Source organism: Papilio xuthus, unplaced genomic scaffold (assembly GCF_000836235.2).
Source record: "Papilio xuthus unplaced genomic scaffold, Pxut_1.1 DF828780.1, whole genome shotgun sequence".
NCBI classification, from domain to species: domain Eukaryota; kingdom Metazoa; phylum Arthropoda; class Insecta; order Lepidoptera; family Papilionidae; genus Papilio; species Papilio xuthus.
The window spans coordinates 4540271-4612359 of record NW_013529869.1 but is presented as its reverse complement, the minus strand read 5'-3'; the positions used below and the strand labels follow the sequence as shown (position 1 = coordinate 4612359).

The 72089-nt window shown below is 33.2% G+C and overlaps 5 protein-coding genes and 1 non-coding gene across 10 annotated transcripts in view; 4 read left to right on the top strand and 2 right to left on the bottom strand.

Annotated features, from left to right (window-relative positions):
* Positions 1-577: 577 nt before the first annotated feature.
* On the bottom strand, positions 578-12899 carry LOC106128344 (uncharacterized). Of its 5 annotated transcripts, none has more exons than XM_013326673.1 (8): positions 12692-12899; positions 8966-9221; positions 8379-8603; positions 5033-5256; positions 4653-4803; positions 3541-4009; positions 3397-3455; positions 578-707 (listed from the first exon to the last, which is right to left on the bottom strand). In XM_013326673.1, exons 2-8 carry the CDS (start codon positions 9051-9053, stop codon positions 595-597), a joined length of 1329 nt encoding a protein of 442 aa, XP_013182127.1. In that variant the 5' UTR covers positions 9054-9221; positions 12692-12899; the 3' UTR covers positions 578-594. The 5 variants fall into 5 exon arrangements, with proteins under 5 accessions (XP_013182127.1, XP_013182128.1, XP_013182130.1 ...); XM_013326674.1 differs by having other exon boundaries at positions 8966-9186; XM_013326676.1 differs by having other exon boundaries at positions 8966-9155.
* TRNAE-CUC (transfer RNA glutamic acid (anticodon CUC)) lies at positions 4305-4376 on the top strand. The gene has a single exon. It is a non-coding gene; the product is annotated as a tRNA-Glu (tRNA).
* Positions 12900-17917: 5018 nt separating the features above from the next.
* On the bottom strand, positions 17918-47639 carry LOC106128223 (uncharacterized). The gene is made up of 2 exons (XM_013326514.1): positions 47496-47639; positions 17918-20686 (listed from the first exon to the last, which is right to left on the bottom strand). The coding sequence occupies exon 2, from the start codon at positions 20648-20650 to the stop codon at positions 17918-17920; it is 2733 nt and encodes a 910-aa protein (XP_013181968.1). The 5' UTR covers positions 20651-20686; positions 47496-47639.
* Positions 47640-56799: 9160 nt separating this feature from the next.
* Positions 56800-61516, top strand: BBS1 (Bardet-Biedl syndrome 1). The gene is made up of 11 exons (XM_013326591.1): positions 56800-57070; positions 57176-57394; positions 57578-57880; positions 58034-58122; positions 58510-58663; positions 59087-59246; positions 59589-59657; positions 59743-59910; positions 60000-60133; positions 60380-60508; positions 61224-61516. Exons 1-11 carry the CDS (start codon positions 56918-56920, stop codon positions 61473-61475), a joined length of 1830 nt encoding a protein of 609 aa, XP_013182045.1. The 5' UTR covers positions 56800-56917; the 3' UTR covers positions 61476-61516.
* A 5270-nt stretch (positions 61517-66786) lies between these two features.
* Positions 66787-69348, top strand: ACBP-like (acyl-CoA binding protein-like). The gene is made up of 4 exons (XM_013326861.1): positions 66787-66863; positions 67898-67931; positions 68453-68567; positions 69089-69348. The coding sequence occupies exons 2-4, from the start codon at positions 67917-67919 to the stop codon at positions 69214-69216; spliced, it is 258 nt and encodes an 85-aa protein (XP_013182315.1). The 5' UTR covers positions 66787-66863; positions 67898-67916; the 3' UTR covers positions 69217-69348.
* A 790-nt stretch (positions 69349-70138) lies between these two features.
* Positions 70139-72089, top strand: part of ACBP (acyl-CoA binding protein) — a 4023-nt gene continuing 2072 nt past the window's right edge. Inside the window, 3 exon segments of the mRNA NM_001312110.1 lie at positions 70139-70200; positions 70357-70398; positions 70803-70920. Of these exon segments, the coding sequence (NP_001299039.1) occupies positions 70384-70398; positions 70803-70920 (133 nt within the window). The 5' untranslated portion in view covers positions 70139-70200; positions 70357-70383.

Genomic DNA, 72089 nt, shown 5'->3' with positions numbered 1-72089 from the left:
CTTATATCTCTCTTTATCCAATCTTGAAGATGCGAATGTTACTGACATGTTATATCTGCGACTGTATCATGTGTAGCTAAGGTTTGGGTTATATGAACTGCTTTGAGAATTTTGTATAAAGAATGCATGTAGTTATGGATACAAAATGCTGTCAGTTCATGTACGCCGGCCCTTGGCCGCGTCGTGAAAGTGTCGGCGCGCTGACGGCCTCGGCGTCTGCGCTTCGATTGCAACACATTTGGCTACTTTATTAATCCTAGTCTAGTCGGACACGTGTTCGGTTAAGGCAGACTTTTTGTTGTATTATATTGAAATAAACATATTAAAAATGTATCAATAGTGCACAAGTATCATTTACACTCTCATAAATATAACATTGTATAATATACTTCGCAATTTTACTCTTGTATGACTGAAAACTAACAAATCATCAAATCAAAATGACCGAAGGTTGCAGTACCCAACCAGAATTGTGATAGAGGTGATGATTGACTGATGTTCAGCAGTGGACAGCAATCGGCTTAGATGAAAATGCAAATATGCACTAAACTTACGTAACAAACGTACATTCAACTGTATTATGTTATTTAGTACTCACCAGGATGGTGTGGTGGTGAGTTGCGCGGGCTCGCATTCGGCGTACCACGAAGTGCGTGTCCGCGGCCCTTTGTCCTTCCGAGATAGAGTTGGCAACAGCCGCTTCAATTCTGTACCACATCACGAAGTTTAATTAATTATATTTGTTACGTCAATTAGTTCAATTTATACTTATATGGTGGTAATAAAATAATTTTAACTTTGTATTTAACTAGGTATAATGCAGTTCAAAAATTTACATTTGGGATCAAAATTAATTAAAAAGTTGAAAATGTCATTGCTTTTTTTTTTTTAAATATATTGATATACATATTATAATATACCATTCCATATTTAAACTTGTACATTGAATGATATGAAGACATGGAATACAATGTTAAAAGTAGGTACGTAAAAATTGTGTTCAGTGTAAATCTCAAACGTCACAAAACTGTCCTAGTTCTCGTGTCCCTCAGTGTACAAGTCTGTGTTGGGAGTATATAATAAATAGTGCATTATTTATATATTTGTATTAACTACAGCGCATATGCGCAAACATCAAATGCATGCAAATACTTTATTATTAACTATGGCCGGTTGGATGCATTGCAAACACGTCATGCGACAATCATGCGAGAGAGACACATTTGTTCTGATAATAGGAAGATACTACAGATATAATTAAACCTAACTGTGGATATGTGAGACTAAAAACCCCGTTGTAAACATTTCGTCATACCTGTCAATTATCTTTGACATGTTTGAGATAATATGTTTTAAAAGCGTATTTTGTACTCGGAAACTCTTGGTAAGCAGTATTTGTAACTAAAATTATTCCTTGATGTAAAAGTGTGTAAAGATGAACGTAGTTTTTAATAAGGTGCCGACTGATAGATTATTTAAAAAAAACGCGACAAATTAAAGATTTTATTTGTTTTATGAATTATTAAAGATCTGCGCAAATGTTTTCTATCTTAGTGTTGGTTGTTAAAAACAAACTATGCTATTTAAATATTAATTATAAATTGTTTTTTATTTGTATGTATAGAAAAAAAAACTCACGTCCCATGTTAAACATTCAGCGATATCGCGACAGGACACAAACAATATAAATTAAATGTAATTATTTCACATAGATGACGTCACGACGCTGACATCGCGTGGCGCTGCGCGTGCGCAAGGATAGACTGAGAAATGACAATGGCTTCGTTGAGATTGCGAGCCCACGGAGCAAGGCGTAATTGCTTTAAATTGTTTTTAATAATGGGTCTGTAATTATTGTTCGTGTAAAGTGAAACAACTATTTGAAGATTTTCCTGTTGCATTGTGATATTTATTCAAAGTTTTTAATAATTTTTATAAATTCGTCTAATTTTTTTTTAATCCTTTGTATATAGTCGACTAAACTGATAATTTTAGCTATATATATTATAAGTTAATACTAACCTCGGACTAATCAACCCCAACCTATTACCATCCACTAAAAGTAGGAGCTTGAGTGAGGTAATAAATATTATTTGAAATAAATCATCATAATAGTAAAAACTGAACCACCTTAAATGTCATAGATTAAGGTCAATGAAAAGTTAAATTCACCAACAAAGATAAGAAAAGATAAGACATATTGAAGTAAAAAAGAGAAGAAAGATACAAGGAACAGTGCAAACATGACATTCACGAAGCTTGACCGCTGCAACCAGACGTCTCCTGCGACTGGAAATAACTAATATATCAAATAACAAATATATTTGTTGGTGTAAAACAGACTAGATATATATGTACAGACTATATAATCAGAGACAAATAGATAAATTAGGAAAAAAGTAAAAATAAGGTTACATAAACAGTTCTCTCAAGTAAAAACAAATGCAATTTAATCTACGTTTTTTTTTGCTTGGAAGTTTGTTTTTTTAATTCGAACAAAACTCCACTTGTTTTGTTTTCCTTTTAAGTTCAATTAAGTGTTTATGGAAAATTCTCTCGATTTAGTTAAATGATTAAATTAAATCCTCCAAAATGTATGTGAAATAATATTAATTGATGTCATAATATATTAGTTATTCTCAGCATTAGGAGCTCTGACCTTCATTTAGCGCTGTCTCCGTATATTTTGGTGTCTGTTGATATTTAATTTATAAAACACTTGAAGTATTCCTTGAGACGACATGGACGATACGGACAGACGTCAACTGAAACCTTAATTCACCTTCATTAAAACCACTCTGTCCTTTCAAGAATTAACTCATAACAGAAAAGATACGTTTTTACATACTCACTCTTATATCTCAATCTTATAAACCGAAAATTTAGACATAAGAACATTTTATAATTATTAAAATAAATTTTGATAAATGCTATTGTAGATTTAAATTCTTCTGACATTTTTAAGTAAAGTAATGTATTTATTTGCGAGTACAATAAGTGTGTATGTTTGGTAGTGTAATATGAAATCCAATGTTAAATGTTGCCATTTAAAAATTAGCTGTTACTAGGTATATTTTATTTATTGAGTAGTTTTTGTCTACTAGTAGTTGATGTCTGTTGTGGTGGGTACTGCTGCTTGTCCAGTTGACGCCTGCACGTTACCTTCATTGACAGCGCTAAGGTCAGTGTGGGGCACGTGCTGCACGTGGGGCGCATGCGGCGCGTGTGGCGCGGGCGGCACGTGGGGCGGGTGGGGCGCGTGCGGGGTGCGTGGCGCGGGGGGCGCAGGCGGCAAGTGCGGAGCGGGCGGGACGGCGGGGGGCGGCGGGGGTGGTTGCGCGGGCCGTTCTAGCGTGGGCGCCAGACACGGGGAGGACTCCGCCCACGCGCGCGTACCGTCACGCCGCCGAGACGACGCCGAGAGCGTGTCCGTGTTGGTGGCACCACTGTCGCTGCTGTAGGAAGAGAAAGGTATTAACGACGAGTAAAAAGTGTAGCATTATTTAGTGGAATTGTAAAAAAATATGAATAAAAGAATACCAGTTGCTGAATCCAGAGTCACCGTCCATAGAGTCTGTCAAGTAAAACGTGGAGTTGGTGATCTTGAGGGCGCTGGGTACTTCCGAGTTGAGGTCCACCGCCATCGATGAAGCTCTCCTAAACCGAGACTTGAAGGAGAAGTACGTCTTCCGCGAAAGAGTTCCGGTGTCCTTTTTGGTCTCATTGGTGGGTGTAGTGGGCTTTTCTTGTGGTGATCCCGCATCGCCGTTACTATGTCTTTTATCCCCACTTGCTGCCTTACTCTCCTCTTTGAAACCCACTTTGGCTACAGTATTGTCGCTTTTAGTGCTTAAGTTTCTAGATTCGTTAAAGGCGATATTCGTGTAATTAGATTGAGGCTCGGGTCTCTCGTAATTGGCATAGATCGGTGATCTCATTTTGGGTTTCGGCAAGTCATATGTCCCGTTTTGTTGTGAGGGTTTGGCGAAAGGTTTGCCGTCCATAGCCACTGAAACAAGCAAAGGTTAATTAAAAAAAAATTATGTTATTACGTGATGTAATATTTTAATTCAAGCCTGATGATTTACGCTAACATCAAAAAATGTCACTGGCACCTGACATTGGGCATTTGCGGTCCGACAAGTTCGTATTCGGTATCTCGTCACACCTACGTATAATATGACTAATCTGGTCGATGATTGTAAAAATAACACTAAAAAATCGAAATACATTGTAAAAAATATAATTGTTATTCAATAAGAAAATGATGAACCTATTGCTAATTTCTAAATAGTCCCTCAATATCCGATATGGTCTAGTGGCTAGGATACCTGGCTCTCACCCAGGAGGCTCGGGTTCGATTCCCGGTATCGGAATACCTTTTTGTCCTTTTACAACAAATGAAATTTCGGAAAATGTTTATAAAATTAATTGTATCCAAGGTATTGAAATTTTACTGCAACTGTATTTCCTTCAAATTTTCTAGTATTATGACAATAAAATAACAAAGTTGAATCGATAGTAAAGTATACGTACAATTCTGAACTACGAGTATAATTTGTTTGTTATTTTAATTTGAGATATTTTTACAGCCAAATTTTAACACAACAATAAACAGAACACTGTGAATAAAGCTATTTAAATAGTCTCACCTGTGTATCGTTTAGTGAGATTACGTTTTATTTGTCTCATCTTCTTCTGCGCGGCGTTCGCGATCTTGGTGAGAGTGTAGGGTCCGCCGCCATTGGGTGGCGTGGGCAGTCTCGTGGACGGCACTTCTGGAGCGGTGCGTGTTGGTCCCGACTGAAATAAAATACGATGAATTTATAATTTATCTTTCTAATAACTAGCGGACCGTCCCGACTTCGTACAGCTTAATATTGATTTTTAAACATTTTATAATGTTTGAAGACTTTTTAAAATCGGCCATTAGTTTTTTATCGTAGGTATTTCTTACTAAGTATCTGGCTTTGTGGAATTACTGATGTTATCAAATCTAGTTTGGTGACTTCTTTTAAATAAACTATTTCACCTGTTCATGATCTTCAGAGTCGGTGTCACTATCGAATGAATCGAAGTCGTCCTCAAGCGGCAACACGTGTGACCCCGCACTCGCGTGTGCCCCGTGTGCAGCGTGTGCAGTGTGGGCGACGTGCGTTTCGTGGGCAATGTGGGCCATATGCGCCGGGTGCGCGGGTACAGGCGGTGCAGGCTCCAACGATTCATAGAAATGACCGGAATCACTGCTGTCGCCATCTGGAATTAGAATATTTACATTAAAATAAATCAAAGTTTAAAAATACACATCATGGTGGTACGATCTCATTTAAGTGTCGTAACAAATCGAGAAGAAATAAAATAAAGGATCGTACATAAATAATCAATCCTTTGAAGTTATTATGTTTCCGCATGGTACATATTTTTGTTTAAAAATTGTATGATATTTTTAAAGATATATACTAAATGAATATGAAAAAAGAATTTAAATACTCGTAAGTGCATAGCGTAGCTTTCATAGTACAGAAACAGATCCTATTGTAATCAAAGAATCATGTTGAATAAGTGGGTCAAAATGTTACGTCAAATGACGTCACACGGTGTTGTAACTGTAAACATGTTTCTTGTCTGCAACGTGCTTCACCTGTAGTTCAGTCACTAGAAAATGTTTTTTTTTAAACAATTGTTTTATCTCTTGTAATGTCACTGAATTAAGTTAATTTTTCACTAAGGATCGAATATCGTTCTTTAAATACTTACCATAAGAGCTATAATTTAGCATACTTATATGTTTCTTTGATAATATTTCAATCTAAACGCATTTTGAACGTCAAATGACATTTTATCCATGGGTAGGAAATAAACTTCCTTGACTGTACCTTCTAAAATTATAATTTGTACGAGTTTGACAAAAGCGAGTGATCCGCGTATCGGAAAGTGAGAATGCCGAACGACTTATAAAATGTCAAGGGTGCGATGCACTGGGCGGTTACATAAACACAAATTGCCTGTGCCGAGTGGCGACATGACTTGGCTGACGCAAGTGCGCAAGCAAATCTGTTTAAATGTAAGCTAACATAACCAACAAATTCTAGTAACCAACGCTTTATGTAGAGAAGACTATATTTAACTGAAACAAGCAAAGAAAATAATGCGGCACCAAAATTGTGACATGTAACTTAGGATATTCTCTAGCATCTCGTTGGGGACGTACTATATTCGAAATATAAATGTCATGGTAAATATTGGAAATGGCCACTTTAAATTGGTGTAAAAAAGCTGGTCAGATTAATAATTAATCAAGATATTGAAAATATGGCAATTATGGTTACATCATAATGTAAACCTACAGGCATGCATATTTTAAAATATATTATTCCATAATTATTGTAGTTTTATGTCAAAAGGTTTCATTTCCTTTTTAGTTTTTATTTGGCACATTGAAAAATCTTTATCGCCTGCCGCCATGTTGTATAAAAAACAAAACACTAACACCTCTACGTCTATTTCTTCGCCTCTTAACGCGTTGCACACATCATAATAAACAGTAATCATTAAAATATCAATGAATAATTTCCACTATTTCTCGATATTGCGATTCTAAATATTTATAAAACTAATCTGCTTTTGTCCCTTTGTTAGTCTGTGGCACAATGGCAAGAATTCCATTGACTGTAATCACGTTGAAGAATGCAAGGCTCTCAATATAATACATTATTTTTAATAAATATGTTTATAATCTATTTGCGATAATTTCATTCACCGCGATCATTCATAAGATAATTGAACATAAATAAATATTTGTTGTTTGTTAAATGTCGAATAATTAAAATAATGTTACTTAAAATTTGTCCGTGTTCGATATCCTTATGTACTTGTTTAATTTAAGTTATTTTAAAACGCTATGCAGATACTTTTATCTAGAATTATTTGACTAATATTGGGTGTTGTTACATATGTATAACATTGCTATAGGACCGCATTTAAATTTACATAAATATGTCTGTCTGTACCAAAATCGGGACCTCTAAAAAGTTGAAAAATCGTCAAAGGTGAAGACACAGTAAAAGTTGATAGAAGATAATAACAGGTACACTGTAATATCGCACTTTGGGTATTCATAAGATCAAATTTATTAAAAGAAAATATAAATCTTAAGTATTTTAGAACCTAAAAAAAATTTAAAAGTTCCTATCGTACCATAAAATCATCAATATGTAGTCAGTACCAACTGACTAGAAGGAAATGAAATCAAAGCCCATTAAAAGATCAAGCAATTAAATCCTTACTGCTAAATATGTTCCGAAATGGTAGATTGGAGTATGACACTGTAGCGTACACCCTCGCTTCAGTGTTAAAGCTGTTAAGCAAACACCATTCAGTTATCGAGTCCTGTCCCTGTGCTGTGTATATGATCTTCATATTGGTTTCCTATCTGTTCACTTCCAAACAATATGCCACTAGGCTTCAGCACTAGTTAACTTCACATGACACGGCATGTTCACTTGACACCCACGCGAGAACTGGCAATATAACAATAGAAAATAACCCAGCCCAGAGAATTATTGACAAACATCAGGTCGCTCGCGTCAAATACAAAGGCGTTCAATCAAAACAACCACATTCATTCACAATCAATGCTATAAGAATTTCAAAAACAACGGAAAAATTATGTAAACAGACACAATCCGTAGTCCTTTGTTTCTGTGACATAAGGTTGCGTGATTAATGATTCCAATGATGTTCGAGATTTACGAAGGATCTATTGCCGTGTTATTTTATCATCTTGTTTACTGACGAACCACAATTGTAATCTGAGCGTTGATGAGACTTTTAATACTTGTCATAACGCAAAATAAACTAACAATAAATAAAAACATCACTGGCGTGACTAACAATAACAGTTTTGAATAAGGCAAAGTCCCGGAATTACTGAGACATTCTTTTCTGGGACCATGAGATTAATTTGTTTAAAACTGCATGCATTTTAAACAGGTAAAACTTTGACGAGGCATGGACTCATTTTATAAATTCATATTTCTTGCTTGACACTTAACACTACTACATATAATTGATACCACTAACTAAATGTGAAAAGTATGTCGAGGATATCTAATCCTAAAGGTTTTAGGTTTCAAATATTTTTGGGTTGAATTTATGACCGAATGCAATAACGAACACAAGAATAAAGTTCTTGTTCTAACGACCGTATAGTAATTTGTTAAACGAGTGTACACTTAGTTATTATTGTATCACGTTTGAAATCCATTATTGCGAATAATTTCCGCATTTCAACAACGCATTGTAGTTTAGGGATTGTAATGGATCAATGTTAATTGTTTTAAACAAAACATAACTTGTTTGTTGAACAATATAATTACCGATAAATGCAACAAGATCTTGAATCTCGATCTCGCCATCTTGTAGTACAGTCCTGATGCAGAGCCAGCAGGTTTGCTCCAAGACTTTTATAACCGTCACTCTGTCATCAAAGTCATCGTTGAGTCCGCGCCGGACTCTCCTGCCGGTCTGCTCGTCGTTGGCGCTGTAGTGGGGTGACTTGGCGCTCGTCTCGATGTACACCTTCGTCGGTGATGTAACCGAAACTATGGGAATTACGGCAGGTCAAGGTACGTTTTCTATTTGTAACACAATTTGACTTTAAACTCGTCGAAAAAGAATACCCTAGTTCTTTTGTCGTTTGTTATATCTATTAAAGTTTGTGGAACTAAATAATATTGTTGAATGTGGGAACTCTCAGTCCAGTTAATGACCGGCGAGCTATGCGCTCGAGCTACGGTTGCTGTTTCAATATCAGCTTGCATTGCAACGGAATTGATTAGCAAACTTTACGCACCGGGCGCTAAAAAGGGAAATCTGGTCGGACGAGTTTAAAGTCAATATTGTTACAACAATACTGAGTCATCGAGGACTTGCGACACATTTATCTCAAAAATATAAAATGAACCTTGATCGCCGCAATTCCTTCGAAAAGTCCGCGGCCTCGCGGGCAGCGGCGGCGCCACTCCGTACACTGGCGACCGTTCCGATACCATTTTTCACCATTTTTTATCACTTCACTACATCACTTGCACTTTCACAAAGCCTTTACGAACAACGCACTCGACGCGGAAGCTGTAGATAGTGGAAGTCGTCAGCTGTTTATCCATTTACAGAGTTAAACGAGAACTAAGCGCACTTTCATTAAAGAGTGGTCGAGTTTCCTGGTCGATTTTACATTTTAAATCGAGAGGAAAATCGATGTTACATGTCAAAAAGTTTATAAAACAGATTGGACGATTGTAAACCCGAAACGTTCTCGATGTCCGAATGGTCGGTAAGTATTCGGTCGACTATTCAAGTAGTGAGTCGCAGTAAAGTGGCAAGTCCCCGGCAGCTGCGTTCAGGGTCGCCCAGTGCGGCCGGTCGCCTCGCCGCCGCCTCTAAGAAACCTGAGTCTTTTTATTGGTCACAATGTTGCCAGACACACCATTGAGGACGCACGAAATAAATCTATTTATTGACATTGAAATCTGTTGCTCTTGAAAAAATACTGCTCGTTAAGTCTGTTATTGTAATGTCGTTAAGGCCTTTCATTCATTAATTTGTTTAGATTTGACGATGTTAAGTTTTCTAAACTAATATTAAAGTTCATTTGTACTAGCACTACAGATGAATAAGGTACATTTTTAATAGATAGGTAATTAAAAAGCTAAAGAGCGCAGTTCATATTTCGCTCCTCCTACTAAATATATTGTTACAGTTTACGTGAATGCAGAAAAGAATAAATATGTTATAAAGACATTATATTACTTATTAGATATGCAATTATAGTGGTGATTGTTGCAATACAATAAAGTGTAATCAGTTCGCTGTACTATTAGAAAAGACTGACTGGTTTTGTGGCATACATCATAAAAACGGATAAAAAAACATATTCTCAAATGAAATAAAAAAATGTCACCTCGAATATTATGGAGTACTGTTTTGTATTATTATACAATTGAATAATTTCAATGTGTTCTAGTAAGATTCTAATTAGAAATTAGTTATCTAGTAATTTAAAGACCTAAAAGTGTGTTAAATGATGTGAGCATGATTTAACATATTAAGTTCAAATCTAAACCGAATTTAAAGTAAACGCAGAGTAAGAGATATGCACTGAATTTAGGAATATGGTAATTTGTTCGCATAATTATTTGTGCGTGGAATGCAACGTCGACGTCGAAGTAGTGAAACCAGAAATGTCTGCCGAATGCGGCAACAACGATTAATTTAACACTGAATCTATATTATATTGTTAAATTGCAAATGACTCATAGTACAATGATACTAAATCAGGCATATTGTAACTATTCAGGGAATAATCTTATAAATGTCCTTAGTTTTATATGTAAAGTCTAAACGGATTGTAATTTGGGTAGCAGCCCAGATTAGTTTTTGCTTCTAAAAGCTAAAAAGTTAATATTACATTAGATTTTTTATAATTTAATACGAAATTTAGAATTGTACCGTTTTCTTAAATTTGTGCTAATTCATCATCATCATCATCAGCTCACTATAAGTCCCCACCGAGGAGCTCGGAGCCTACCCTTACTTAAGGGTGACTAGGCCATAGTCAACCACGCTGGCCCAGTGCGGGTTGGTTGATTTCACACATTTATGTGTATGGTTAAATGAAAATATTCGATATAATCGAAAATTGTTTTGTAGGTTGGTAAAAATTGTTTCAAGCAACCCATGACTTCGATGACTTTCTTTTGATGTCTATCAAATGTTATATAAATGTTATTCCCTTTAAGTTAAACTGCTTTAGCGCACGCGTATATTGTCGATCTGATGTGGCATGAAGAGAGCGAACATACACCATGCTTTCTATTCCCAAACGTTAAAAAAACAACATTTTCTTTGTTCTATTTGTTGTCTGCGTTCAGCTTCTATTTCTATTGTATAGTTTGATTCGAAGATTGCTGAATTTAATGTGAATATTCTGTAAATAATAACCGCAAAATTACACTAGACTTATATTAAAATATACTGTTGTCCCTTTCTTTTCAAAGAGAATGAAAAGGGATGAGATATGTAAGTTTCGACAGTGGAAAAAATCAGTTAAAGTTTTGTCAAACGAAACATTACATAATGTTTCTTTTTTATTTTTAGAAATTTCCATTTGTTCCGTCAAATTCGTTTTCTATAATAAATCATTTTTGATTTGGAAAGTTGTGTTATGAAACCGTATAGAAATGTATAAACGTTGTTTGTAACTTTTTGTATGTAAAGAACATTACACCAATCATTGCTTGATTATATCATTGTTATTTTAAAGTCAAAATATTAGAGCTGAAGTATTAGTCACAATCTAAAATTGAAATAAACGATGATATTCGATACGGATGTAGGCATTGAACTTTCGAATGGTAGTGTAAATAATTTTGATAACTAACCGTGAGTTCCTGATCCAAAATCTCAGTTTAAAAGATATTGTTATCTCTGTTTTGTCAAAGATAATGACAGGGATGACGATATGTTTTAAACGGATATTTTGGTGTCAGAAACTCACGCTTAGTAGCTTTTTTGATCATGACTTTTCTGAAAAACATCATTGTGAGATGTTTCATACCGCGAACGATTATGTTTGTATAATTTTACTGTAAAATTATAAAGTAATTTATTTTTTACACCTTAACTTGTTAAATTTAACATAAATAATTATTATTTCACTTGAGTGCACAATTTGTACAATCGAATGAATATTGATCGATTAAATGAGTAAATAAATCGAATCGTGAATTCCGGCCGAACATTCGCAGTTCCGCATTCGAACTCTGTTATTGAACAGTTCCATGTTTATGTCCTTCCTATATCTGCATTATACGGATACGTGCAATGTTTAATGCAATGCGATTTCAACATTTTTGGTCGATTTTTGGAAAATACGTAGGTAATAAATTTACAATTTTGTTTGTAAAAAACTTTTCCTCAAAAACATTTTTAGAAAACTAAAGTGAATTGAATGCAGTGTTTTATATTTCAGAAAATTGTTTAAAAATAACCATGACTGGATCAAAGATGATAAGTTACGGTTAAAGTTAAAATCGCATTCCACTTAACTCCAATGTAAACTTAATAAAAAATACTCTATAAATCTGTTTATATCAGATGTAATAAAATGGAAGGCGAACTCTGAATGCAACTTAATGTGTAACTTAATTAAACTTAACATAATGCTAATGATAATAGCCTGGTCAAGTGCAGACAGCGTGAGATGGCAGATTACGTGATCAATTAACATTCAAACTTAAATTTTAAATTATACATCGACAATGAGTTTCATTAAATGTCAACGACTGAGTCCGTTGTTGCTACAAATCAACATCTATGTAATTACTTAGCTAAGTGGCACTCAAGTAAGATAACAATGACACTGGCCACTATATGACGTCAGTATGCTATTAATAAAGTTGACAACAAAGAAAAAAACGTATCTTTTTGCGTTAAGTTGGTACTAAGTTAGTGGTGTAATATTTGCCGGTTGATTGAGCGAAATACGGTTTTCGGTAAACGGAGCACCGTGAAAACAATAGATAATGCTTAAACTCAGTAAACATTGTAATTTTAATGAAGTGCAACGGTACGTAACCAAAGATAAAGTACAATTAGATGATAAACAAACTCATAGAAAGTTTTAGCATACATGTAATTTACGTAGTTAATATTCCGCGCACTTAAATCTCGCGACACATGTTTTTTTTAAAAAACAAATGACGAATTCAATCATAGATTAACTCAAATAGAGAATGTTCAAAGTAATATTTGTTCACTGTTTTATTGTATGTTTTAGTTACTTTCACAGTCGCGAGGTGGCGCGCGGTGGCGTATCGCACGTCCGGCGAGCTGCGCGGGCGCAGGGCTAACTTGCGATCGCTCTGCCCCCTCCCACGGCCAGTGCTCAGACGCCGGCACAAAACGCCATATTTGTCTCACCCCTTTGAACACGTTTTGTCTGATCTTAACATTTAGTTTGTCTTTGGTCTTTATTTAAAGCCTTTCTAGTTTAATTTTAAGTTTAAAAAAAATCATCTTAATGTTTGTTTTTTAATATGTTTGTGTTTCTAATTGGAACCTTTAGTTACAAATATTTTTTTTGAGCGCAGAATAATAGTAGCTTATAATTTGCCTGTACGCATCAGCTACCTTCGGATCAAAGTACATCGGAACAAACGCGTTTTTATAGACCTGTTCGGAAAATAATGACTTCTTTCCAATATTACAAAGTAGGTAGTAGGTACTCTAATTTTTTATTAATGGTACAAATTCTTTTCATCCAATGTTATTGAAGATTTGATTTTATGTACAAAAAACGTAAGTGACTTTGATCTTAAAAGTATTCAATAATTCATAAGAATTTATTAGAAAACTGGTCAAACAACTTAACAACGACATTGATAAATCATGAACGATAACGCGCATAAATTAACAGTCCAAATAAATGTACATGAATATTAGCTTAAGAATTGTATAAAACCAACTTTGATATCAGAAACCAATACATTATCCGAAATTTATTGCAAAATTCATTGGAATTACGTTAAAAAAACATTTAAAGCGGCGCGTAACAGTTGTGGAACTGTGACGTAACGCAAATTCTTTAACTGGAGCAACTGAATAATTGATCCCACGTTCGAATTCTGTGCCTTCGTCTGATTGATCTTGGCTAGGGTTGTCCAAATATAGTTTTATAAACTCACTATGAATTACACATATAAAACTATACAAGAGTACAAATTAAAGTGTATTTTATTTCTAAAACTTTGTGATTTTTCAATTGAACAACCAATCCTAGATATTATATGTACTTTGAAGTTACCTTTTATAGCATTTACATCTTATAATAGAAAATATTAATAATTTAAATTAAAGAAATTGAATATTTTGGAATTTAATAAAAGCATATTTAATTGTCTTACCTTTGACATCCCTAACTTTCCTCCTGACTACACAGAGTTGAATGTTTTGTCGTGTATTAACCAACATTCTAATCAAGTTTTCATCTAGTTGAGCGACACCGATGTTCCTGTTAATCTATGAAGGAAATTACGTGATCGACTACGGAATTTCCTGATATCTAGTTTGCATTAATACTACAAACGCTAGTATCACATTACAATCTTAAATTTACTTATAATTATACTATTCTGAAACCATATTTCCGTATAAAAAATAATTTGTACCGCCTACATGTTTTATTGTCTTAGTAATAATACTGTAGAGTTTACTGTACTTTACAAATGTAAATATTTAATTGAAATCTATGGTTTTAACGTATGTTTACTTGTTTCTACTAAAATTTTACAGTTGTTAAACGCTCCCTAAAGTAGTTTCCTTCAGCGAATATGTGTTCATTGAAGAAATCCACATGCAGGGATTGATTAAATGACCATTGAACTACTCTGAGTATCAGTAAGTAACGTTGAATATGATTATTTATTGTTGGACGGAGTGCGCCATTTTGTTATACGAGTGGGTCGCGCCTCGGTGACCGCATACCGTGACAGCTCAGCCCACAGCTTCAATGTCCGGGTTAGATCGCATATACAAACTCCTTTACCGTATTGAATAATATAACATTTTAAAAGAACAAGTAACTAAAAGTCAAAAGTTCTACTAAGCAATATTGTCAACTATCTTATCTGTTATTTTAGGGTTACAATAAATGAACAGCAATCGACTGTTTGACGCTATCTGTGTACGCCTTAAAATATTCTTGTTACGTCGTATTTTGTTTTATATTTCAATTTAATAGTTTCTCCTAACAGTGGCACGTGTTTGACAAAACAAGTTCGCAAGAATGGATAGGCCTTTCACAACGGGTATAACTAGTCTTGATATTAGGCAGTTGCGAAGTGACTAAGAAATGCTATAACGCGGAAGTGAAAGGTCAAGTTATTGTCGTGTTTAAAAGACAAGTGTAAATGTTTGTATCTTGTAACTAAGTACTTGTAAGTTGGAGTACATAAAATATCTCTAAGTTATACCTAGAGTCGAGTTTTGTAGTCGTAGTATACCGGAGTAATAAATGTACGTTTAGAAGTTAATAAATCAGAATGTCGTAAAAAAATCGTTATCAAGTAAAAGACATCAACGAGTCCATTCTTATAAATATCATTTCAGTCAAAAAATTTAGTCTATTTTTAGTTAAATAAGACATAGTGAGAGGTGATTTCAAGTAGAAATAGCGTCTAGTATTTCTTAGAATATCAACTAATGTTCACAGTCTATTTAACGTAATCCGACCGCTGCCATTACGAAACGATCGGTCATGACGAATTGCACAAATCGTTGCAGTGTTTGGTCATCCCGACCAGCATACACTGACCTCTCTTGGCAACATACACATAAGTTTATTGAACCGAATTAATTCATTTGGAGGGTCACGCAACACTGGATACTCGCGACTATTTGTAACGCTTGCGAGCCTACTTTTAAGGTCAAGGATGTATATTATACGTACTCTTACATGAGACACAAGGACGCGATAATGGTTCTTATTAACTGAGCATTATGTGCTACATTCACATCCGCTAATGCTTAAATTGTAACATAGTCTATAATTATAAATATTGAGGTTGTTCAGGCGTTTAAAAAAATATAGAGTAAAATAGAGAAAAAGATTGGACAACATACATATGGAAAAGAATTGAAAAAAAAACGCCTAGAAACTTTACTGGTTGATGGGTTATGGTGTCATGACTGATCATGATCTTTCATGACTAGTCATGATCAATGTACCGTAGGTTTCCATTGCCCAACTTAACAAAAATATTACCTTTATTCGACTTCATAAAACTAAGATTTTTATAGTGGATATATGGTAACGTAAAAATGTATGTTCTATAGTGTAAACAACATAAAAATCTTTGCGCTTAGCATGTCGCCGTACTAATGCTACTACGTGAGAAGAAGCATCGTACGATGAATGACAATTTATTTGAAAAAAATCCACTTTGTGATGTGAATGTGCGATTGTTTGTAATCCTTGACTATTCAGACAATGGTGTGTTAACAGAATAATTGAAAAGTTTGACATTACATTTAACATTCATAGTTATCTTAATAATTATTTAGTATTTGAATACAAGAAATTTATTGTTATTTTATATTAAAATTATATATTAACCTTGGCAAGAATTTACAATAATATTTAAAAATAAAACGTTAAAGAATTTGGATTACCTCGTCGTCCTTCCCTTTCCATAGAGAAGGAAGAGTGAATATTCGGCAGTGGAAGGATGGATAGGTAATGGAAATATAGTTAAAAATGACCTATTTATGATTTTACAACCTTGTTTTGGTAACCTATTGTATAATTTTTAGATCGGGTTTTCTTTCTTTATAGAAACGCAATATTTATCAGTATGGCTTTGTTATTGATTGAATTATACCGAAGCAGTACAATGCCTAGGTAATACTCGGAAAGTGTTTCGTGTTCTATATAAATTCTAATTGCATAGTTTCACCACTATCTATGTGGGTCAGCGACGATCAATGACGTTGTATTAATTCACGCAAACTTAATTATTAATAACTGTACATTAATTATTTATATATATTAGCAAATAGTACCATAACACACATAGAGAATAATGATTTAAATGTAAAATGACGATTTTTTGACGAAGTTCCAGAACTTATTACACAATAAACAATGACGTATATTGCTAGAATTATTAACAAAGAGGTTTGTTTCTTTTTCGTGTCCACGCGTAATGATCTCTTTTTAGGATTAATGTTTCAAACAACGAAACTTGATCTGGGCGATTAATCAAATTGTTTCTTATTCGTGGGCGCAGGAATGCGGCTGCGGCGCCGCCCGCCTACACCGTGCCTGGGCTTAGCACGTGTGTTTGCGACTATGCTGCCCTCTGTTTGAAATATGTGTGCTTGGCACCTATGTGCATTTTTATTATTACAAGTGCAATGAACTCTATCGAAATCAATGATAGGAATTATATTGTTTTATTTAGAACAGAACATGTATTTAAAAATACTCTTAAATCAGGCAATGCCTTTAAAATAAACAGAAAACGAAATGAAAAATATTACTTAAAACTTGTAAACTTTATTAGCAAGATCCGCACCTAGATTGTTTTTGTTATGATGTTTTTGACAGGCGCTTTAAATTTTTTCTTACTATTGTACATTTTGTGCGTATGTATTGGATAAATATTGAAATAATATCTTATTGCAAAAAAAACAAACCTATTTCTAGTCTCCAAAATTAAAATCCTCGGTATCTATTAGTTACAAACGCCATCTATCTAGAAAATTGGATAACTATCAAGTTGTTTACATTCGGCGGCATATAGATGGCATATAAATCAAAGCTTGAAATTAAAAAAAAAACTAACCTTTGTCATTCGATTTTTGCTTCGGAGTTTTCTGCCACTGATGCCGAACCTTCTGCGACCAGCTGATAGGACTCTTTCTTCCGCGACTTCTCTCGCGAACGCTGCCACGAATAATTTCCATTATATTATAGTAATTATTTTATTTATTTCTTTTGACTTGGGGAAAAAAGCAATTTGCAAAAATGTGTTAAACTTCGCTCCACTTTATACCGACTGATTTAGTTTCAAACAAAATTGTAGTATCAGAATCTGATAATACTGTTTGCTTTGCTCTTCGGGGATTGCATTAGGCGCCGCAACATGTAGGTCATACTATCAAATATTGTCGCATTTTCATTTGAATAGAAACATGTTTGTTAGCATTTTCTATCGAAGAATAAAAAAACTATTAAATAATTAATTAATTATAATGAATTAGTGACATAAAATTATATTTTAGTTACCTTCTAACAACAAAATACGATAGTACTGTGAATGCTACTAATCATGTTAAAAGAACGCATGAATGTGACTTACATAACAATTTTCTGCTCATCAGTTTTTTCCTCATCGGACACATCGACCCAGTCGTCGCTGCGATCACTCCTGTCACTCGTCGTACTGCTCGGCACTTGGAAGGCGATCTCCTGCCCGTTGTAGCTCAAGACAGACCGCTGCCCGTAGATACTATTGGTCTTCTGCTCGCTGGACAACGTTGACTGGCTAATGTTGGACACGTTATCGAAGGATAAGCGCTTCTGAACCGCACTAGCCAGCTGCTTCTTTAAACTGTTTCTTAGTTTTACCATGCTCGGACTGTTTGGAATGCTTTCGTAGCAATGTGATAGTGATGTACTGTCTGCCTGCTTGATTGTGTCGTAAATGTTCTCACCGTCATTATAACCTGTGTAGTTTGATGATACAAAAGAATGTCTACTGCTGTAGTCTGGACTACTCTGGTTTGATTCAACTTTGGTAGGAATTTTTTCGTATATCCTTCCCGTGCCGATCTTTTCGTAACTTTCAGTGGACGTACCGCTGACTGACTTTGTAATAGCATAGTTTTTCGTGTTGTCTTGTGGGCCGTAAGGTCGATAGTCCTCAGCTATTTGTATGCCCGAGCTGGAAGTGACGCAGTATGGTTTGATGGGCGATTTACAGTACTCATAGCCATCGTCACTGTCGCCGTCCCCTCGAGTTCTCTCTTCTAATTGATTAAAACAAAGCTCATAATTATGTAGACTACTTTCGTCTCCCTCTGGGTGGGATCTAGCTTCTAAAAGAGTTTGATATATGTTTTCCTCTTTTGATTTTATAGACGGCGATAACTGACATTCCTGTTTTGGTATTTCAGGAAGAGGACAGTTTATTTTCGACGTTCTATCTATACTTTTAATAGGAATTATTACTACATTATCCGCGTCTCTCGGTTCTAATATTTCATAGTCGTCTTCGACTACCTCTTCTTTTTTTGGTTTGGAAGTAAAACCGACGAGAACTTCCTTGTTATAAGCCTCGACTAGATTGCTTTCGAAATCGGTGTTAGAATCATTTTTGATATTAACTGTTAAAGTTTCATTATGAGATTCGTTGTTTTCAATATCTTGAGATTCGTTTGAAGTATTATTTTCTTGTTCATATGACATAGTGTTTTCATTAATAGTTATGCTAACAAAACCATAAGGACCTTCGGAAAATGCTTTATCACAGTCAGAATAAACCTGAGTGCTACCTTTTCGGCGCCAGAGAAAAGATTCGTTAGGAGTAATGCTTGAATTGATGTCTTTTTCATCTTCTTTGCACGTGTTACTTGTAATGGTTATAGTTTGTTCGTGTGAAACAGTTTTAGATTCTGAAGATTCATTTATGTCTTCTTGAATGATTTCCACAGGATGTAATGTAAGTTTCTCTGGATGTATGTAATTAGTTTTAAATTTCTTTCTGTCGTAAATGGGTTCTTTCTTTTTGTTTATGTCAATACTAGGTATGTTGTTATCTTTTCTCGTAACGGCGTCTCCTAAATTTGTTTTGATTGTCTTAATTTTTGGCACACCATCTTTAAGTACAAGATTTTTTGTTAAAACTAGTGATGATTTCTTTTCAGGTACTTTTGGTTTTTCTTTTCGTACAATTGTATTTGTATTGCTTTCAGACTGGTTATTTTGTTTTTTAATAGTGCCATTGAAATTTGATTGTGCATTAATCTCACATTCGAATTTCTTTATAACATTCTTGACTACATTAAGCTCTTCGGGTTCCTTCTCGTCATTCGATATATCATCAGCCTTTTGTTTAGTCGGTGTACCGTCAACAGAGTCAGAACCGCTCTGTTGTCCACTTGAATCTTGATACTTTAATCTCTTTTTTGGCGATTTCGGTATTTTGGTGCCATCTGATTTAGATCTTAATATCCTAATTTTACTCGAAGCGTCTTCTGTTAAAAGTAACTTGTCAATAGAATCCATACTGGAACATCGTTTTTTATTATTCCGTTTTTTAGAACTTTTCCTGTGTCGGACAACAATTTTAATATTAGGACTAGAGCTCAAAGTTGAAGATGGAGTTGAACTGTTGCTGACAGAATATCGGGATGCTGCTTGTAAGTCTTCAATTGTCTTTGCCAGCTTAGATTGTGTTTTGGGTGCCGTATTTGGTTCTTTCATTAAATCGTTGAATTTCTTGGTTAATTCAGAAACTTTGTTACTCGTTATCGTCATATTTTTTGTTCCTAACGGTGGTCGTCTATAGCCTGTGGAGCCGTTTTTAATTTTGAAACTTACTTTTCTCTGTTGTTGCTCTATTCTTCTCTTTACATTAATTGGGTGATGTGGTGAACCAAATGGCGTTTGCTTGTCTTGTTCTTTTACGTGACACTTTGTCTGTTCAATATCTTTTCCTCCACCTGTACTTCTGGTATCTTCGCTATCTGTTGTGATTGCAATTTGCGCATAATGTAATGTAGGTTCAACATCAAAATTCCTTGAAGGTGTATTAACTGTAGAATTAAGGAAGGCTTGTTTCGCGTCACTCATTGTTGGCCTCGATTTTTTTGGTGACAATGAAGATTGTATGGGTATTGTATATACACATCTGTCTCTATCATCGTGTTTGTCTTTAACGGCCATGTCTGTTTCTGGTAAAATAAAGTTCTTGATTAGAGCCTTGATAGTGCCGTGTTCTCTGCCTTCGCTGTTAAACCTCTCGATCGATGAAATCAATTTCTTCGCGCTAATAGATTCCCCTTCCATGAGATTGTTTAATAGCATTTGTGATGGATATCTCTGACTGGTTCTCTACGCCATCTGGAACAATTAAAAATATAATTAACATTTATTGAAAGTTGTTATAAGTAAATGTTGACGTAAGAAATAATTGAGTGCAATGAACTCTCGTCTTGTAAAATTACGTTTTTTTTATGTCAAATGAAAGTGCATTAATTTCAATGTAAATAATGAGTTTTCACATCATTTTGATTGGATTTTCACGTGCCGCGTTCAATTGTTTACGTGGTTGATTCCCACGAGATTGCATCCGCGATTTGATCTACAAATATGTAAGGCATACGGATGATTAGCTAACGTATGCTGGAACACAAAGAGAATTCCCACCATTCAACAATATAGCTACCGAACGTTGTAACAATTGGTAGATTGTAAACGTTACGGCCAAAAAACTTAAAATAACAAGTACTTGTACTGTAAATTAGCAATACTAAAATTTTTACCAATCTTTGTTGCCATAGATTTCAAGAGTTTTGTACTTGTCATATCCGCGAAAAATAACGTTCGCCTAACAACGCAATGATGGTAATTAAGTTGGAAGGTAAAGCTGTATAAATTCCTCTATAATCTGGATTGCAGGCTAATCCCGACTTTGTTTGACATTACATAATGAGAAAACTTATGTCTTTTTCTTAGTTAATTGCCTTATATGTTTTTACTTTAAAGATTAAGGTCTTTATTGAAACAGCATATAAAAACAATTAACAATTATTAAACGATGAATAAAGTTCATCGTTTTGTCTTTATAAAAGTGCTTATTAGGACAATGTTGTGGTACATTTGAATGACAAACGACAATGGATGTTGTGAACACAGACATGTGTGGCGTGGACAATGAGACTGAACTGTGGACAATAACTGGGTATTCAGGTGATACAAACGCTAAGTCAGTGAATCCAGTACATTTACGGTTCTCAACATACAACTCTTTGACTTTATTTGTTTTAATTTTATAAAGAAAGTTTCAAAAGTTCCAAATTCAAATAATAATTTGTTGCCATACTTAAATACAGTAGAACTCTGTTAATACGTCAATTTGCATTGATCCCTGCAACTAGAGACATATTTTCATACATTTCTTAACGCTTAATAGGATCATTCCGTTTAATACGCCATCACGCGCCGCACTTTTCCGAATTCCCTTAGAAATCGTCTTATGAGGGTTCTACTGTATGTCTATCAAGTTGATGGACATCATTGTTCTTTTATTTTAAATGTGAATTTACAAAATAGTTTGTATGTAAAATTATAAGAAAATTAGTGTACAAAAATACTCGTTTTAAAAAAAGAATAGAACAAATGAGAGAGTATAATTTCATATTTTATTTTAATTTATTTTTCCTATTTTCAAAGTTGTCTTAGATTAAACGTAATTATAAAATGATTTAAAACTATGTTAAATAACTTCAATGCTCCCCTCGGTTGCTTAATATCAGAAATATCGTTACTATAACAAACAGTATTTCTGTAACAGCCGCCATGTGCGAATCGTTCACCATGCGTTGTCGACATAACACAATTTCCGTTAATATTACGCATACTAAAATATGTTAACATAAAGTGCATTTATTTCTTTGCTCGTATAAACATCGTGTTTAATATATTAAGCTTAAAATTAAGTAGTAAATAAGAGACAGGAAACGATTAAAAGTTAGTCATGATTGTGGATAGAACCATCAGTTATCGGGAACAAAGCGGGGGTCAAATCGTGCAGGGCAACGCTTTCACCGCTTGTGATAGTAACAAGTGGGCGAATTAAACTCGTTACAAATCTTACATGAAGAAACATGTCTAATTCTGAGTTTCTTTTAACGAAAAATTTGTACAAAACATTGTCTATAACAATTGTTATCTCTCGCATTCACTTTGAAAAAATTAGGATCATAATCAACCCAATAAGGGCTATTCCTAAGGAGGGTAGGCTAAGCATATACTATTCCTCCATATCTCTATCAGCCGTCATATCTGAATCTACTCCCTTCTTACGCATATCCTCGTTCGCACAACCCATCCATACTTATTTTGGTCGTTCATTATCATCCCTATGAATAAAATGTTCAAACCACGCAAAAAATTGGGATAACAGAATTTTTAGGTTAGAAAGTAAAAAAGATCTTGTCTGTTTATAGATTGTCGATGTCTCATGCGTCGTGAATCTTGATTCAAACAAGGCTATGCTATTGTTAAATAAGTATACGTTTTTATTAATCAAGGAATATTTACTTATATTTATTACTGCACCTTTATGGTTAAGGTCTTAGCAGTTATTTTAATAACATTGTTAACATTCCTGCAAATACAATAGGCAAGCAGCTACTGAGTTAAATTACATTTTCCTTATTAAAATGTAAACATTATTAGTGTCTTCTAGAATTTTCCTTAATTAGTTAAACATATTTGAAATCCAACCGAATGACATTTATAAATATTACTAAAAACTAAATTGAATACCATAAACAAACGTCAACTTTTTTTATAAATAAATAAAATTGCTGATAAACAATTTTATTTAACTCGGGTTAATTATATTGACCATAATATGCTTTTAAGTTAAAAAGTAATACATACACGGCCATTTGAATCTTTAAACCATCTTAAAGAGAGTCATTCATGGCAACACAGAAACCCAGATAAAACAAAAGAGCGCATTCATTCGGAATAAGAACTGTCAGTTTTTGTTGACCTTGCAAACGTCTGTCAGCATAACTGTATGCTGATAACGGCACAGCATTTACTGAACACTGTTGAATGATGTCTCCATTTACTTTGAGAATCACAAAAACGTTAATCGCAACGTGACAAGCAACATCGATTTCAATGTTTATGTGCAGACAATATTGTAACTGTAAATAGTCGTAATTTGTATAGTACAGACTAAACCTTGCTTGCCAGCTTCCAACAATATTGCTTCACCCTTCAGCACTGCGCATTAAGAAAATCGACCACTACAATTACTACTAATAAAGGTTTTTTCCCCCAACTTACAAGCATCTCCTTAATACTGTTCATCACACCATGTCTGCAGTTAAATTCAATTTTAATCTTGTATCTCAATTTCTTAACAGCTTTTTTCTACAGACATTTTTAATAACTACGTCACAATCTTACTTCTTAGTAATATTATAAATGTTTAGATGGATGGATGTTTGTTTGAAGGTATCTTCAGAACGGCAGAACGGATCTTGATGAAATTTGGCATACATATAGAACAAAGTCTGGAAAAACACATAGGCTACTAATAATGTTTTTTTTAATTCCGCGCGGATGGAGTACCAGGAAACCACTCGTATATAATTAAAAAAAACAAACCCTGCTTAAGAAGCGACATCTGTTGAGGGAATGAATACAAATTAAATTGATGGTTACACTTCGAAAGGATGCTCTCACGATATACTAATAGCGACAATTATTTTTAAAAAGTAAGATCACCATAAATATAATTTTAACGCTTCATATTTTACTACGTCTTAGTTTCACATGAAAAATACTGAATGTCACTTTTAATCATCGAATAATTAATTTTAATCAACAAATATTAAATCTTTCATTAATTAGCGGTAATGAGAATTATAATTTATTACAAAATAATTGTTTCGTAGTGAATCATTTGCAAATGTAAATAGAATTCGATATAAAATAAAATGTAGGCATAAGTAATTATCAAAGAGAAATTTTATTATTATTATGATATAACTGAAAAGTTTATGTAAAACAAGATGTTAAGTTTTGATTTATTTACACCACCTTTATAAATGTACTGGCTATAAGTTATTGTATTTTGTGCCTATTCGATTGTAGCCATTTTTGCGCTGACGGTAGCGGTTTATAGCGATGGTTTGGTTAAGAAATAAACCAATAGAAAGAATTAACTGACACGACACATTAAAGATAACGTGAATTTTTTTTTGTATTGGAAATGACAACACTAAGTAAATTTCTCTCTTTCTCTTTCTCTCTCTTTCTCTCTCTAAAAAAACTCCGAGAAAAAGTCTCCGAAGGCTTTTTTTTCGTCTTTCTTTTCTCTCTGATTGATCTACAGGTACGAATCTTAGACATTTTCTTTTAAAATGTAGGTTTTGGAATGATTACTATTTATTCTATGTTAATATTTAACAATATATTGATGGAAAAGTGTCGTATGCAATCTATTTTTGGATCTACAAAAAGTTTCACTTCGGAAATTGAAATGAGAAAACAACCGACGTATAGAAAGCAATCAATTTTCCATTACATAAACACACAATAAATTTGTATGCAAATGCTTATATATTTCTAAATCCAAATGCTTACGATAGTGTGAAGTGACCTAAATTAGGTACTTTTTTCATGTAATATTATACTAACAAAACCATTTGGATTACATTACCTATTGCAATTATTGCTTAGTTACGAATATTAAATAAAAATTAAATATAACCTCTTTAGAAGACTTTTATGTAAAAAAATTTAGTTCTGTAGTTTTTGTGAAACATTAGAACCAGTGTGATTGTTTAGCTACAGTTAGTAAAAAAGTAAAGTATTATTTTTAATACTACTGTAAATCTAAAAAGGTTGTTCTAGAAAGAATTTTGTTTTTAACTCTAATTCTAACAGCTGTTTTAAAAGCACCCAAACGGAACCATGGCATATGGCAACCTTCAATGTAATAACTATATTTATATACGAAACGTAACAATTTAACACTTGATAATATCTCTAAATATAATTAAATATTTGATATGAAAACATAATCGTATCTCGCTCTAATAATTTCATACATTAACATAAAATATTCACTATTATTTCGCTGCACGGCCTTGAGATAGAAGAGTGCGATTAAAAAACAAATAACTTGGCACATCTTCCGTCCCTCTCTGGCAGGCACGACGAAGTGCAAAAACAAAACGAATTTAATATAGTAGACGAGTATTGCTTGGTGCAATGTGGTGAGGCAAGCCGCGTTCGGATCGCTGATTACGATAATCGAGGAATATTCATTTTATTACACTAGTGTATTACAATAAAAGTAATTATAACACATTTTATTATATAGATAACATGCAGGTCTAGAACTTTCACTACATGTTAATTTCCAGAGATATTTTTTGACGCGTAAGATGCAATAAGGTTGAAATCTGGTCATAACAACATACATATTTGCTAAATTATAGCTCTTACGACATTTCGCTGTACGTATTCCTTTCTTTGCTCATTTTCTTTTAAAAATATACTTGTCTTGTTTAATTTCTTTATCAAAGTTATATTGGTGTCGATCCAAAAGTTTACGTCATAAATGCAATAATGATACTGTTTCATTGTTTTACAAAAAAGGATCATTTCGAGGACTCTATTTGGAACAAAGAAGTGGGAGGTGCTAGGCTGTCACCGTCCAATCCATTGTTAAACATATTAAATGGGCTCAGTAGCAACTATTGATTCGTATTTGGTTGGTGAAAATGAATTCGCACGGACAATATATATGTCATTAAAATGCGCATAAAGACTAACAGAAAGGATATTAACAGCATCATGTAAATGCAAATACTGTTCCCGGGTGTCGGTTATTTTCCATGGTGCGAAATACTTGTGCAAAAAATATTGTCATCTCTGTTGATTTAAAGAAAATGAAAGGGATGTCAAAATTGAATTTAGTGGAAACTAATGGAGGACAAAATTTATAGCTACAGTCCGAACGAACCATTACAGTGTATTCTTCTATTTAAGGATACGATTTATAGGTTAATTTGTATTTTTTTTCTAGTTTGGTTGAGGTCTTATTTGGGTTTTCTATCTTCTTAGATTTTCTCATTAAATATAACTGTTTACGTATAGATTTTTGTATCCTGTGAAGGGGACGTGAATTCTGGTCACGTATGACCAGAGCATAGCAGACGGCAGATGGCGGACGGAAGCAACGCATTAGATATGCACAACACACCTTATCCCTAGCAACGGACCTTTAGTTGTTAGGTTGGCGAATTATGCACAAATTTATAAATAAATAATGCCACCATAGTTTCAAAACGGCTAAAAATGTATTACGGATATTATGTTTAACACATTAATATTTACGGCTCCGAAAAACACTTAGAGAAAAAGAGTATTCGAGAATTTTTATACCAAACACGCAAACTATCATCCAAAAATGTATTGTCATCCGTTTCATTCTCTTAGTAAAAACAGAGATAGCAATAAGTTATTGAATGAACTTACGGTTTAAATGGAAGAAAAACACAATGTACGACTTAAGATTCAATATGCGTTTGTAAAGATTGAAAGTAACAAACATGAGGATGGTGAAGGCCATGTGTTTGGGTTCAATGCCCTTCCAGTTTTGAGAACTTCCGTTAATGTGACGTGGCTTGGTTACTGTTTATTCACCTATATATTATTATATGATATATGGATAAATGCTTGATTATTAATAAAGGCAGCCCAGAAAATTGTCCGCTATAAACGTGACGGCGACCCTTGAAAGACGATTTTTTTTACAGAACCACTTTGACCCGAAGAAGTTAACATCGATGGTTAAGTCTGTAACCTGAATATACCCGAAAAAGGTAGCAACCCTATTTATTATAGCGGATTTAATATGTATAAAATATTATAGTAACAAAGTTGTCAAAAGTCAATATTGCCTGGCTCTTCATATGTTTTATTGCAAAGGAAATTAAATTGATTTACTTATATTATTGTAGGTACAATTCTGATTTAATTAGTTCTGTCAGAGGAAACATAAATTATCTGTGGCCAGTAATAAACATTGGTACAGATACCAGAACAAAGATTTGTTATGTTAGAAAATTGTTTACCTACATTCATTCCAGTAGAAAAAAATTAAGGTCAATGCTGCTGCGAAATCTGTCCTTTTGAATACAAGAAACAATTGCCTAACTAATTATCTTACACTTACTAATATTATAAATGCGAATGTTTGGATGGATAGATGTTTGTTTGAAAGTATCTCTATAACGGCTGCATGGATCTCGCTAAAATTTGCCATAGATGTATAACAAAGCCTTTTTTTTCAGAGGGGAATGCTTTATGCATACTCCGCGCCCCGGGGGGGACGCGGTAGTTATGTGGGATTCTCCTCCATAGCGGAGGCATACACACTAAACCCCTCTATTCCTCCAACGCATCGGGACGGGACCACGGGCACGCTTTCGCTCTCGTCCGCGGCCCCGTCTGCATGTATAACAAAGCCTGGAAGATCAGTCCCGGGCGCTAGCAAGTACAATATATTTTTTGTTACCACTTCACTCTAAAACCACTGAATAAATCTGGATTATTTTTTAATTTGGAGCAAACATAATAGATAAGATTTGGAATAGGCTATTAATTCAATTTCATCATTACTAATTTAATAAAATACTTAGGTAGTTTAAATAAATTAAAATATTAAACTGACAAGCTTCTTGAGAAATAAAATGTGAGTATAAATGTGGTTTACATTTGCAGCGATGGTGTTTATTACATAAAGGTTTGTAAATTTGTATGTAGTGAAAAAAAAAATATTTTTTACCGAAAGGCGGACGATGGTAAGTGTGCAACGTTATTAAGGTCGTAGAGTCATGCGCGAACGACTTAATTGCTCGCATTTTAACTATAAAGCCGTATGAAGTAACTTGTTATCCATGCATAGTTGCTGTGTCAGCCTAGATTTAGTCTAGCTGTCTTAAATTACATAAAATACTAAGACATGTCTTAAATGACCAACATCGGCAGAACTCAAACATAAGTTGTAATTTTTAAATCTACACGTGTGTGTTACGCATGTTTTCCGATGAGACGCACTATTGAAGTTGACAAAGGAGTAAGAAGGACGACCAGTAGTTTATAAACTCCTGTTTAAGATTGCATTCCGCATTGCATACGGCTGCCAATCTTCTCATGGTGCGTTGGACTCGCATTAGGAGACAATCTGTATTGTGTATGCACGGATCCCTGCTAATTCAACACAAATCGAACGAATAGTAAAAACTAGGCACGTATGTGTTATGAATACAGCTGCCAGATCTAGTAATATCTAAAAATTTTTTATTTATTCATTTTGTAAAGATTTGATTGTGTTACTGTCGCGTTTAGTTATTAAAACAATAATATAATCTTACTAAATTGAAGTAATAAATATCAATAAATTTGTATAAAGTTTGATTTAATAGCTTAATTCCTAACCTCAATATTAGCACTTAATACTTAATCTACCGCTTGCTTAATTTTTTCTAAATTAAATGTAGTGTTTATAAAATTTGTTAGAAAGAACCCAGAAGTTGATAAATAAATCTTATTATACTATTGCGACGTTCATTGGAGCATAACTGGAGCATGTTCCGCGTGATTAAATACAGGAGTGACCGCCTTTAATCTTTCTTAAGACAACTAATGTTATTGCTCAGTATATTAGATAGAATGGATTAAGATTTGAAACAAGGGTAACAAGACTAAATTTGAGAGGGAAAAAGACAGCTCGATTGACTCCTAGACTATGATCCTAGGGGCAGAATACGAATCGTATGCCATACGTCTGTCTGTCGCCTGCGACTCCGTTAGCCGCTTAATAAGTAGCCTATGTGTTCTTCCAGAGTATGTTCTACATCTGTGCCAAACTTCATCAAGATCCGTTGAGCTGTTCCGGAGATACCGTGTAACAAATGTCCATCCATCTAGACATTCGAATTTATAATTTTAGTAAGATAATTGCCTGAAAACAATAAACTAGAAGATTAATGTTTTATAGGCATTTTTACTGTGAATGTAATTACGTAATAAGTTTCTATTAAAGTAATTTTATTAATTAAATAACTACTTTAAAAGAAATTACTATAAAATGTTTCGTCAAAGATTAGATAGATAAAAGTGATGTGTAAATATTAACACTATGATTCGCATAACCTCCTGCAGTGAGACAAAAATACACCGAAACGTTGTGGGAATCTGCAGCACGTGTGCATTTCGTTTTTATATTTCTTATGATAACATAATAAAGAGTATCAAGTAAAAATGTAATAAAGTCTCAAAAGTTACAAAAAAAGAAAATTTAGAGGTTAGAGAAGACGATAAAGTTATGTCGTCGACCTCTTTAAGGCATGTGTTATAATTAAAAACGTCTGGCTTTAAAAGTAAAAAGATTTTATATCTTGAAAAATTCGGTTTAAGATTACATGTGTAGATTTTTTTAACGAATTGCAATACGGACTTCGTATCTTAGAATAAATAATAAAAAACTGAAGATTTTTATGGTACTGAGTAGCTTAGTCAGTTTGAGGGTGATTATAATGTTTGTAATTATAGTTGGTACATAACATAAATATAAGAAATAATACTCAATGCAAATTCTAAAACGTTCCTTATGAACTGTCAACCGCGACTCCATCCGCGCGGAATTGAAAAAAAAAACTAAATTAGTCTATGTGTTCGTCCAAACTATGACAAATACCAGCATATATTTCGCCGTTCTGGAGATGCATAACAAATATCCATCGATACATTCGCATTTATAGTATTTAGTATTATGGCAACTGAATTTCTACCAAAAAGGGGCAGACAGACGTATGTATGAGTAGACTTTCTCTTGTTCTGGCAACAGTTACAAATATTTTAAGCCTAAGCAACATGAACCAGTTTCGTAACCGGTCTGCGGTTAAGAAATCGATGTTCTGTCAATTATTTAATACATTTTAAACGATTGTAACATTACACCATCGATAGTAATAGTTACAATAATCGATAAGAGTTACACAAAATCGATTTACACACGCTATACTATACCACGTGTAAATAATATGAGAATTTTAAATAACACAAAAAATATATGATCTAGACAGATACGATAATATTTGGCACATCCTGTTACATCCAACATAATATTTTCTTAAATTTAAAGATGGGCAATCTTATTAATATTTTAAATGAGAATGTTTAGATGAATGGATGGATCTATATTTGTGAGAAGGTATCTCTATTTTTTTTTATTCCACGCAGACGGAGTCGCGGGCGACAGCTAGTGAATAATGAAACACATCGTTTTGTTTGTTTTATCAAAGACAATTAAAATAAATGAAAGGGATGAGAAGTTTATCGGTGTGTTTGTAGATTTTTGTAAAAATTATAATACCAGCAGTGGAAACTTACGGTACAGATGCAGTCTTATGTTAAAAGGTCGGTAGCCTAAATGCCCATACAACTTTTACTTATTGTTATTGTTAAATGAAAGGAAGACTGACTTGGGAAATCGTTACGGGTTTTTTTGATTTGTGTCTCGTAAAAACAAGGAAGAAATTCAAGATTGGGAAACAAAAGAACAATAAGGGATGGAAACAGTTTCTATAATGAATAAGGGAGCAAAAAATAATGCTTGTTTATATCATTAGTAGTAGTTTTACGCTTAGTGCTTGCTAAGACCTACCTAGTTTTTTTTATTGTATTCTGAAAGATTGAATTTACAAAACCAAATCGGTAGGTGCCATTAAACAAGAAACAGAGATGATAAAAATTTAACTATATATGTTTCAATAATATGGTAAATTGTAAAATTTCGTTGACTGATTTTTGCATTATCTATCTTGAACTTCAGCCTAAAATTATGTAACCAACATATAGATAAGGTACTGATTTATTTAGATAAGATAACGAACAAATTATGCATCATTTATTAATTTTCAAATAAATTGGTTATTGGTAAGGGTCAAATAGGTAATTAAAAAACCGTTAATGATTGCCATCAATACAAGGTATTATTGACTATAAGCGAAAGGTCGAAGGTTTTTGGACTAATAGCCTGCCTCAATTACGAAAAATCTACATGACAAGTCCATGTTTTCAGCTATGATGTGTTTCTTGTAGAACAGAGTTTAAAGAATTTCTTTGTTTTCTATACAACGAAGCGAATCGAACGCGTGTTGTGCACATGTTGACGACTTTTATAATAATCATGTCGAACAACAATCAAGTTATTCTACATTCCATTGAAAACCCATTATCTTTAATGTTTGTAATAAATTTGTATGATTTCAATCACAATTGTTTAACAATTTCTTTACAATATAATTTTATATTTCAAAATAAAATACTCGAGGATTGATCTTAACCGTAAATTCACTGTATAAAACATAAAATAATGTATACCTTTGATTGAGGTTGGGTAAAATCCAATGAACAACACAACACAACACTGATAAAACTAATTTGCGTCAAACAGACTGTACCGTTAATGCACAACACAATGTTATTATTAGTTGAATCCACGCTTGTCTCAGCGGGGGAGCCGACGAGGGCCACTCAGACGTCCATCCGCGGCGATGGCAGCGCTTCGAGTGGTCGAGTCGCGTCGGCCCGACGTCACGTGACGTGACCTAGTGGTAACTGGGTGAGCCACCACCGATCCTACCTGCGTCAATTCTTTAACAATCCGCCTTCATCCGATTATAGGGTCGTTAGCTTGGAAACACTAAGCAACAACAAAAGCCGACCGGTTCAAGAAGTGCGCTTCCACGAAGTCTATTAGCATCGATTACTTTGCAAAAATTTTTTATGGAAAGTACGTTTAAGTATACTCTTGGAAATAACTTTAGCTTAAAAACTTATTGCTCTGCTGATAAGTTATCTTTAAAGCATTTCGGACCAATATCCCCAGCTCCACAACACATAGGCCTAGGTAATGCAATTCGCAAGAAAAATGAAGTTCAAGTACCTACTATATTGGACATCACTTAAACCAAACCAAATTTACGTTGTCATAGAAATACTAATAATGACATTGTTTTGAGAAGAATATTTTTAGGAGACTGGAATATTGTACCTACAAGGTTACAAGGTTACAACGTTACAGATTAGAATAAATAGTATGTTTTGTAAAAGCAACATTGTGGTCGTATTTATTTTTATGGACTCTGTAATTCAATGAGTTGTAAATATCTATACGTTCAAAAATAATTCAAACATCATCAAACAGTCCGTTAGTCGAAGTCACAGTGGTAGTAAACCACAATGCAATGTTTTGCCAACGAAATCCACCGCCGACCTCGCGCCGACACGACAATGGATTGCCTGAATAATGGACAATAACAAAGGTTTCGGTGGCATCGTAACCACTAACTGACTTCAGTATTTGTACTAATAATTCAACTAGACTGACACCAAATTATGAAATACAGATTACTATAATAACACTAAATGTAAATACTCAAATTGCATTTATTTTATTACGTCTATTGTCTAATTTTAAATACAGTTTGGAAATACAAATACAATTATTAGTAACCTAGAGGCAAATACAAATTTATACCCGTGTTGTCTGTGTTCTTTAAAAGCTAATGTGATGGTTAACAATATGTTTTGTACATTTGTGTCGGCAGTGGAAACTCAGCAGCATCTTCAACACGCGAAACTCCTATTCATAGACTACAGCCATATTTACAATTCTGTTTTGGTGTACATTAGAACATTCTCGGTGATATTTCATTGATTTACATTTTTAACTTCATGATACGGAGATTACCAGATAACCATCAATAGATAAAGCTTTAGTTAATAACTAGTAGTACTCTACAGTCGTTGTGTGATCGTGCAGCTATAGAAAAATGGAGGTCACATGAACACGATTCTAATGTCTGTGTGTCTGTCACTATTGACTTCGTGGCAAGAAATTGGGACTATCGCGGTAAAATTCATAAATAACTAGCTGTCGCCTGCGACTCCGTCCGCGTGGATACATAAAAAACTTAATTAGTGTAGTCTATGTGTTCTTGCAGACTATATTCTATACGTATGCCAAATTTAATCGAGATCCGTTCAGCCTTTGTAGAGATATCTTCAAACACGCATCCATCCATCCACATCACATCAAGTTAAATAAAAAGCAGCTCTTCAAGGCATAATTTCGAAAAAAAAAGAATATTATAATTCTCAAATGCTGGAAGGAAGCTAGACATACAACATCGACAACTAAAAAGACAGATGTTTTGTCAAGGTGAGGATATATGAATATGGATTTTAACACTAGAAAACCGAAAGGACTGACTTGTCATTGACTTCTTTCCAATAATTACGCATAATGAGAGTCGTCTAATGCATACTGAAGTGATCCTCTGCTTCAGAAATCATACCAGCTTTCTTTAGAAACGGCAAAAGAAAGGTGCGTATTCATTTGTTAACTAAATAATGTTGTCGCATGAAAGTCACTGTTGACTGTTAAATGCTTAACTTTTTTGTTCTTTAATTAGCTTGTTTTGTTTGGAGATTTTGGTTTCAAAAACCAACAATTAGAACTTGGTGAATATTTACAAAGTAAAAATCAAGTATTTTCGATAATTATTTATGAAAGATTTATAGAAGAAGTGTAGAAAATAATCAGTTGTTTACGTAAAATACGGTAAAAATTAACATTCCGTTGTAGAAAATCAAATGCGAGCAGGATTACTTCGAGCAATGTTTTTGCGTTAACATGAATCGGAGATTTATTCAGCAGATAACTAGCATGCGAGCGTGATACAAACGTCGTCACACTTCCGACTATTATGTTCCGACTTTAGGCCAACTATGACTACCGTGGACTACCAATGACGAAACATTTGCACATAAACATAGTTGTCATCCCTTTCGTTCTCTTTAAAAAGAAGAGAGATGACAAATGATAACGCACTTGTTGAACGGATCCATCCGGATCTGTATCAATCCGCTTTAAACAGTGCTCTTCCAGCCAGCATATGTGAAACGGTTTTGTCGGCTCATGCGTACAATCCGCAGCGGTCTATGTGTAAAACAACGTCGTCTGTGTGAACAGACCTTTAGGAAATATCTATTTAAGTAATTTAAATCTTTATCTGACTTATGTTCGTGTTAATTTGGAAAAAAATGGTAGGTAATTAATTAGAAATCCAAGATAAAATAATAACTCGAAGTCGTCTTTTGTACACGCAGCTGAACAAACTAACATTTTCCGCACCAATATTTTAGCCATGACTATTTAGTGATTTTGTTTGTTTTCACAGATATAAGCCAGTTCATATCAAAACCACAAACCATTGACGTGACGCATGCATTTTATGAATTGGAATGCCTAATCTAAAAATTATTGATTTCCTTATGGAAGAGATGTTATTAAGTACTTTTGTAAATTGACTCTAGAAGTAGAATTTAAAAACAGTGAACTATTTCTATTAATTAAATTGTCTATGCTTGTATTAATAAAAAAGAATACTGGCCAATGTCAATATCAACGAAAGCAGTAACTTTAAAAGTAAATAATCAAGCATAAAAAGTAGATTGGTCGTAGTGTTGTTACTTAACTCGTATCATGTTACTCTTTAGGAAGCCTGTCGAGGAAACGTATATCTATGGTCGTATGGTTTCGTCATTACATCGATCATGCGACAGCTGGAAAATACGCGTTAATTAATAATAATGTTATTAAATTTATTTCATTACTAGCTGTCGCCCGCGACTCTGTCTGCGCGGAGTTCAAAAAAAACTACAGACTATGTTCTACATGTGTGCCAAATTTCGTCAAAATGCGTTCAGCCGTTCAGGAGATTCACACAAACATCCATCCATCCATCAACACATTCGCATTTATAATATTAGTAAGACACGTCCTGCGCTATTTGAAAAAAGTTGATTATACTCGGAATATTTTAAAGGGTTTTATAAGCAGTCACTTATTGTGAACGTTAAATTACATTTCATATAAATGGCTAGGAAATAATCTTCCTCGACTATATATTGAACATTGGTTGGCTTATTTGCTTTGTAATGCTGCACATTGCGACGTCCGCTTGCCGCTTGCAGACAACACAATGAGTCGGAAATTGTATTAAAATTGCACATATCTCACGTTGCAAGGCACGTCGTTTATTATGATCACGAATAGTCGCTTAAAACCTTTTTTTTCACTAGGCAATATCTACCTGTAAATAGCTAACTAAGCCAGTGTTTTTAATATCTTCTTGTCCTCAGATTCCCCTTAAAAATCAGATGGAACAATTTTTTACAGGCATTTCAGAAGTTTTACTGGAAGAGAATTGGAAACAAGAAATTATTTTTGTAGTGGTTGCTTGGACCTTTGATAAACAATAAGGGATTTTGTACGTATGTAACTTAGTTATTAATTTATCACTCTTAAGCAGGAATAAAGTCAAACAGGTAAGATAAGTGAATTTCCTACAAGAATTCCATTTAAAATATACAAATGCTAAGCAAGTTTTCTCTTCATTTCACTGTCATACATAAAATTAACTTCAGTGCATTTTACGGTTACCTTCCGGTTTGAAAGACCGAACCCTTTCGACGCGTCTAGACGGTATCGGGTCCGGTCTACCAATTAGCCGTAAAAGGCTTTATGTCCGTTTGGGTAAGGTTACTACGGGATAGGGAAAGTGCTTCCAGGGTCAACGGACTTGCCGCGCCTGTAACTTGCATTTTCTTCACCAGTTCTATGAATAACCCGTTTGTTTGTAATATTTAATTGATTAACTTATTATTATTTGGTAACAGTAAATACTTTGTCTTTTAATTTTAATATTATAAGGGATGTGACATAAGCGATTATTACTTCAAACTGAAGCCTTCAATGCCAAAATTATACAGGGTGTGTTTTAAAATTATCCAAAAATAATAACGTAAAATTGTTATTATCCTGTTCTGTCTGCAGTAAATGTAAATTACCTTCTCCAAATTAACATAGCTTTGTACACATTTCATCGTATTGATTCTTGAAATGTGAAATATAATAATATATTTTATTTTAAAAGGTACAGTCATTCTTGTCAAGATTTAATTAATTTTGAACCAAATAATCTCAGTAATTTGTACAAAGTGAAACTTATCTTAAAGTTCCGGAGCCGTTTTATAATTGTAACGATTAAGTACAAACATTTTTGGAGTATATTCAAAATATTTGTGTTAATTAAAACGATCAATGTCATATAATTCGACAAAAATGTAAGGGAAAGTTATTCGTAATGCCCCAAAATAATAAAGCGTCACTATCAACTAAAGTAAAAAAGTTTTAAAGTACGGCAAGGGTTACTTAACATAGATAGCGGCTAATACACTTTTTTATCCTTATTTCAATAATGGAAACTACAGATAGGTTACAGCATCCTGATACCATTGATGTTATTTATCACAGCTCACTATAAAAGCCCATTTAGGGTCTTTGAGCCTACCCTAAGTTAGGGATGACTAGGTCAACCTCACTGCCCCAATGCGGGTTGGTTGAGTTCACCTGCAATATCATCGTAGATATGTGCAGGTTGCATCGCGAATTTTCCTTCACCGTGAGGACATCGGATAAATGTACATATCTAATTCGACAATGGCGGGATTACTAGTCCAATGCTTGACCCCTGAGTCACCTACATACGTTCTCGGACTTACTGATATTCTTAAACCATGTTAACTATCAATTATCTTCTGTTAGAATCAAGTGTAGAAATATAATATTATACAATTTACTCTATGATATAAAACTCGTTCATAACTTGACCATCCTACATATAATAATGAGAACACAGTCGTAAAAAACAAAATGCAATTTGAAAAATTAACAAAGGCCCGTTTAAAGACTTCCGCAAGGCCATGTTCACGTAAGTAGAGAAAGTGTTGCGACAAACATTAACAAATATTTGTTTTGACATTAAATACTATGCGAGTTCGAATACTTTTGACTGCAAGAATGTAACGTGAGTGAAGTTTCCTAATGATAGTTTGTTTTTTATTAAAGTACGTACAAAAAAAACACTATTTGTAAAAACCGCATACGAGATGTAATTTTTACATATAATTTCTAGATCATAAGTAAAGTTTTTATAGTCATTAATTTAAATCATCTAGGTAGAAGAAGGTCGAAGAAAGTATAGAGGGATTGTGTGAAAGAAGATAACCGTAAGAAGGAAATATGACGTCTGATAGAGATATGTATATGGAGAAGTAGTAGGTACTGTACCGACCCTCATTACGAACAAGAGCAGCTTAATGATGATTTATTTCACAACATACATTCAAATCTGTGACCAACAGGGGTAGGCAGAGATTATGCAGTTGAAAGGAAGGACCTCGTAGTCTTGTAATACCTAAGGCAAATACACATAATATTATGTACCTAACGATGTAGATAATGGCCTAATAGCCCACATATTTTAGATATAACTTAGCAACTTTCAAAAAAAAATATCTTTTTTTTAATTTGCAAGTAATTAATCAAGCGAACTATAATTTTATGTAACGGAACGAGAAATGCAAATTGCAATATAAATATTACATAAATAAAAATAATTATGTATCGCATAAATTACAACGGATTAAGCGACACGACCTGTAAATATAAAACAAGCCCACAAGACTTATAATAAAAAGAAAAATAATCTTAAAATTGGACTTCGAATAAAACAAAAGAATAAATAATTTAAAAATGCTTTAAATACCTTTTATTAATTCTCTTTTCTCTTTAATCTCTACTCTTTAAATTATTGGTCTAGGCCTTAAATATTACTATGATAAGATAATGAATAAAAAAGTATTAACATCATTTCAATGACATATAAACAGGAATATTATAATGTGTTAAAATAATAGAAATCTTGTATGGGTGTGAGTCACAGTCGGAGAATACTTTCCAAAAAAAAAATAGTCTTCTTTAACTTATATATTTAGGAATTATAAGCAACAACTTTTTAAAACACCGCTGTTACATTGTCTTTACGATTACCCGAATGTCAGAAAAACATGGCCGTCATTCAGACGAGCAATTACAATACTTTTAATATACGATAACGAAATACTGTCAGATTATTAACATGATAAGTTGAATACTTCTATTTAATATTTGAGAATAATTTTTTTAAATTAATCTGTTGGATCGTAATTGTTATTTTAAATAAACAATAGTGTTATTGACTTATAGCATAGACTAAATAACTTTTTACGTTTAGGAATTACAGAATATATAAAATGGCTAACACTTGTCTATGGAATAATTCAACGGATTCTTGGAATTGCAATCAATTTGAAATGACGTCGTCGGAAGCTATGCAACGGTATCGAACAGTTCCGTTCTAAGATCAACTGCGACTGTGAACTCCTTTGTAAACTTGATGCAAAGACGATTGTTACTTTAGTGTAAGGAGTAAACATCGAAGGTAAGTATTGTTATTTCTAAAATAATATAAATAAAGTAGGCAGAAAACGTTAGATTAACAGCTGAAACATAGAATATAACTTTTTTAACAATAACGTAACTTAAACGGCTCTTAAATGGCTCAGTATGTCTATAAGAGCGGTTAGACTTTACGCGAACTGACTTATGACGTCAGTAAGCCTTGTGTTTAGTTTCTACTTATTGTGATTCAAAGGCGTTTGCTTGCTCTAATGTGCAGGATAAATAAAAAGCACAAGACTCTACTAATGAAGGACATTCGCAGTCGCAAAGTAATGCAAATGAATTGCGAAAACATGTAGATTTGTTTGTTAAATATGGTCCTTTAAATATTGCACACGATGCATACTAGAAGATAGTAGGGTTGTCAACTTTTAAAAAAGGCCTGAGAACTTAGTACCATGAGTCTACTAAAACAACTATTGAATGTTTCTGAGTGTGGGTATTTCTTAAATATGCTCCCTTCATTGCTTTTTAAAGGTGTAAAACAACTTTCGAAGTCAAAAGTTACATAATACGACGACCCCACCGGTTGTTTTCTCAGAATGGAAATACAAGAGTGACACCGAAATGACAGACATCATTAATTTTCTCCAAAAATCCGCGTAACTGAGGGACGGGCCCAGTTCACATTGCCGACGTAACATAACATGGTACAGGTTGGCTGATAGCGGTACGTAATTAAGTGATATCTTTTTATTAAATTATGTAACCGAATGAAGAAAGGCCTAAAATAATAAGCTAAGAACTCTGGCTTAATATATACTATAAATACAAGGAATGGAAACTTAAAAGCTTCTAGAAAATGTATAATAATTTTAACTTTTTTATAATAATTGCCTAGATTATTAAGGTTTTCTGCTTACGTTAATTGCAATTTGACTTATTCAAGCTCGACTCTGCTTTAGTTTTAAGGTCAGAAAATCAACAATTAATAATATATTTACCGTAAAACGTATTAATGTCTCTATTTTTCAGAGATTTATTAAACCAATTTCTATTTTAAGTCGATCAAATCCAAATATTTTAATAAATAGAAAAATTCTTTGTCAAACAAGCAATCAACAACCATGACCCCAACAATCGAGATCATTTAGTCTTCCGTCGCCTTGACTCTTAAGAAAGCGCAACTCACGATATTTTAGAGTAACGGGTCATTGGCAACAAAACTATTTGAATAAATATCAATTCGTTCACATAAAATAGACGAATATGGTTATAAGAAAACGGTATAAACAATTAAACGCTTTGAATTAGTGTGTCATCGACTGCTGGTGAACTCTGCCAATTTGTAATCTTGCTAAGCATATTATAAACTGAAACCTTCAAGTAATTGAGAACTCAACAAATTATTGATTCTATTAATCTTATCTTTTTTTTATTATCGAAAAATTTTCATCGTGGGTTTCTGAGCCCAATATACTCTTTTAAAACATATTATCCACTCTGTTTTGTCTAAGATGAAAGACAGAGTCAGATGGGTTGATGTCAGAAACCTACGGTAAGTGCTGTAGAGAAATTACGAGTCTTTTTCTTGTAAACTTACTTTCAGTTATATTTAACTAAGTACTGAGTTTGTGACCTGAATAAAAATTATAAATGTTCGGCTTCTGTGATGTATATTCAGAGTTTTATTTTAGCGCGTTCAGGCTTCGCAAAAAGTTGTCGGTCTTGAACTTGCGAACCGTTTTGGATGAGACGAGACAAAACTTAGTCAGGAATTGGCATTACCTAATGTTTAATAACCGCTTGTGAAATTTAATAATATATAATAGTAAGTAATAGGCGCGGGAGAAAGGCGCGATAAGTCTACAACACGATATAAAGTTAAATTTCATAATGTTATTTATTGCAATCGATTTTATTAATAGTAGAAGAAAGGGATAGGTATGAAAGTTACTCTTACTATTTATCTTACTAATATTATAAATGAGAAGGTATCTCCAAAAAGACTTAACGGATCTCGGTGTAAAGAACACATAGGCAACTACATAAGTAAGTTTTTATGTTAATCCGGCGCGAACGGAGCCGAGGGTGACAGCTAGTCGATACATAAATTAGTTATCGAGAAAAAAAAGCATACGGAAACGATCTAAAATAGAAGCAGAACGTAACTTGATGCGCAGAAAAAGGGTAGGTAAAGATGGTAGGTGCGTAATTTCCGTGGAACAATTATTTTTTAAACGTGTTGTAGGAAGTAAAACGTATTGTCTTTGTTCCTACATATTTCCTGATTATGTTAATATGTCAGAGTGAGGATTCAATTATGCCTATTACGTAAATGAAAATACTAAAGACCCTGTAGCTTAGATGTTAGAGTAGGAGCATTTTGGTAATATTCTTGGGTTCGGTTCCGTCTTAATTCAATTTAGAATCGGTCATAGTTTGTAGAATTGCTATTGTAGAAGATGACAGTAGTGATTACGCAAAGTTGCAAATATTAAATATGCATATCAAATTGTCAGTCTAATTTGTAGACTTAGGAGTTACGGTAGTCCTGATAAAGAGATTTTTAGTTATCCAAACATGTCAGTAACAAAAATGACTTCATGTTAACTAAAAACGTGGATTTCGACTGCAGAAATACTCGTATATGGACCTCTCTCTCATACTAATTGAAAAAACTGAGACAACTACGTTTTTATGCAGTTAAAGCTCAAAGAATTTAAGATCTCCCCGCATGAATTAAGTCCATTTGTACATGAGAGACAAATTAATCCTCTGCATTTCGAGTCCAAGGTCAATCTTTTCCTGCCTGTAATCAAGTACGCGGAAGTAGTGCGTAATTAAACTGTTAAAATATTACGTATACGACAATAAAGAGTGCGAATTAGATTAATTTACTTTCACACGTTCTAAGCAAATTGGATATACGATTTTGTAGGAAATTAAAATGTAACTGAAATTCACACGGACATGTGACAGGCAGCCTAGAAAACGGTTATATTATTTAATTGCCTTGCGCAAGAATAGAATTAAAGCGTCAATAGCCTAATGGCTTAGGGTACAGATTTCCGACCACGAGGTCGGTGGTTCGCATCCCGCCATTCGACTATTGTCGTAAACCATACCCTAGCATAAGCCTAGAGCTTAGTTGGAATGGTTAAAGAAATATTATAATCGTAAATTTTATATTTATATGAACTAAAAATGATTCAACGTATGTTTTCTGATAAATAGATTATAATATTAATTAAATAAACAACAAACAATGTGACTGTTTAGAGGAGATAAAAAATGGACAATTTAACACACAGTTTTATTTTTAGAGACGATAACACAGACGTTCATTACTGTTAATGGGAGCTTGTTTAACACGATACAAAGTAAAAATAACGTTCATTGTTCACTCTTCATATTGTGTAAACAACAGAATTTCTTTGTGTATGGAATACACAGAATTGATCTGGTTTGACAGAATTTTATGTTATAACTAGCTGTCGCCCGCGACTCCCTCCGCGCGGAATTAAAAAAAAAACTATTGGTCGCAGCGTAATGTTATATAGCCTAAAGCCTTCCTCTATAAATGGACTATCCAACAAAAAAAGATTTTTTCCAATCGGACTAGTAGTTCCTGAGATTACTGCGTCTAAACAAACAAACAAACTTATAATCTTATATATAAAACTCTCGTGTCACAATTTTCGTTCCCATACTCTTCCGAAACGGCTTGACCGATTCTCATGAAATTTTAAAAGCATATCGAGTAGGTCTGAGAATCGGCTAACATCTATTTTTAATCCCGCGCGGACAGAGTCGTGGGCGACAGCTAGTACTAGTATAGATGTACCAGAGGATAAAAGCAAATGTTGATTAATGTTAAAAAAATGATAAAGTATGCAGAACCTATCAAATTATCGTAGTTAATGTGAGATCGTGTCAGTTTTTAATTATTCCGTTAATTATCATAATCGTCGAAGGACTTGCATCCAACTTGTTAATTATAACCTCAAAAACGGCGTGAATATTGCAACATGCATTTCGTCATTATCACGAAATAGCAAATAACATTGAACATACGGTAATTGTGTATCTCTAATTACACGGTTTATCTGTAGCAAATTTGTAATGCACAAATAAATAAAAATAATCAAGTAAAATCATGATTCGAGAGTTGCTGCAATAAGTTTGATTAGTTTTTCTCGAGAGAAAAATTACATTCTTGATGGCCATTTTATTTATTATCGTGTTCATACTTTTTCTTCATAATGGAACAAAAATATGGATGCATTATCACTATTTTTATATTTCAAGTCACAAGTTGAGGTTTTAAGATTAAGTTTTAATATTCTTAAGTCAAAGTACAAATTGACATACTTACATATCATTTTTCTATGTATAAACATTGTATGTAACTAAATAACGTCATGTCTTTCCTAATTTATTTCTCGAGAGCACATATCATTCAATGGTCAATAGTCCACAGACTTTTCAGTATAGTCGATTTTAAGTTCTGTGTCGTTGGAATAGAATTGATTTTGCTTTGTGATTTTTAGTAGATTTTTTCGCACTCTCTTTAGCAAAAGTACCAGATGATTCATTCATTAACGGAGTCGCATTTCTAGGTCAAAGTGTGCGTCCATATCCGTATTATATGTTAAATAATAAATATAGACATAATCGCTTAGTCATTTGCATTGGCTTGGTCACCATGATGGAGTGAACGTTGGTAAATCAAACATCGCGAGATATCCTGGAGGACGGTCAATTTTACATACCTTGCGCCCGAAATGTCTGACATGAAATGTTTTACGGGTACAGTAATGTGAAGGAAGAAAAGAAACTCTTATTATATTCGAGCAAATGTTTGTAAAAGTGGCAAAGACTTGCTGACAATACTAATTATACGGTTTATCACAACTTTTGTACGATTTAGGTACCGACTTTCCTAACCTTCTCTATCTAGTCTTTGCGCACAATTATTAAAATTTAGCAGTTTCCTTGCATAGTATTAAATGTGTGTTTGCGTCTAGTTACGGAGGAAGTGTTCATTTTTATTGCTATTACGAAATTCTCTCTATTATTGATAAATGCATTGGCAGATAGCATCATTGTGCGTGGGCTATCTATCCACGCTGAGATGTAGATAATATTTTATTTCAGCTGTTTCTATAAGAAAGTTGAAAGTGTTTTAAGATAAGATGGAGAGAACAAAAGAAGATTAATATTAAGTATTATGTAATAGTGTTTACTGTAATAAATAAACATATTCATCTGACTAAGGAAGAGGTAGAGTCGTAATTATTTATTGACGTATTGTAAACAACAAACAGTATGAATATTTTAAGTTAAAACTAGTCCTAAATTCTTAAATATTCTCTGTTAGACATACGTATATACGTGTTTAACTTTTTGACGAAATTTAAGCTAATCATATCATTTTACTTTATTATAAATTATTTTGTTTACGAAAAGCCTTTCTTTTGGAATAATGCTTCTTACTAAAGCTAAGGCTAGCAGTAGCATTGAAGTCTATTTCTCTGCAACTGAAAGTCGTTCTTATGCAAGACAAGGATCCCGACTGAGCTATAAAAAGATAAGCTTTGGATATTACTCTGAAAATCTTTCGATGTAAGCTTTTATGTACACCATCATTTTTTGATTCAATATCTTTAATATATCCTATTCCTTCCATTATAAGGAAATACAGTATGTAGTTTTTTGCATTTTTTTATAGATTAACTGTGAATTTGAATTACATGTCAATATCGGTAAATTTTCGTACATTCAAATTTTATTCCAGGATAATTGTAATCAATTTAATAGTGTAACAAAGTGGTTAATTGAAATTTCATGGCACATCGCTTCATGAGAAATAATTGTAAACATGGGCGCAGGAAAGTGAATCGAAGGATACCTGGCATTGCTGTGCACGGCTTGAGAATTTTAATGGCGCAATCATGACGACCAATAAAAGTTTACGCACCGGTAAAGCGCGGGGAAAAACCTGCGCAGATAAAATATAAGGTAGTGGGTGATTGAGACATATGTCAATTTTGACAGCTGTCACTATTATAATAATGGCGGAAGCCGGGAGACTTTTACAGTGTAGCAAATGAAAAGGTTGTTTCATGGCTTCTTTATTTTTCGGCAACCGAAATTTTAATACTATAATATAACTATAACTAGTTGTCGTCCCCTATTCCGTCCGCGCGTAATAAGCAAAAACGTAGCCTATGTGTTCTTCCAGGCTATGATCTACATCTATGCTAAATGTCATCAAGATCTGTTCAGCTGTTCTGTAGATACCTTTAAATATTCATCCACTCATCCATCCGTTTAAACATTCGCATTAAAAGAATATCTTATGGATATATTTTATATTGTTAGGTTTGAGATTTTTATTATATAATTTTAATACTAACAAGCTGGAACAAGTCTGCACATTGCAAACAAGTCGAGATGTAATAATTCGAGATGATTTTCTCTAAAGAGAAAAGTGGCTTTGGTTTAACGATTTCTATTTACTTGGTAAATTTGGTACAGACATGTGATGAATTTAATACATGTATTATATTTACAACTGTCAGTATTTAACTGTCCTTAACTACATGCAAAGAGGCTGCATACAGATTTTTTTTTCATTTTTTTTGACACGAATTACAATTCGTTTCGCTAATAAAAGAGAAAAAACATTATGGCTTTTATCAAATACTGACCGCTAGAGATTAAATTAGGTAATTAATTAATAGAAATGATATTTAGTTCGCAGTAATTAACGTATATTTCTTAGTAAATAAACGAAAAACATTACCATACCAAGGCGTATAGGAAAGATTGAACAAAAGTCAATTATAAGTAACATTACCTATTTGTATGCGTGAGAAATTGCTTATTTGTTGTTTTAGGTCAACTATGCATCGAGGAATGTACGTGCGATTTGGATATGCAAAGAAATTTCCTGGTTCAGAGCACGAATGGCAACTTTTAGTAGATTATATTTATGAAGAACGAGTTGAATTTATGGTTAAACTAATTTAACCGAAGAAAGTAATTAAATTATAAGTTGACTCGAACAAAGAGGACATGAAGAACAGAATTCAGATATGAGAACTGACAGAGATGTTTGAAAATAGTAGTACATACAGCGCCTATGCTCCATATAGATACGGGCAGGATTATGAAGATGAGGTGACATTCTATGTTATACACGAGTAGTTATACTCGTAATTAAGTAAAAATGACTAGTTTATGTTCGTATGTTAAGATGAATGATAACGCTGTACATGTGGTATCTCCAAATTGATTACACTGCATCTGATGAAATTATAAAACGATATGGAAATGTTATCATTAGCACGTTTATATTACAAACACAAAAACACACAAAGAATCAACAACATCATCATAATAAGCTCACTATACGTCCCCACCGAGGGGCTCGGAGCCTACCCTAACTTAAGGGTGATTAGGACATAGTCAACCACGCTGGCCAAGTGCGGGTTGGTTGACTTCACACATATCTTTGAATTTTTTCTCAGATATGTGCAGGTTGCATCACGATGTTTTCCTTCACCGAACGTCGGATAAATGTACATATGTAAATCGGAAATCGAAAAACACATTGGTACATGGCGGGATTCAAATCCAGGACCTGCAGATTGCAAGTCAAGTGCTTGACGACTGAGCCACCGACGCTCCATTATTATAATAGAACATTACAACCTTGTATATTGTATTCATTTTTATACAAGCAGTTTGTATTATACAAGCTAAAAACATTGTTGTGAGACAATTTTATGATAAAAATTATGTAAACAATTTTCGTCCGCAGTGTACATCAATAATTTTGGCACGCAATGTACAATACGCTTATTTTGAAAGTGCATGTATACACAATAAATTCCTTTGGTGATAAGATAATCACTGTTAATGAACATCGAAGTTTTTGTATATTTTATTTTTATTGTTGACACAAATAATGTTCATGTTTTTTTTAATGAAAATTGGTAATGTCACGAACTTCGCCTTAACGAGCAAGTTATAAAGTGTAGAAATTAGATAATTAAAGGGATTTAAGAATAATCTATACTTAAAATTGAATGCAATTTCAAATCATTATCAAAAATTTATCTTAACTTATAAAAAGGATTAAAAATCCAATATCAAATCAACTGATGTATGCAGATATCGTAAAATAATTCAATAAAATCGTTTTATGTCATTTTTACAACTGGCAACACTTTAGTCACACAGATTGTCACTGAAAATTGAATAACAATCATCGCGACACTTGAGCAAATAATGCGTGAAATCTTCACATTCTTTTAATTATAAAAGTATACAGTTTTCTTGCTTTAGCACTCGTTAAATAAAACTCTATATATAAGACAATAAACGAGCAATTTCATCGCTTTAAAATTATCCCTCTCACTATCCCATGATTTTCTATTCCCAGAATCTTACGTACAAAAAATCTCTTAATCTCTCTGAAAAGTTTTATGAATGTTTCGGCAGTGAGAACAGAGGTTTGTTGACACCAAGTCATCGTATTTCAGTCATCTTTCTTTAAACTTTCAAGTGATTCCATAGTCAACTAAAACGAATCTTAAAACATGTTTGAGTTTTAACGATACTTGAACTTAGGCAAAGCAATAAACCGGTAAACCTGTCAACGTTAAGTTGACGCAATTCATAGATGATCGAATCGTTTTTAATTCGTGATAGATTAATTAGTTATCAGCTGTTTTCACTTACCAAGCGAAGAAAAGAGACAATTATATCCATTTTAATTCCCCATCTATTTCTCTATCAGTACGATAGAGAGATGATGTTAGCACAAACACAATCACTGCACTTTATCGATACTGCACTGATTCACGGGACGCACGTCTGCGCGCACGCACGGTCAGAGAGAGACTGAAGAAACAGGCTTCGATTGGAGGCTTCGATTTATGTAAGGCTACATATTACTATAGATAAACGGCTGTGGAATTCTTTTTGGATGTAAAGTTTAAGGAAAATAATTTGTAAATAAAGATAATATGTTTTGTGATCAGAAAAAGAGTTTAAGTTAAACATTAAAGATGCAATGTAACATATTAATTTTCTTTCTTATCTTTTTACCGTATCAATGATATTTGATTTATTAATCCAATTTTTAGTTACACTCAAGCAACGTGTACTTTTGGCATTGGAAATAGTTTCTATATAAACTTAACCAAGTCACCTAACGATACTTATAGTCGTTAAGAAGATCGAAAATTACCTATTAGTTTAAAATAAAATCAATTAGTAGGGCAAACAGAGTGTGACGTCATTAGTCTGGCCCCATGCATCTCGGGCTAGTGCTAACAACAACACTCGGAGGCCATTCCGCAGAGCAACATTCCGCGCCGAGGACAACCTCATTTGCCCACCGCGCTACTAAGTGTAGCCCGTAATTCTTCTCCTTACAGTTCCTTGAAGTAGCGTTGAAATAAATTAAACAGAATTTAGTGTCATAATTACGCAGACTTTAAGATAAAAAGCTATGAAATTGTTAACATTTTTAGTACGATAAAGCCTTAATCTGTATTGATTTATCTCATCTCATCAATAAAGACGTTACTGAGGAAGACACAAAACAATTAATGTTCATTACCTAGCTATTAAAACTTTAAAGCAGCGCTAATACGTTACCGCACCTGCTAAAACAATTCAAATAGCAAGAGAAAGTCAAGCGAACAAGTGACGATAACAAACGCCTTGTCCGATGCCTCTTAAACTGAATATTGATGCGATAAAACCGCTTTAATGCTTTGAAAAGACGTGCGCGAGGTACAAACGCATTACGATCGGCATAGCAGCGTTGCTTGGCATTCCACGATCGGACCGATTACATTCGCCCTACACAAGCCCTTGCTTAATCACGTGAAACTACGAGCTCTAATGATTTACGAATACATTTGAAAGTGCTGTTAATAGACTAAAGGCTGTGTTCAAAGTAATACGAAAGTGCTGCTCGAAGGATCTTGTATTTTCAAAGTATGCACTATGTGACGAACGTGGCATTGTGTGACAAAGTGACGCGATTTGAAGCAAATTTAATATGCCGAATAATCGTTGAGTCGTCAAAATGTACAAAACGTTTATCGCTAGCTCATCTTGGACAACTTCTAAAAAATTTTCTTTGTAGAAAAGTATTACATTTGGTCTTCTTTGTTATGACATGTCTTGTGACATAAAATATAAAATATGATAGTATTTATTACGTCGCTAATATTTTACTATTACTGTCATTGTATAGAAAGGATGAATGAGAGATAAGGAAATTTATGATGAGAAAGTAAATGGTATGAAGTTGGCAACCATCCCCGCGGGCGAACATTTAGTGAGGATTAATGACTAACAGAAGAAAGGCGATAAACACGTCCCTAACCAATGATTGTACGTGCAGAGATTACAAGAAACTAGATTTATTTGAATCCTGTCAAAAGTAAAATGGTGGTTAAGACTGAAAGTCTGACCTAATTCTTATAGCCTCTGCTTTTAAAATAATTTATAAAACATATCCTATTAAGTTTTAATTTGAGCACTACAATAATATTTTATTTATGGTAAATACTGTGAAACTTACTCATGGTATACGAAAACATTTACCTCTGTAACGTTAAACTTCTCCAACACTTGGTTATTCAAATAAATACGCATATAGCTTTTGTAGGTAGTTGCCTATCATGTAAGAGAGAGCGTTGATATCAAATATTTGACGTCAAAAACTCTCACATAACGAAAGATAAGTGTGGTATTAGCAATATTACGTTATCGTTTGAGTCATTTTAAGCCCGTTGCCTAAAATTGATAGCTTAGAAGTGAAAGGGCTCAAATTCAAAGTGAGATGAGAACATGTCTTTCAGATATGTTGGAATATTATCACATTTTTGATTACGTCATAATAACAATTATGAGAATCGGTTTCTAATGAGAAGCAATTATTGATATGATTGTAGTTTGGTATTGATTGAAAGAAAATCAAAGACCTAACGCAGTTTATGATTAATTTATCTCAATCGGGGACTGAATGTTTTCTTAAGAATCATTGTGAATTTTTGTGTGCTTCGGATTCTCATTAGAAATATCTTTACGAAGCTTTGTCTCTTTTCTATCATTAGTGTGTTCATGACGTCTAATTCTCTTATTTCATTCGCTTAGTAATGTATGTAAAAAGACACCAATAGTATGAATTTTTTAATAACTTAACCATAATTCAATTAAAATCTGTTAATTTACTACTGCAAAAGTTGTAACGCAGTGAAAGTGTAATGAAGCCTAATGCAAACAATGAAATACAACATCCGAAATTGAATAGACATTACTTAGAGAGGAACTCACTTGTTGCTGTGAGTCATAGAAAGGCAAGTTCCCAGCCGGTCGACAAATTAAATGTTATTCAATTTCGGCCTAACAGGTGAAACAAAGACGCATCGTGTGACGTAACAACCACGTAAAAGCTCTGGGAAGTAATGACAAGTGTGTTAAGACTTAAATGTGAGTTGCAACGTCAGGGATAAAAGGGTTCCCACGTATTTAATAAGTTTTTATTTTTAGCCAACTTCAAAAAGAAGGAGGTTATAAATTCGTCTGTATGTTTTTTTTTAGAGTTGAGATGACAGTCACTAAATAGTGAGGTTATGACGTGTGTTGACGGTAGAATTTTAAAGCCTTCACAATATATTTTGTAATTTAACTTAACTAAATTGTAGCACTGTATTAAAGTTTAATTGTAGCACAAATAAATGACAGACAAAAATCAATAAGTATGTACAATCTAATTATGAATGAACTAAAAGTTTATTAATAATGTTGGTAATTATCTGGTAAAAAGCAATTTAAAATTACAAACGTAAGAGGTTAGTAAACGACAGAAGAACGAAGGACCAAAAGATATTGACACCGGTATATTGTTGGTATTAAAAATTCGCGCCTTTATTCAAATGTGGTTGGATATGTTTTCATACACATGTCAAATTAAACAAATGTAAAGTCGAAATTTTAATGAATAAATATGACATGCAATTGAGGTTATGTTTTAACATATCTAATTGGCGAAGGACTAAACACAAACATTTGAAATTCTTTGCACACAGATTGGCACGTTTTTAACAAGAATCACCCTGTGCATAACATGTCAACTCAAACTCCGGATATTACACTATTAATCGCTTGTTTTTAATTCTTTCTAAACGTTATAATAAATCGTGTATTAAGTAAGTGTTGACATTGAAACAAACATTCAATCTGTGAGAACTTAATTTAAAATGAATTCAACAAACAGCATTCCCTTTTTATTGGAAAGCATAGGAAAGTGAACTGAAAGCTATCAGATTGACTCTAAAAACTGTTATAAAAGAATTGCGCAATTATCGACCTTATTTCAACACGTTAAAGATTCAAGGCGTTTTATACACTATATCATGGCATTAACCTGATCTTAAATTAGATTCTGCAAGTCCTTTTATAGAGGTATGAAATTATTTTATAACTGTCCACTCTCGGAATCGAAATTACATTTAAAAACTCAACTTACATCTAACAACTGTTTTTGTCAGCGGTACAAATCAAGTTAGAACTCTAACTATACTGTTTATTTCTTTAAGTATCTTGCAGTCATGATGTGTTTCCACTGCCAATATACATGTACAAAAACATATCCCCATTCCTTTCATCCCCTTTCAAAATATAGAGACAACATTATCTTGTCTACAGGTATTACAGCAGTGGAAACTAACGGTTACTCTTTTGTATCGTATCATTAATCGACGACGCACAGAAATGCGGCAGAACCACTTGCCAAACTGTCATTCAAACATCATTACGGCCTTCAATATATAAATATTAAACAAGCTTGTATTAGATCATACTGAATAAAGTCTTGTTATGTACTTGGGACAATTATAGACAAAACTGACGCCCGTAACCCAGAGGAATAGACCTAAGTTATGTATTTCAATTAGGCAACATAACTTTTTTTTAATTTTATAATGAACATTCTTACTTGATCTTTAAATCAAATTCAGAATCCGAGATTCTAAACACACAATCAACGCTGAATAAAACAAAAAAAGCATAGCATTCTGTACCACGCGGTGCCAGGATGCCACAGTGTAGATAGATATGGATATACACTCGCTACTGTTGCACGCAAATTCCCGGTATCCGAGTGATTCACACTGCTCTGTGTCCATATCATCACATAAAACGGCTGGACTTACATACATGAATAAATGCATATGTAAAAACTGTGATATTATTTTTAAAATACGCTGTTAAAAAAAAAACTTAACTGTGTTATCTTTAGGCTACAGGAGTTCAGAATAAAATATAGGACTCCTCACTGCCGTCGTACATCTTACTAATATTATAAATGCGAATATTTAGATGGATGGATGGATGTTTGTTTGAAAGTATCTCCAGAATGACTGCATGGATTTCGCAAAGATGTAAAGCATAGTCTGGAAGAATACATAGGTTACTAATAAATTTTTTCTTTAATACCGCGCAGACAGAGTCGCGGGCGACAGCTAGTATTAATTATGCAAAAGCTAAAAATATAAAACATCGTAAGACTTGTTTTATTTATCGCCCTTGTTTAATATGTATGACGGTAGCCGAGATGAAATTTAATACAATTACAAATAGATTTTTCGTGAAACCCATACGCGGCTGATAACAGCGTGTGCATTTAAAACGAACTAAGATTCGATTTGTGACTTCATTGTGTGCTCTACGAGGACTGAATGTAGATAAGATAAAAAATAAGATAAAAGTCTTTTTGTAGTATTATTTGATATAATTAGCTCTCATTTGTGTAAAAAATATCGGATAATTAATAGTAAAAAATTATACGTCAAATATTAATTTTCATTTTGGCAATAATATATACTCTCAGAATTGTATGACAATTAAGAAAACTGTATTTAAATATATTTTTTTAATCAATTGAAATGCAGGCCTTTTTATCTTACCTATCTTGTTAAGTTGTATTTATACATATTTTCAAGTTTGTAAATCTATAAAAACTATAATTTATAGTTTTTTTTATAAACATCGGAATAATTAGTATTTTGTTTTAAGGTCCTTAAAACAAGCCTTTAAATAAATTGAATGTTATAAAAATCTAGTTTCCGTGATTCAACCAAAACAATGTGTACCAAAAACAAACACGTCAAGAGGTCATCCGGTACACAAAATGATATACAATCTACACCATAGTGTTGCGCCGCGTTCGATAAATGTCAAATAGTGACGTGCTTTGAATCGATAACTAAACCGACAACTATGGGATCATTTGAAATGTCCTTGTGGGAATCGAAAGCTAATGTTTTGTGTCGCAAGAGGTCCGTAACAGCGATGCCCTGCGAATTTGTTATCGGTTATGCCTTTATGTTTAAGTTAAACATAATACGATGTGCACATCACTTGCGTTCCTTGACACGTTTGAATTAGCCGATCTGGGTGTAAATTGATGTCCCAATACCGATGTTTAATCGACACGATGACTTCCTAGTATGTTTTGTATACTTAAAGAATTTTATAATTAATTAACCGAATTAGTCTAAAAAGTTTTATGAAATGTTATAATTATCAAACACAAGCCAACAACGTTATTATTTATACAGATTGGAAAAGCATTAATGTTTAATAAAACAAAAAAAAACAAAAAGCCAACATCACGCGGTGTTCCCAGGCGGTCACCCATCCAAGTACTGACCGCGCCCGACGTTGCTTAACTTCGGTGATCGGACGAGAACCTTCGGTGATCGGACGAGAACCGGTGTATTCAACGTGGTATGGACGTTGGCGAATGATAATATAAATTAAACGTTTCGTATTATGAACGAGATTATAATTCGAGTTCGATTAACTTTAACCATAACAAGGCGGAAAAAGAAATAATACCTCATTTTTCTAATTGGAATAATCCGCGAAATAGCGACAGTGTTCTGTATAATACAGGCATATAAAATTATTAAAAATGAAGAAATGAGAATTAATGTGAATGAATGAACGTAGTAATTTTGACAACCCCTAAGCAAGTTCAAAGTCAACAAACCTTCGGGTGTTCGACCTTATAATGTTCGCGCATGTCGCGTCAACGTGAACGTATAACTCCTAATACATATATCTAATAAATCTGGCCTCATACAATACATAAATGACTACAACTATTTTAAATCACACCTACGCTTTTTACGCCTATTTTAATATCGGATTTTGATATGCCAATTGAACGCACTAACGATTTTTACATGTCTTATATCAATCTTAAACAAAAACTTAAATGATCTATGTCATATAAGGAAACTAAATAATTGGCCGATTAATTAGAGAAAAATATATAAGTAAGACAAATAAGTGGGTGAATCGTGACTTATGTAGGTCTTCTTAAAATCCGTTATCCGTATCCGTACGAGAGAATACAAAATACAAGAATTCTTGAAGCTTTCGCAAGTGTGGGTGGCACTTTATGTCAGCGTACAATTCCGGACACCACTCCACAAAGTACCCACTTGGTGGCACACCTGGCACGAACGCGCAGCCGGGGTGGTTCACTAGTGTTTTACATCTTACTAATATTTTTAAGTTTGGATGGATGTTTGTTAGAAGGTGACTTCAGAACGGTTGCAAGAATCTTGCTATAATATATGTAAAGCTTGGAAGAACACATAGCCTACACAGTTTTCTCAATTCTGTGCGGACAGATTTGCAGGCGACAGCTAGTATAACTATAAAAGTATTGGCCCAGTGTTAGCTATGCTATCAGTACATCGCAGCTGCAGAGGAAACAATTTGCGGATGCGAACTTTGATAAGCTACAAAACTGCAAACACTGAACTTATTATGAGCGATTTACTCATTTTTAGCGTTTACAATTTGGTACGCTTTTAAGATAACCTAAGATTATTAAATATTGTTACCATAAATTATGACATAAAAGCCTACTTTAAATTTATCAAGATGTCTATGGTTAGCCATTTCAGTAATACGCCATAATCAGGCAGCATATTGCTTTGCCCCCTTATTATATAGAAAAAGTTATTAGTTGGTTTTTACAAATGAATTTCTCACATGTAAGAATTATATAAAACACAATTTGATACGATGTTCATATTAATTACATGAAGTAACAATAAGTACTGCGTACATACACCGTTACAATTTCCTCTTCCTTAGGATCATTGCGAGATTTCCGCTCGACAGCATCGCAAAGTTCAGTGATCTTACAACGCAATGATTGAAACTAAGAATTACATGGATTTAAATTGCCAACTTACAAATATCCGTCCCTCAAATACAGACGGAAAATAAATTAGTTGCTAGGTCAACTAAGTTAGTTCCGGTGCGTTCCTAGGGAGATCCCGGGACCCTCGCAGTCGCACTTCAGGTTGGCCATCGAGGGCAGGCACCTTTCCCCCAAAAGGCAGGGTATCATACGAAGATTTCCCCCCCGATACCAAAAAAAGGTTAACTAAGTTAAGTTACTCAAAACAGTAATTTTAACAATCTGCTTTGTTATTACATGCTTCAGTGAATAAAGAGATTGTAATTTATATTTTGTTTTTTTTCTACAAAAAAGGATATTTGAGATAAAATTGTTATCGCGAACATTAAAATTATTTCCTTTAAAATAGATTCGGCAGATTACCAAATACGGTGAACGGAGGTAAGGTTCAATGAATTTGAAATAATGATTGCACTTGATTTCTTGATTGTACTTACAGACCTATGAAATGTCAAGCTCTTTGATTCAATGTTCTAAGAGATTTTATTTTACACCATTAAAGTATGCTAATAGCCATTAACGAACCTAATTTGAAATTAGAATCTTATCTTACAATATTGAGAGCGTAATGAACCAATCACGGCGGAACAACCGCTTCCAAATGGCAAGAAAAAGCTACATGCCCATGAAGACCGACACAAATCGAATTTTAAGGTATTTTAGTGTATTAATTGGTGTAAGCATAAAGTTTTATAAGCTTCTTGTCTAGTTGCTGGCCTGTCAACTGCGATTTTTTTTTACTTTCATTAAATTTGAACGATGGATTTTGAACCTATAACCCATTGATCGGATTTCCTTACTCGTTACCTCCTTAAACAACGTAACTTCAACATTATTAAACGTAATCTGTAAGCAAATAAATTAAAAACAGCCGAGGCCGGACGGATCTATTGCTCAACGCTAACAGACTTCGAGGGCGCGTTCGCATATTTTATTTATTTTTTATCGATTAAATAATATGTGCAGAAATAATAATTATTATTATGAAAAAACAACTGAATTCTCAATTTTTTATTGGTTTCTCTAATTGTTTTTTCACTTACTTTCAAGAATGTGGTATGGTCAAAAATTGTACTAAACTAAAATATTATCAGCACAAAGTTCAATACCTATTATTGTGTATTGAATAGAAATGGTCAATGATTCAGGTCCGTCATTCGACCCGGGTACAAAATAAACAAGAGTTAAACTAGCAAAACTACTTCTATGCGCGAAAGCTATGCGGTAAAATGCTTATCGATGACTCATCTGGAATGTATTGCTTTAAGAAATACTTCAAAAGTAATTTACTATTTTATACATAAAATATTTAGCTATGAAATATTTATCCAGCATTAAACATAATGGGATGTAATAATAATATTTCTAGTTAAGTTCTACATTCTGTTTCATAAAAGGTAGTTAATAACTCAAAAATATAAAAAAGCAAAGAGTATATAAAACATCTTTGATATAAAACTCTTTGATATAAAATGTAAAAAAGTAAGTTTGGTAATTCAAATATTTTACAATTTAGGAACAGTTTACTTGACCATTGTAAATTAACCATGTCGACTATTAATCGGTAAAATTATCGTATTTTAAAATTATATGTTTTCTTTAAACAAGTTTTAATAAAAAAACACGTAAAAAAATTTATTTAATTTTACAAAAATTACCAATTTTTGATTTTTAATGAATATTTCCCATTGGCAACATTGCAACACGTTGCCATGGTAACGCTGTCACAATAACAACAAAATCTGTGCCAGTTGTAAAATGTTCAATCTAGCAATTTATAACTTATCACAAGAAAGTAAAAACAGCATTACATATTATTTGTTCGAGTAAATTGTTTCTATAAACTAAAATAAACATGAGCCGATGGTTAGACGTAGAAGTTGGTACAGACGACATTGATCTTAATTCTTTGCCTTCAAATTTAGCGTTGGTAGATCTTCACAACGACAATGAATATAAGCTACTCGTTGGTGATTTAGGTCGAGGCGAGGAAATGCCTAAACTTAAGGTAAATAACTTAAAGGTTATATAACCTCAGTAGAGCAAAAATAAAAAACCGTTCACAATAGTAGTCCGTAGGTATTTTGTTTATTAAATTTTTTTCATTTCGCAGATATTTCGAGGAGCAATGCAGATGTCAGATTTAGTGCTCCCGGATCTACCTCTTGGTGTGGTTGGCTTCTACACAAGTGAGACAATGCCCCGTTCATGCCCTGTCATAGCGATAGCAATGAGTTCATGCATTTACATATATCGGAACATGAAATTGTTTTACAAATACTATCTACCTTCAGTGGAACAGAATACTTGTGAATTAGAAATATGGAGACAGGTAAATAAAAAATATAAAAATGTGATCTTATATTTTGATTTCTTGAAGAAGCTTTCGAACTAATATCTGCTCAAAGAGCAATATTATATTATCCAAAAAACATGTACAAGCACATGCTATCCCTTTCATTCTGTAAATAAACAACTACAAAAACCTTTAATAACACTTATGTATATTTTTCAGTTAATGGATCCAATAAATCATAATGAAGAGTCTCTGAGAGGTCTAACGGCAAGTCTGCAAGCTTTACCACAGAAAGTATTAAGCAATCAGTCTCAAAACTTTTTGGATCTCGACTTTGAACAAAGAATAGAGTATCTGGAACAGTTGACAGAGTTGCCAAGTCGAAAAAATGTAGAAATAGTTTGCATTACAACAATGAAAATTAATTCCATTAACAAACATGGTGTCAGTTGTCTGGTTATAGGAAGTGAGGAGGGAGACATTATTATTTTAGACCCAAATACTTTCACTCCCTTGTCTATGGTAAGTTTTTCTATACATAATTTGCTTTTAAAGTTACAACATAACTAATAAAACATATAAAATATATTTTTTTTTACTTTTTTAAAATAACATTAAAGGTACAAACTTGTGCAATTTTGTTAATAATTGAATATTATGTATTATGGCATTTAGGCAAAATTATGTGCAGTTAAGAAAACGCCATACCAAATGGTTGCAACAGGACTATACAATGTTGACTACAGTGTGACTGTGGCCACCAGGTGTGATCCATCTATCTGCACTGTCATATTTAGCTAAAGAAATTGCACAATACCACATAAATGTTCTTTTCTTACTAATATTATAAATGCGAATGTTTAGACGGATGGATGGATGTTAGTGTGAAGGTAACTCCACAACAACTGCAAGGATCTCGCTGAAATTTGACATATATGTAGAACATAGTCTGCACCTAACATGACTTTAATTTTTTTTAATGTTTATAAAAACCACTAAAGTTTTGCAGACTATTCAACTTAATTGTTATCACTTATTATTTTACTAATCACTTGGTTTTGCTTAAAGTTTTTAATATGCACAGATTATGTTTACAAATATTTTTAATGCCATCAGAAATGTATAAAATGTTTCTTATTTAATTATTTTAGAGAAAAGTCAGTATGTCTTTTAAAAAGAGAGTGGAAGGAAGGTCAACTGTTGTTTCACACGGAGGAACATATAATAGCTATTGAAGTATCGGCCATAGATAATAGTGTATATGTTATATGTTGCGATAATACATTCTCATGTTATAGCAAAAAGGTTAGTATTATACCAGAGAGTAAAATTTTAAATACTTGTATGGTGACCATATATTTTTAAACAATAGAATACATTAATTTGTAGTTATATACTAAACAAATATGTTCAAATGTCTACTTTTTCTTTATCATATTAATATGTAAATCTTACTAATATTCTAAATACCAAAAGTTTAGATACATGGATGTTTATTCGAAGATATCTCCGGAACGGCTCAATGGATCTTTATGAATTATGAATTATTTGGCATACATGTAAAACATAGTCCGGATGAACACATCTACTTATTAAGTTTATTTTTAATTCCACACGGACGGGATCGTAGGCGACATTAACTTTCCAATATAATATAAAAAACTTTATCTTGATCTTCATTTAATAACTCATAATATTCTTAATAAGTCATCAGTACATTGATTCCAGGGTAAAAAACAATGGTCATTAAATCTAGAGCATAGACCAATAGCTCTAACTTTAGTACCTATAATGCATTTAGGTACAACTCTGATAGCAGTCGCGCTTGCGTCAGGACATCTGCATCTGTATGATGGCAAATCACGCAGAGATACTATGTTCATAAAAGGTATGTATACATCCTACATTATTAGGAATTTCCTTCACAAGGTAACGTAAATCTTTGAAAATAACTGAATGTAGAGATTAAAAATGTCAAATTTATAGATTTGCTCCGCCATCTTGAAAATCTCAGTGAATTTTGTCACGACGATATTAACAGATTACAAGTGGTCGACTGACTTTTGAGACAAAAAAATGTTAACCCAGCAATTTAGTGTAACTAAATTGCTGGTTTTCGAAGATTTATGTAAGACTTTTAGGAGACTTAGACTAGTGTCCAGCTCGAAGGACCAAAAACAATATTAAAATGATTTATAAGTATTCAAGTTAATTGTATGAACTATTCCAGATGTGGTTTCCGTCATGAAATTTGGTCAGCTCGGTCAAGAGGAGAATGTTTTTGTCATTATTACAACTAGTGAGTTATTTTATATAGTTAATTTTTGCTTAAGATGTATACAATCCATTGACTTTTGTAGCGTTTGGTTTCTTGCAATTTTCAGATGGCAATCTTATGTTAAAAATACTAAAGCGCACGGCAGATTTTAACGCAGATGCAGCCAGTGCGGATGTCACTCCTGATCCTTTGAGCTCAGAAAAACCTTGGCTCATACCCAAACGGTCGAAATTATTTCTCGAACAGTCCGCCAGGGAACGAGAGAATGCTATTGGTATGTTTTCAAATATAAATCTACACTAAGGGACACAATTAGTGACCGATTTACTTTGTGTGGCGTATTAATTATCATTGGCTTTATAGCAATGCATGAAACTTTCCAACACGAACTGAACAGACTGCGGCTATTGGCGGGTAAGACTCTTCTAGAAGTACATGTCAAATCTGACAATTCCATTGCTGTGGGAGCTCTGGAACCTATTCGACTTACTGCTGAGGTAATTTTGTTTTTATTAATTTTAGTTTTATGATAAAAAATTGCTTTGCAATAATAATTGTCCTTTATAATAAGTTTTTAGAAATAAAATACGCCTATTACACTTTAATAGCAATCGATTCGAAACACAATATTGCTATTGTATACGCAAGGAACAGTTACAAATGTACTTTCTTGTGTTGCCATATTACTCTAAATGTTTTATTTAAAAGTTTTTAGTTCTAATAATAAAATATTATTAAACCAGGTGGAAGGTCTAGGTCCAGTGTTCCGTGTAACCCTCATCATAGAGAACAGGTCTAGCACACGCGCGGCCGCCGGACTCGCACTTCTATTCCATACCAATACCTACAAGGTCTATAGGCCTTATTTAAAGGTATCAAATTATGCTTCAAGAAAGTTTTTTTAACAGTGGTAGACAACAACAGCTGTTCGACGAATGTGTCGGTTCATCCGGTGTAATACAACGAGCACATAGAAGACAAGGCCCAAATGGGAGACATCTTGTGCATAGCCTGATGAGTGTGTCTGAGGATAACTTCTAGAACTCTTTTCCTTCCCTTCCTATCATTATTTAGTTTTTTTTGTTAGAAACATTGGGAAGGTAAAGTGAATTTGGTGGGAATCCTTAGTTATTATCCCTCTTAATTACAGGCGTATATTTTTTTAAATGATTATTATATTTAATAAATATTTTAAATAAACATATATCCTTGATATTTTATTGTTTTTTGAAAACTAAAAAATAAATGTAGTGATTTTATATTTAATCTTATCTTCATTTAACAATTTAATAGGATAAAACTTTTTATCTATCCGTATCTGTAACGCCGGTATTATGGAGTCGATATTGTAGATGAAAAATTAAAAAAAAAGGTTTATATACAAAAAGGCATGTAAAAATTAAATGTTGGAAGTAAGAAATTAATGTAATGTTTTAACACAAATAATACTCAACTTCCATAAGTTCTTAAATTTCTTTTTCTAGTCTTCTTCCTTCCGATCTTCTTTCTTAGATGTAATGTCGAATTACGATATTTTATAGACATTAACAAAAAACAGAATTTCTATGTTTAATAACTTGATTACAGGTTCCTCTCCTAGCTCCGAATAGTCAACTCCGTCTCCCAACGAAAGTGGAAGAGATATTCGATGAGAACATAAACCCGGAGATATTCCTGAGGGGTGTGACGGGGCAGGGCGGGCAGGGATCACTGGTGAAGATCCTACTCCTCAAAGATGGGCAGAGGTCACCAGTGCTCGCAGCGACTGTACAAATGCCCGCCACTGACCCTATGATGATACCTTACGATATGCAAACTGTCACCGCTTTTCAACAATAATACTACTTTTAATTGCTTTTGTTATAATGCAATGAATAAATTCACATACAATCGAGGACTTTTATTACCTACCCATTTCTGTAAAATGTCAATGCTTTTGCATGTACCGATTTAAACCGCTACCATCAGCGCCAAAATGGCGAAAATCTACTCACGAAATGCTACATAATGGGAAGTTAACCTCTATAAATAGACAGACGACATGACATTTTCGTCCTGATTGTATTGTGAACTATACAATTAGGACGTAAATTTGTCATAACATACATACACATATATCTAACATCTTACTAATATTTATAAGAATAGATGGATGGATGTTTAAAGGCATCTCCAGAACGGCTCAATGGATCACTATGATATTTGACATACATATAGAACATAGTCCGGTAGAAGACAGGCTACTAAGTTTTATTCCGCGCGGACGGAGTCGCGGATGACAGCTAGTTATATGATAAATTACATCTCTTATGATGACATTTTGTTGTACAATATTAGACAAAATAAACCCCAACTTTATCTGTGTATATTTTATACCACGTATTGAATAATCAAGTCAATGTCATTGTGATAACAGTAAATCCGATACTGTTATGATCCTGGATTACTGTAATGGATGTAAAATATGATAAAAGGACGAAGACTATCGATTGAACATTATAGGACAAGGCACCATTATTTTATATAACCAAATGTTTGTTAAAGAGAAGTTGAAATTCCTTTTATAATTTTAATTGAGTTTTAAAAGTGACTTTAAAAACATGTATAATTCTTGATTATTTTTAATTATTCGGGATTAATTTTAGAGGATAGATTCATTCCAACCTCAATTGATTTCTAGTTAATAACCGATTTCAAAATGGAGGACATGATTCTGTTTATTGCATTTTATCAAACGTACAAGTATATTTTGCGTTCGGATATAGATATACGATAACTTGTTTATCTAAAGTACATTATTGTGACATTGTCAATTATAATATTTATAAAGCTTATAAACACATTGCGCCACATTTATTTGAGCAGACTCTAGTTTAAAAAAAAACGATTAAAATCAGATTATATTTTTTTACTCTACACATTCGTGACATCAAATAGTAACGTTAAATTCATTGTTCAAGTGCACAATTCTCACTTTCTTAATATGCCTCGTTCACTAACGTGGTTCAGGGACGGTCAGAATTATAAACATTAGCTTTGTGTACACACGGACACGTACTTAGTCAATGACAATGGACTATTTTATAAATAATACGGAACACGGATATTGAACCAAATATGATAAGTTATTTGAGCAAGTAAATATAGTTAAGCTGCATCAGTTTCTATCCATATATGAGTTTTTTTCGTAATACCTTTTAACTTTGAGTATGAAAACTCCTTTCTTTAAGAGCACATACTTCGCTATTACTTTGGACTCGATACAGACTGTTAAAAGTAATAATAGTAATTTTAGACATTATTAGTTAGAATCCTTTGGCACGAATGGCGCGTTTTCGTTACCAAGTCAAGTGTCAGAATGATTAGTGAGGGGACATCGTAGTACATTTCACCAAGGCTAGTGTTGCGCCAGTATACTAGCACTGTGTCGGATTTTCTTCCAACAGTAGATGCACGGATCTCAATGAAATTTGGTATAATGCCGAATACAATCTTCTAGGACACATGAAATTTGGCATGAATATAGAACAGATTCTCAAATAAGACACAGAACATATTTTTTTTAAATCCGCGCTAACGATGTCACAGGAAAGAGCTATTTATGGAATCTTATACATACAACACATTTATAATTAATATATTGTCTGTGATATGCGGAAGATTAGATAGAATTTAAAATAAATAATTTACTGTGTTCATTTTTAAAATGGATACATAAAACGTCTCGTAGTGATAAAACTACTATTACTATGTATATTTATTAAAAAAAAAACAACGTATGTATACGTCGTGACTAACATTTACTTTTAAAATATTATAAATAATATTTATTTCAACTCTGTCATTGTTAATAATCATTATATCTTAATTTACCTTAGCAACAATATAATTAACTGATAAAACAAATATAAAATATCATTTGTTCGTAAGTATGAACCTTATCAATTCAACTGCTTAGAATCATGCTTAAATTGACATGGCGCCCTTACCATAGTCAAATGTTAAGATTAGGGACAACGCTGTTTTTTTAAAAAAAATGATAACCTAACTAAAAAGTTTTTATTCCATACAGAGATAAAACGAGAAATTCCCTGATGTTTTTTTATTTTTAAATATGATACATTATAATAAGTGTATTTGGTAACCGTCCTGCTACCTCATATTAATTCAACCTACGCCTTTTTCGAGCATGTAATGGATTAACGAAAACATTTTATTAGTGCACAAAGTATTCCCGTATCTAATCGCTACAACATTAATATGGTGTTGTGAAAGGCGCCACCAAAAATATAAATGCTTGAGTTGAAAGCAAACACTTGTAACCAATGTCCTAATTTTGATACGATAACATTAGATAAATAAAATTAATATTTCAAATATTTAATTAACTTAATTTCACTTTTACACTATTGGTCATTTACTATAGAAAGGTATAGACTTTATTTTGACTAGGCTTGTTATGGCTTTGCACGGAAAATCAACCCGCACCTAGGAGCTGGTGGCTTACTGAGACTTGGGAGAAGTGAACTTTTTTATACATTCATCATGAGCTCACTATACGTCTCCACTGAAGGGCTCGGAGCCTATCGTAAGTTAGGGGTGACTAGGCCATAATCAACCACGCCAAGTGCAGGTTGGTTGATATGACATATCGTTAAATTTCTTTGCAGATATTTGCAGGTTGCATTAGGATTTTTTCTTCACCGTGAGAACGTCGGATAAATGTACATATGCAAATCGAATATCAAAAAACACATTGTTACATAGTGGGATTCGAACCCAGGACCTGATCATAGTGAACTGATGATGACTTTTTTCTATACGCGACAGAGATGGTTCGCACTTCGATTTCCTATGTTCCTTTTACTCTTTTTATGGTCAACGGGATAATAACAGATATTCAATTTCATTCTATCTTAGTTTATTTTAGGGCTGTGCACGGTAATTCCTAGCGGTCACTTATCGAGGTCCGTTTCGATATCTTATCAGGGTTATAAAGTCCTTATCGGGTAACTAACGGTATATGCTGAAATGAGTAATGTAATGCCGACTAAGCTTTTCTGTTACAATCGATTTATGGTTTTTAAGTAACTCAAACATATAACTTATAACGAAGAACCAGAAGTTATAGACAGAAACAATTGACGACAACATTTTGTGTTACGTAATAAATAGATTATTTGATTTGAAATTGGAATTTCTTTTCGTCAAACATGTGTGTGCCTTAGAATTAACAATTTAGTGCACTTATATTTTTCAGTAACGTAAAAAGAAACGTAACAGCTCTCGATGAGTTTTAGGGTACTCTTACTTGTTGCGGACATATTGAGATTAACAAAATTCTTCTCTCATTTTATATTTATTATAAAATTCACTGGAATATAGAAAGATGAGTAATAATTTGAGAATACTTAAGAATATATCTACGCTTAATCAGTTAGTTGCTTAGTGCATTTTGCTATTATAACAGGCAGCTGATAAATGTGAAGCAAAGATAAATAACTTATTTGGACGTCGCTTTATCGCAATTTTTGTTAAATTATTGATTACCCAGCTGATAGAGCTGGCTTTATTAATAAGTATTATTTATATGGTCTATTTCACTTACGTAAAAAACAATAAACCATAGGGGTAGCATACAGGAAGGAATATTTTTATATTGACATTTTGGTAGATTTTGCGATAATTTTAAAAGTTCATATTTTAATGGTTTAATTCACGATTTACCTCCAACGACCTCTAGCAATACATCTGACTGCATTGTATGACTAACTTACTGACGTAGAAATGTTAAGTTTTTCACAGTTTTATTTAAACACTAGTAAGGAAATCATGTTTCTTAGGTAATTATTTTTTTTATACTCTGAGTCTAACACCCTTGATTGTATTAAGTACTGTAAACGAGGTTTGCACAACATAGAAAATAATTTTTAAAGCATGAAACAATTTGTATTTAATCTACTACAATTTTAATACAACAGAAAATCTTATTTCAATCACAAACATAACATACCAAGTAACTGGCTGACCGCTGGCTGACCTGCTGCAAGTAGTAACATGCAGCAGGTCAGCCAGCGGTGCCAGGTCGCTGCACCGATCAAATAATACCGCGCGTGCTTACCACCTCGACAACAGGTGGACATCGCGTGGTTGCTTTAGCAAGACAGAGATTGGATAGATCATAAAAATGTCGGAGTACACAGCTAGTAACTGGTTGTCACGTGATATGTGGAGGAACGCAGCCTAAACCCATTCATAGTACTACATCGCATACGCTGCAACCTTAATTTTGTTCTTGACAGTACAGATGAAGCTGCGTATATCATGTTAATAAGTCATCATCAGTCTGTGTTCCAAACCTCTAACACTCCGTACTAGTTTCTTGTTACACCTGCGTTATTTATCAGTACTGTTCTTTATCAAGGAAAGCTTTTTGTATATGGTTATATTCAAGTACGTAATATCGAATTCCCATTAACATAGGGGACAGTGCCTTTTGCAGAATTTCCGATCGGTTTCTGATATAGTTTATCAGAGGTACGATAAGGAAGATAAACTTGAATACATTGTTGAAGTTGATATTAATGACATACAAAAAACTTACATATCTTTGATTCGATTTGATTGGAAACAGAGTAGGATCTAGTAAGTGGAAATACATTTTATTGGATATGATTGCCGTGAGAATGGTAGCCGACCCTAAACTGTACCTAATACCTTGGAAATGACGAGAGATATAATCAACTTTATGGCATAACCCGATGATGCTGTCTTTACAAACTGAATTAAGCACCCCAACAACTTGGCGTCTATGATTGCCATGGACGTATTGAAATAAAAATTTAATATTAATTAACTACGATAATAATGACAATGATCAACGAATTACTTTTATTTTGGGCTGAGTTTGAAACGGAATGTTTTTCTTTAAGGAAAATTTGGTATTTTTTTTCTCTTTTTAAATTATACTGGTCAGTAAAATATACTGGCCGCTATCATTCTACCACCAGCAATCAAGTAACTAATCATTGCATTTTGATATTACAATTAAGGTTTATAATTTTACCGATATACTCATTATAATGACAGTATTTTTATCGTTTATTTATCGGCAACCCTATCGTAATCCACGGGCATTGATAAACAGCGTGCCGCGAAAATTTAACCAGACACCAACGTCGAAAGAACTCAGTTTGTTTGTTGATTTCACTTCTGACCTACCCCCAGGTGAGTACCTAGTCATTGTAATATCACCATCTTTATAATATGTATATGTTTTATTTAATAATATCCCGTCCTTACTAAGAACCTTTTCCTAAGAAGGAACTTATTGGCTGTAAAACTTGAGTGGACCACAAATATTGGTGATTTTGGGTACACTGCAAGATCGTTATTTATTAATTGCAGCACGTATAAACTACAAAATGTAGAAGCTTATAGAAAATCTTTCAAAATGTTCTAATTTTAACTATTAATACTGTAACGAAGTGTATACACGCATGGCTAATTATACTAACTAGAATGGCGCAGGGATCCAAAGTTGTGAGTTGACCATAGCTTCTTCTCAAATGGTTTAAATATGAATTCGTATATTCGCTTTTGGTTTTAAAATTCTCATAGACTTCTTAGAGTCTGCAATAAGCGTGAGACTAAATGCAATTCAATCTGATTTATAAACAATGCGGAAGCAAATTGTCGGCGGATACATTATGCGAATCTATAGTATCCGCTGTCAAAGGGTCATTGACCCTTGTCATTGATCATCCCTACATCTTGCAGCATGACAATTCTTTTAACGCTTTTTTCTACAACGTGTGAATGAGCTAGTGCATTTCAGTTATTATAAATCATATGAATATTATCCCTAATGCTTCCATGTTTTTTTTTAATTTTAGTTAGTTTCCAAATGTATTTTATTTTCAAAATTAAACTAATATGTTGGTAAAAATTGTAACCAAAATTGTATCTAACGCATGGTGCCACGTACTACATGCCCTAAAAATTGAAAACCATACGACATACAAATATCCCAACCTCTAAAATTACTTCAATTCGCGATTTTCCATAAGTACGATATGTGTAGTACCTTATAGCTGTTTGAAGTTTGATTGTGAATGTGGTAAATATCTAAATTCACAATTTAACATATAAGTAACATGTGTTTCAGTAGAAGAAAGGTATGGTTGGTATACTTACGACAACTCATTAACAAATGTAAATTTAAATTTTATATAAATTTCATAATGTAAATTTTGTTACAGATTTAATTAACTAGCTACAATGTCTCTCGACGAGGTTAGTATTCTTGGAACGCATTTTCTCATACAATAAAACCGTATCTTAAGTTCTGCATTGCGGTGTATTGACCCAGAATACATTTAGGACCCGGTTTAAAACGGTTTTTAAGTCATTTCCAACGTGTACATTCGACCAGATTACAGAGTTTCTCGGCCATTTTATTTAAAGAATATACCAATATTTAGAAACAAGTCTAAACTTTTAAATATTATTTCTTTTTACTAAGTTTATTTATAACCAATCTAGACATTTACGTAATAAAAAAAATCAAAGAGATAATTTCAAGTTTACATCAAGGCCATTGGCTTTATCCTTTGTTTGTTTCTGATAAAAAAAAATATACAAGGATATTAAAATGACATTTTGTTTTCGTAATAAAATTAATATTTTGGTTCCGTTTATGTTTTTAAATTTAATTTCGAACTGTTTGTTTAATTATTTTATGAGATGAAACAAAATGACGTGAATAAAAGCCATTTAAGATATTAAGTACTTGATAGATTACTTTTTGTTTGCAGCAATTCAACAAAGTGTCAGACAGTGTGAGGAACTGGAAAACGAAGCCGAGCGACAGTGAGAACCTTGCTCTATACTCGCTCTTCAAGCAAGCTATGTTCGGAGACGTCAACATCTGTAAGTTTAATGTTGCTGGAAAATTCCTTTAGTGTAGCACGTTGCGGTGTTAAAAAACCGGAACGGAGACGTTAGGTCACGCGATAGACGTTAAAAATTAAGTAAAATTGTATAAATTCTTTACTACTGGTTAGTTGTACTGTAGCTATTTGTTAGAACGAACTAAAAGGTTATATTGAAGAAGGGTTCGCTATGGTTCCGGTTCCCTTTCTCGTTATTGTGTTTTGACGTTACTCTGCTCACAGCGGTGTTGACGCCTTGACGACCAGTAAACACCGTGGCTAACAGCATCTTTTAAATTCACCAATTGGCTTAGATTAAAAGAAATATTTTCTTATAGAATTGCAATAATTATAGCTATTTGCACTTCGTCTTTTATAAAAAGTTGTAAATGCACCTGTCTTAAGAAATAAACGTAAATAATTATCCTCATAAGAAATTCAGTCACGTATATTATTAATACAATCATAAATGAATGTCCCACGCGATAATGGACTATTTCTTGAATATTTTTTTTCCAGCTGAACCCAGCGGAATCGTTGAAAAGGCAAAATGGAACGCGTGGACTGGCCGCAAGGGCATCTCTAAAGACGACGCCAAGAAACAATACATCGAAATGGCTGAAAAGTTACATTCTAAATATGCATAAATTGTTTATTTATAAGATTAGTTGTTACGTAATAAATTAATATTAACTTACTCAAATATTCAGTTTCTCTCGGTTATAAGTTGCGAAAATTATACTGTGAAGAATGTGTTTTGGTAAATAAAATTCTCAAATTGATTAGTTTAAATTTATTTCCTTACCGAAAAATGTTGTATGAAACATCAAAAACAAACCAATACTACAAAGTAGTTACCATAATTATGAGGTAAAATTGCAAAAAAAAACTCAAAACAAGTATCGTCCAAAAGTACGATGGTCCTTCGAGTCTTATAGTTAGTTACTTAGTAGTTGTTATTTGAAATTATTTCGGTTACTATGCCTTAGAAGACATTTTAAGTTATTAAATAAGTTATAAGTAGCATAACGAGGACTCTTCCTATTTATTTTCACCCTCTTCACTAAATGTGTTTCCAAAGTAACGAATATAGGCAGATTTTGAATCATAGAAGGTGCAACTTTGTAGTCTTACCATGAGTGCGCACGAAGCAACTGTAAAAAACCATCCTTTTCAAAGCCAAAAGTGTTATGACAATATGTGTTGGAACAGGTTTTTCTGCATTGCTTAGCTGAAACGATACGTTTGCAGTAATGCTATAAAGAACATCCAACCGCTTAACAAGTATAGGTGTTGTAAATTTGATAAAATTTAAATGAAATAAAAAATCCTTAAATTGATAATTTAGAACTGAATCTTTACGTCCTGTTTACATAATAAAGACATTTATATTTATGACGAACTTAATCTTTACGATTGGGATTAAAAAAAAATCAAATAAGCTCAAGGTTCAGGATAATGTATGTCGTCGTTCGTATGTGGTTGTTTATTCCACGTCAGTTGATAGGTTACAAATCCAAGGCACCTTGCCGAGACCGAGTTGTTTTCTTCACGCAACACAGCGCACCACACGATTTATTTAGTCAACCATCAGAGCCGGTCTAAAGAGGACGTTCCGATTTTCCATTCTTGTAAGTCAGTGAGGTGTCTTAATATTTAAAAATACTGTGATATTGATATAACCTTCCTTATTATTGTTTTCGCTTCATTAAAATGTAAAATATTCCAGTTCATGCAATCATGAGCTTGTTGTTAATTAAAAAGTGATTTTGTTTTTTTTCTTTTAGGTTAATTCGCTTAATTTAACATACGTCATGTCACTCCAAGAAGTAAGTTTTTCTTTTTACTTTTTTAATTACAAAATAAATAAAAGTGAACGATCAGTGAGTTAATTAATAACTTAACCTTAAGTTGTCATTGAATAAAATGTATCTAAATTATGACTTCACAGTGGAATGAGTTTTCACAAATGAACTGAATAGTTATTAGAATATGTGAATTGAAAGTCATTGACACTCATAAAAATGTAAATGCTTCGTAAAATGTTTGCTTATTGGAACGGAACCATTCAGCCAAGAGTTTTTTTTAACAAATAATATTGAGTTTGTATTTACATGGATATTATGCATTATCTTTAAATAGTCTTGAATAAAATAGTATGAACCTAAGTAAAAAAATAGTAAACTAAAAATTTTATATAAATAATATAATAAATTTACAAATTAAATTTCAGCAATTTGACCAAGCGGCAGCTAATGTAAGGAACCTAAAATCACTGCCCAGTGATGGGGACTTGCTAGAATTGTATGCCCTGTTCAAACAAGCCACAACAGGAGATGCTGATCCTGCAAGTAAGTAATAAAAAATAATTAATTTTTAAAGTATTCGATGACAATTTTATCCACCTGTTTACACCTGTATGTTGCAATGTACGAAAAATGTAATTTAATTTTGAATTACCTAAGCGTGGGTTGGGTAGAAAAATTGTTTTTTGTTCTTCTTATATGGCCAGGTAGATTATTGAACAACTACAACTGATAAAAATGGTAAAGTGCAGGTACATTTGAATATTAACTGTCTTTTGTGGCCATTAACATACTTTCACATATGTAAATATTTGAAGAAAAGTAGACTACAATATGTTTGAGTGTGTACCCATATAGGTATCAATATTAAAACAAGTTGTCATTAATTTTAGTGAACATATAGTTATAGATATTATTACAATACTTTCACAATATATGGTGCTACTATTTCTTTATCATATGATTTATACTGAACTTTGAACACTCTGTATAAACATATATTTAAAATTCTCGTGTCACAATTTTCATTCCCATACTCCTCCGAAACGGCTTGACCGATTCGGATCAAATTTTGTGAGCATATTGAGTAGGTCTGAGAATCGGCTATTATCTATTTTTTAATCCCGCAGACGGAGTCGCGGGCGACAGCTAGTGTTACTATAATAGCATACTTACATTTATAAGAATATTTAATTAAAAACAACATATCTGTTCCTCAACTACAAGGTAAGGTAATTCTTGTATCTGGAATTACCATAATTATTCCCTTTGTAAGCTATTGATGTAAAGTTATTGTCCTTCTATTGTTTTTCACCGGATATTTTCCTGTTTTTAGTGAAGTGATCATCTAAGGGAAAAATAAATAAGGAAACTAGTCAGATGTAAATTAACCATAGAGTTAAGAATTATATTTGACAACATAAATAATATTAAATTTAATATTGTTCCTTTTCCTAATCTGTTTAACAATTTTGCATAGATATAGAACACAGTTTGAAAACACAGAGCCTTCATCCGAGAAATGTGTATATCATCATGGAATATGTTTGATATGTATTGACTCATTAAACTAAGGGACAGTTCAACACATATTATTGAAACATGGCATAAATATAAAGCAGGGTCTCGAGTAACACATTTCACCCTTTTAATTCTGATGAAGTTGCGGGCAAAAGTGATGAATGCATGTCAAAGTTATTGATAATGATTATTGT

Bases quoted from the DNA above. Each gene is read 5' to 3' on its own strand.
- LOC106128223 (XM_013326514.1), bottom strand. From the start codon at position 20,650: ATGCTATTAAACAATCTCATGGAAGGGGAATCTATTAGCGCGAAGAAA.
- BBS1 (XM_013326591.1), top strand. From the start codon at position 56,918: ATGAGCCGATGGTTAGACGTAGAAGTTGGTACAGACGACATTGATCTT. The intron at 59,247-59,588 runs GTATGTATACAT...GAACTATTCCAG, and splicing joins AGATACTATGTTCATAAAAG to ATGTGGTTTCCGTCATGAAA. The intron at 59,658-59,742 runs GTGAGTTATTTT...TGCAATTTTCAG, and splicing joins TTTTGTCATTATTACAACTA to ATGGCAATCTTATGTTAAAA.
- LOC106128344 (XM_013326673.1), bottom strand. From the start codon at position 9,053: ATGGTATCGGAACGGTCGCCAGTGTACGGAGTGGCGCCGCCGCTGCCC. The intron at 4,804-5,032 runs GTGAAATAGTTT...ATTTTATTTCAG, and splicing joins ACTCTGAAGATCATGAACAG to TCGGGACCAACACGCACCGC. The intron at 708-3,396 runs GTACGCGCGCGT...GATGTGGTACAG, and splicing joins GTCGTCTCGGCGGCGTGACG to AATTGAAGCGGCTGTTGCCA.
- ACBP-like (XM_013326861.1), top strand. The intron at 68,568-69,088 runs GTAAGTTTAATG...TTTTTTTTCCAG, and splicing joins GTTCGGAGACGTCAACATCT to CTGAACCCAGCGGAATCGTT.